Genomic DNA, 72089 nt, shown 5'->3' with positions numbered 1-72089 from the left:
CATTATAATATATGAAAAGAATTGTTGATGAATATAGATGATACTAGAGGAATTTTCTTTATATTTTTCCATGGATTCCTGGGATTTGCTTGATTTCACGTTGATTTTCCTTATTTTATTTCCATTGAATCCTGAGGATTTGTATTCTATTGGTTTATTATTATTATTATTATTATTATTAGTAGTAGTATTATTATTATTATTTCCAGAATTTTTCTTCTAGCTACCCATGCTCAGCACTAACGTGGAGGACAAAGTCCAAGCTTACTTTTTTGGCTTTTTATTAATGCTGAGAAGTGCCAACCCAACCTTCAACGATGGGACCATGACTTTGTTCACAAACACTATGATGTAGGGGTAGGGTGAGACATAACAAACTTGTGCCAATGAAACAACATTTGACACATGGATAATTCCATTGCTTCTAAGGTCAGAAGCTAATTAATGTTTTTCTGAATGCCCTTGATCAAGGGAAAATAGTTAAGAATGATTATTATTCTAAAAGTAAATCAACATTAGAGCTCTTAAAATACTTAAGAACAAGTATATATATAATTAAACACAAATTATTAATAAAATTGCCGAGACCTGATGCCAAATTTGTCCAGCAGACGTACTGGAGAATTATTGAAACTTGGCGTTTGAAAGTGGAACTCCAGAAATGGTCTGCGTCTAAGAAATTGTCAGTAATGCCTGTAAGTCCAGATCTTACACATTAATGTATGACTCCTGACCTGCCTGACAAACATGCAGGGAAATGCTGATAATTCTGCCTGAAATTCATATTGTTTTTCTTTAAGAATTCAGCAAACCATTCCTTTTTTCTAAGAATCACCATAATTGGATACATTCTACCAGAAATTTGTAATCTGGGGTGTTTTATTCATTTTCACACATTGCCTCTGCCTTTGGGTAAGAAATCAGCAGGTTTATTAATCTTCTCTCTAGAAATGCAGCACATGACCCAGATCTTGCAAGATCAAAAACCGATATCTTAATTGCCTTCTAAAATATCCCTTGGCATTAATAGCCAAGCAAGGTATTTTTCTGGAGAGATAAAGAACGTGTATCTCTCAATGGAAAGGAAACAAAGTGCTGGAGTAAATCAGCAAGCCAAGCAGCATCTATGGAGAACATGGATAGGTGACGTTCCGGGTTGAGATCCTTCGTCGGTCTCCACATGTTTAATGACTACATGAATACGTGTTTCTACATGTATCTTTCAACCATTGGCATCAGCTGGTCAGTTGTACAATTCTGGTTTGTAGGATCTCCCTGTTCATATTGTCTAGAGCATTTAGACACAAAATACGAATGACTGTCTTTCAAATTGTTTGTAGTCGTACTTTGGGAAGGGCTTAAAAATTGTGTTCCCTTTTATTTTAAATTTATAACTCGAGTTTTAAATTTGCTATAACTCAGTGGTGTGCATTAGATGATTTAAATTATCTTTTGATCAGGACTTTGAACGTAATTCACCTGATTGTGTTTCAAAAATCCGAGCAGCTTTCCAGCAGCTAGAAAAGTATGCACAGCAACAAGGTATGGGAACAACTCGTTAAAGAAATTTCAAATATGCCTAAAACACAAGATATATCACAGAGTCAAACAGTTTGGAAACAGTCCCTTCGGCCCAACTTGCCCACACCGACCAACATGTCCCATTTACACCAGTCCCACTTGCTGGCCTTTGGCCCATATCCCTCTAAACCTGTCCTATCCATGTACCTAATTGCTCCTTAAACATTACGACAGCCCCTGTTTCAACTACCTCTGCTGGCAGCTCGTTCCATACACCCGCCCAACACCTTTTGCATGAAAAATTACTGCTCAGATTCCTAGAAAATCTTTCCTCGTTCACCTTAAACTTATGCCCTCTGGTCTCCCACTCAGGGTAAAAGACTGTGTCCACCCAATCAATTCCTCATGATTTTATACACCTTTATATGATCACCCTCATACTCCTGCACTCCAGGGAATAGAGTCCCAGGCTGCTCAATATCTGCCTTTCGCTCAGACCCTCGAGTCCTGGCAATATCCTTGCAAATTTTCTTTGCACCCTTTCCAACTTAACCTTCTTCCTATAAAATGGTGCACAGAACTAAACACAACTAAACTCTAATGCCAACATTTTATACAGCTGCACATGACTTCCCAACTTCTAGACTCAATACTGTGACGCATGAAGGCCAATGTGCCAAAAACCTTTTTGACCACCCTATCTACCTGTGACACCACTTTTAAGGAACTATGTACTTGCACTCATAGATCCCGCTGCTCTACAACAGTTCCCTACCATTCACTGTGTAGGTCCTGCCCATGTTAGACTTTCCAAAATGCAACACCTCACATTTCTATATATTAAATTCCATCAACCATTCCTCAGCCCAACTGATCATGATCCTGCTGGAATTTATGACAATCATCTTCACTACCTGTAATCCTACCCACTTTTGTGTCATTCCAGATATTTGGTCAACTTTCACAGGAAATATAAAGTTATATGCAGGAGTTATCTGGTGCCAAATGATTCCAGCCTTCCAGTCTTGAAAGGAAGGATTTCATTGTTAATTTGCATTTCTTAATTTAAAACAAACCATTGCTTTAGCAGAAAATTCTAACTTTGAAAGTAATTTACTAAGTTTTTCACCAAAACTGCAATAATCAAACAGACTTTTCAGCAAAATTGGGAATGTTCTCCAACATTATTCACTCTGGAAAATGTATTCAATTCAGGATTGCATGAAGTAATGAAATAGACCCCCCCCCCCCTAAAAATATAACATTTTTACAGAAGTATTATTACTGACCCTATTTTTTCCTCATTGATATGCATTAGTATTTTGCTTGGGTATAATTGCAGTCTATTTCCAATTTGCAAGCTTGAGTTACATAGAAACATAGAAAATAGGTGCAGGAGTAGGCCATTCGGCCCTTCGAGCCTGCACCGCCATTCAATATGATCATGGCTGATCATCCAGCTCAGTAACCTGTACCTGCCTTCTCTCCATACCCCCTGATCCCTCTAGCCATAAGGGCCACATCTAACTCCCTCTTAAATATACCCAATGAACTGGCCTCAACTACCTTCTGTGGCAGAGAATTCCACAGACTCACCACTCTCTGTGTAAAGAAATGTTTTCTCATCTCGGTCCTAAAAGACTTCCCCCTTATCCTTAAACTGTGACCCCTGGTTCTGGACTTCCCCAACATCGGGAACAATCTTCCCGCATCTAGCCTCTCCAACCCCTTAAGAATTTTATATGTTTCAATAAGATCCCCCCTCAGTCTTCTAAATTCCAGCGAGTATAAGCCTAGTCTATCCAGTCTTTCTTCATATGAAAGTCCTGCCATTCCAGGGATCAATCTGGTGAACCTTCTCTGTACTCCCTCTAAGGCTAGAATGTCTTTCCTCAGATTAGTTGTAGGCTAGTCTGATGTTTACATTTTCTAGCATTACGATGAGTAATAAAGAAATTACTGGTAATATGTTGTGCCATGAGGAAATCACGTGTTGAATTTTCTGTCTTTTAAATACTTATTTTATAGCATGGACCAAAATTGCCAATAAACTATCTCTGTGTAAGCCATTGAGATCCAAAAAGGAAGTTGATCATCTATATGGATGGGCACGAAATGCTTTTACATATTTAGCAATGTTCAACTATCCATACAAAACTGATGTGGGATTACATTTCCCAGCAAACCCAGTGGATGTAAGTATCCTAGTTTTCCTGGACAAATATCTTTTGGAATAACAGCTAGTATTCTTGTGTCCCTGTTCACACCCATCTCTCCCACTATCCTGTCCCTCTCTGCCTCCCCCCCTCCTCCACTACCCTCACCCCCCCGATCTCTCTCCAGCTATATTCATCCCTCTGGCTTTACATTTCACTCCTCTCTTTATTTGACACGTTTTTGTCTGCTTGTTATCTGTTGCTCTTGTCACTTACTCCAATTATCTGCCAACCAAACCCCCCTCACCTGTACCCACCTTTCACATGCCAAACCTTGTACTGCCCCCAGCTCTTTTCAAGTTTACTCCCCCAAATACAATAAGTCAGAAGACAGGTCCTGACTCAAAACACTACTTTTCTGCTGTCTCCACAGAGGCTGCTTGTCCCACTGCGTTACTCAGCTCTATGAGTTTTAATAAAGTAATTATAGAATGGCTTATGTATTTGTCCTTCCTCAATATGTTATCATTGATGTTAACTGTATTTTTTATTGATTTATAAGTACTATGATAAACTTTAACTGCACACTTCCCTTTGGTTAAATGTGTAATTAAAATTTAGTATGTAAAAATATATGTTTGTTCTTTTTGAAAATTTGAAAATATGTAGATATACTCACATGTATTAATGTTACTATTAATTTTCATAGGTTGCATGTCACTATATTCTGAAGAAGAATGATTATGTAGATGGCCTACGATCTATATTAGGTAAGTATACTAAAATATGCATTAAAAATTATCTGTACAGGGAAATAGTGGAAGAAGCAAAGATTGATATCCTCATTAACTCATTTGTAAGTTTGTTAACATACATTGCTGGTATATACTGATGAACCAAAACATTATGACCACCTGCCTAATATGCTGTTGGTCCTCCATGTGCCGCCAAAACAACGCCGACCCGCCGAGGCATGGACTCTACAAGACACCTGAAGGTGACCTGTGGTATCTGGCACCAAAACATAAGCAGTGGATCCTTGAAGTCCTGTGAGTTGCAAGGTGGAGCTGCCGTGGATCGGACTTGTCGATCCAGGATATCCCACAGATGCTCAATCGGATTGAGATGTGGAGAATTTGGAGGCCAAGGCAACACCGTGAACACTTCATCATGTTCCTCAAACGATTCTCAAACAATGTGTGCAGTGTGGCACGGCGCATTATCTTGCTGAAAGAGGCCACTGCCATCAGGGAATACCATTGCCATGAAGGGGTGTACCTGGTCTACAATGATGTTTAGCTAGGTGACGTGTCAAAAGTGACGTCCACATGAACGGCCAGACCCAGGGTTTCTCAGCAGAACATGCCCAGAACATCACACACCCTCCACTGGCATGTCGTCTTCCCACAGTGCATCCTGGTGCCATCACTTCCCCAGGTAAACAGTGCACACGTGCATGGCCATCTACGTGATCTAAAAGAAAATGGGACTCATTAGACCAGGTAATCTTCCACTGTTCCAAGGTCCAGTTCCGACGCTCACGTGCCCAATGTTGGTGCTTTCGACAGTAGACAGGGATCATCATGGGCACTCTGACCGGTCTGCGGCTATGCAGCCCCATAGGCAGCAGGGTGTAATGCACTGTGTATTGTGACACATTCCTCCCGTGACCACCATTAAAATTTTCTGTGATGTGCCACAGTAGACCTTCTGTTGGTTCAGACCAGACGGGATAGCCTTCGTTGTCCTCGCGCATTCATGAGCCTTGGGCGCCCAACACCGTGTCACTGGTTTGTGGTTTGTCCCTCCTTGGACCACTGTCGGTAGGTACTCACCACTGCTGACCGGGAGCACCCCACAAGTCTTGCCATTTCAGAGATGCTCTGAACCAGTCGTCAGGCCATAACAATTTGGCCCTTGTCAAAATCGCTCAGGTCTTTACTCCTGCCCATTTCTCCTGCATCCAACACATCAACTTCAAGAACTGACTGTTCACTTGCTGCCTAGTATATCCCACCCCTTGACTGGTGCCATTGTAACAAGATAATCAATGTTATTCACGTCACCTGCCAGTGGTCACAATGTTTTGGCTCATCGGTGTAGAAGGTTATTTATCTTTTCAAACAAAAAAAGTCAACATGTCTAGATTGTCATATTTACAATAATGAGTAGCAACCTTCATTGTTAATTGGTAGAATGTTAATATACATACAAGTAAGGTGTCAAAGACCTGTTAATTGCTGTAAAACATTTTATAGAGGTTTACAGATGGTGAGTGATTGGCTGACAATGAAAACAATAGTTTTTTTTCTGAATGGCGTTGAACTGTGATTTATACTAATTTGAAAAATAAATCCTACTTTTGCTGTGATCTATAATTGCTCAAAAACAGATCAACAATTATAACAATATTGGAAATGAGATGCTCAATTGCACATAAATTGGCACAGTATTAATTAGTGGATTTGTATAAATTGAGATGAGATTGAAAATGAGCTGTGTGATCCAGTTTGCAGTTGTTGCAGGCCCAATTACACCTGTTGTTGGGAAATAGGAGCATGAGAGCCGAGCATAATAATGAATAATCAAGTGGTTGGGTACTGGTAGACTTGGGGCTCTATAGTGAGGTCAGTACAGTGCAAAAGCAGTGTCGGAATTAAAAGAAGGTAAGATAACTTATTGACATGCCTTGCTGGTGTTCAAATCCTGTGATGCACTGAGAAGAAATGATGTTCCCTGAATAAAGAGTCAAGAGTGTTTAATTGTCATATGTACCAAAATGGAACAATGAAATTCTTACTTGCAGCAGTATAATAGGTCTGTAAACACAGTACTCCTAAATAACACAATAAACTCAAGAAAGTTCTATAAATTTGATAAACAAAAAGAATATTGTGCAAAACAAAAGCCTGATGTACAACCAAGAGAGTTCATAGTAGAATTGGTGTTTGTAGTGTTCAAGAGCCTGATGGTTGTTGGGAAGTAGCTGTTCCTGAATTTGGAGGTCACAATTTTCATATTACTATACCTTCTTGGCAGGAGTGAAATGAGCACCTGACCAGGGTGGTGAGGGTCCTTGATAATGCTGCTTGGCTTTTTGAGACAGTGCCTCATAAAGATCCCGTTGATGATGGGGAAATCAGTACCTGTGAGTAACCGTGCAGTGTCCACCACTTTTTGTGTTCTCCTTCACTCGAGTGTTCGAGTTGGCGAACCAGGCTGTGATGCAACCAGTCAATATGCTCTCTACCATACACGTGTAGAGGTTCAAAAGAATATTTGTCGACATACTGAATCTCCTCAATCTTCTGAGGATGGGCTTTCTTTATGATTGCATTAATGTGCTGGACCCTGGACAGATCTTAAGAGATATGCATTACCAGGAACTTGTTGTTGACTCACTCACCACCAACCCATCGATGAAGCCAAGTTTGTGGATCCTTGGACTTATTCTTTGGTCTTACTGACGTTGAGAGCAAGGTGTTCTTTTCTGGCACCATTCAATCAGATGATTGATCTCCCATCTATACTGAATCATCATTACCTGTAAATCATCCAACAACAGTGGTGTCGTCGAATTTAAAGTTGGAGTTGGTACAGCTACACAGTCATGGGTATAGAGTGAATAGAGCAGAGGACTGAACACACTGCCTGACATGCTCCTGTGCTGATGGTTATCAAGGAGGAAATGTTGCCGATTGTGGTCTTTTGATGAGAAAGTCGAGGAACTGGTTGCAAAATTAAGCGCATACACCTTGAGCTTGGCTACAAATTTGGAGGGGACTAGACCAAGTTGACCCAATGGGCCCAAGCCCCTCCTGCGTTGGTGCAGCTCCTCCTCCCCTCCCCCTCCCCTCCCTCCCCCATCCCTCTCCCCCCCACTCCATCCCCCTCAACCCCCCTTATCCCCCCTCCCTCTCCCCTCCCCCTCCTCCCCACTCCATCCCCCTTATTCTCCCTCACTCCCCTTCCTCCATCCCTCTCCCCTCCCTTCCTCACTACCCGCTCCATCTCCCTCAACCCCTCCTCCCCTTCACTCCCTTCACCTTCCCCTCCCTCCCCCTCCCTCTCTTCTTCCCCCCCCTCCCCGAGGAGATAGATTTAAACCTGAAAATGTGAATAACTTAAAAAATATAACACCGATTTCAATTAAACTTCTTCCATTAGTTGGTGAGTAAGGTGGGCCTAAAATTGTTGCGCTATCGTGTACCGTTTTGGCTGTAGTTCAGGAACAAACAAACAAAAGTTTTAGTATATAGATGACGGAGTTGATCGCTGAGCTGTAGTGGATGAACAACAGCCTGATGTATGTGTTTCCATTGTCCATGTGGTGTAATGCAGAGTGGAGAGCCAGCAAGATCGCGTGCCCCATTGATCTATTATGGCAAAAGGCAAATTGCAGTGTGTCCAGGTTCTTCCTATACGCGATAACCAATCTCTCAAAACACTTCATCATATTTGGCGAATGCTGTTTAAACGATTGATTTTGCCAGAAACAACAAAAGGAAGAGATATCTGAAAGCTTTCAATGTGTGCTTTCCATGAGATGTCTCAGCCTACAGGTCATACCTGTTCAGTCCAATGTCATTGGATGTATGTTCAACAAAAGATAAATCTTGTGCTCCCAGAATGAAAGAACCAAGTACCGAGTAATACTCATAAATTGTTGGAGGTCTCGGGACAAATCAAGAGAGATTCCTATCATATTATTTTACTATTTTGCGGGGTGTAAGGGCGGAGGAACCACATTATTCATTAACAAATCCCTGACGGCTCCTGAGTAATTTAATTTAAAACTCATTACTTGAAGTGATGGAATCAATTTGATTGTAAGTTTTAAAAGAGAGTAAGACACACTGGAAGAATATTAATTTGCATGATCTTGGGAAAAGGCTGATGTCTTTGCCTAAGTAAGACAGCTCTTTTATATAACTGGCACAAGCATATTTGTTTCTATGCTCTCTGATTTTTTTTATTTGGGGAGAATGTTTTATCATTGGCATTTGACATTTGTGAAGCCAAGTTACTAAATAAATAGTCTCTCCATTTATTCAATTTTTCATATTTGCCCAGCCAGAATAGATAAAGATGAAAATACTTATTCCTCAGATGAACTTGTTGAATCATGTATACATGTTACCTGATTGATTGTAACAATAGAAAGTAAACTTTTCCATTTAGAATGTTGAGCAATTGGATTTAATAATGTACTGATACAACACAAGTAATATTTCAGGTGTCAAATTTTACAATGTAATTATTTGTCATCTTTTAGTTTTACTTTTTTTTACAAAGGTAATGCCTCGCATGAATTGCCAGCTGATGATTTTGCTATGAAACAGCATATGTGGTTATGATTCTTTTCCCAGAGACTATTAGTTAATGTAATTATTCTAGTCTGTGACTTCTGTTGTTGCATATGCCATGGCAGACCTCCCAACCCTTCCAAATTTGGCGGAAAGTTTCCGCTTTCTTATTTCATTTCCGCCATTCTGATTTCGCCTCATATTTTTCCGCAAAACACATGCCTCGCTGCTCGCCTCGCCCAGCCGCTTGCCTCGCCCCACCCGAATCCTCACCTCTGGCCTCGCCACACCGCTGTACTCACCTCGCCGCTAGCCTGGCCTCGCCTCACCGCTGGTCTTGCCTCGTCGCTGGCCCGGCCTCGCCGCTGGCCCGGCCTCGCCTCTCGCTGCAGGCCCAGCCTCGCCTCGCCGCTCGCCCGGCCTCGCCGCTGGTCTAGCCTCGCTGCAGAGCGTGAGGCCCGTTGATATTGAGAGGGGATGGGGGGGGGGGGGGTTGGGGTGCGGGAGAGGGGGGTAGTGGAGTGAGAGGAGGGAGTGGGGGTCGGGGGTAGAGGAAGGAAAGGGAAGAGTGGGGGTGGGAGGGGAGTGGGGAGGAGGGGTGGGGGAGTGGATTTGGGAGGAAAGGGGAGGAGGGGTGGGGGGAGTTGGGGGAGGGGTGGGGAGAGGGGGGGCGCGGGGGGTAGGGTTGAGGGGGACATGGACCGTTGTGATTTGCTGTTGAAGACCACTGGAGCAAGTATGTCTTCAATTAAATTAGGTATGTGCAGTTTTTTAAATGAAACTCTTTCTTCATAACTTAGTCATACATTTTCTGACCATTGTTCTTTTATTCAATACCAAGAGAAGTGGGATGTGTAAGGAAAAAGCAAAATAGAAAAAACAAAACAAAACAAAATTTTCTTTGTCGTAAAAAGTATTTCTGTTCAATAACTTTTCTATAATAGTAGAATATACTCATGATAGGCCTGACATTGTAGATGTAGTCCAATAACTACAGAATGTTGGAAATAATAGTCGTTTTTCACACGTGAATGTAGCGCAACGCGTACGCGCATTTGGCCCGTATACTTTTTTTTGCTGAAAAGTTGCATTACGTGCCATATTATGAATTTTGATGTAAAATTCTGAATTTTGGGCATTAAAATTCTGAATTTGTAAAATCAAATGTTGGGAGGTGTAAAATCAAATGCCATGGTGTAACATGATCAGCTGGACAGTTGACATCTCATCAGATTGATCATTTTTACAAGGAAGTGATTTGATTACAGCATGATTTTTAGGAACTGCTTGTGAAAGAGGTAAATTGAATACATATTCAGACTTTCCACAAATGTTCAATGAGCTAAAGTTAAGCTGTTTGTAATATAGCATGGTTATAGCCCTCCAACAGTTCCATTTCATTTTTGAATTATATTTACATGTGCCCATTTTCTAAATATAACATATTAATCAGTTACAAATAGTTTGAGAGTGGAAATCGTTCTTGTACCAAGAAGTGGATGGATGCTCTTCTCACATTTTAACTTGTGTAAAATCTCTCCAGAGAGTTTAACTGTGCATGCAGCATGATCCATCAATGGCAGAGGTAATGCACCTGCCCTCTCCCACTTTCTGGCTTCTGGATCATAGATAAAAATACTGTCCTTTTTGGCCATTTGGCATAGAGAACCACCACCAGTGATGTAGAGCTTGGAATTGTGCACAGATGTGCTAAATTGACAGCAGTCAAAGGGTGACACCTTAAGTGTTGTCCACTGGTCAGCTGTAGGGATGTAATACTCTGTTTCATTTACATGAAGCCATTCTGTTGACTGAAAGAAATCAATTACATATTTAAACAGAGCAAAAAGATAACATCACTACATTGTTTAATTGTAATCAGCACAATATCTCCCACTCTTTTGCAGCACAAAGCAGGGCATTCAGTTCCTTTGGACTTTTTTGTATTAAGGAATGCAGATATGCCAAAGTACTTTAAGGAGCCATTGTTTGAAAATGAAAAAAATCTTTTAAACCACATTCTCAGGAAATTAGTTTGGGAGGTAGATGTTGTTCATATTATTTTTTTCTTGGTTGTCTAGGTGTGAGTTCAGTTTGGAGAAAAATACTTTTAAATTGAAATTTATTTCTGTAGTCTACAAAACTATTTCTGTTCACCTCACCAAAATGTTGTTCTATTTTTCTATCAGCAAAAGATATCTCATGTTTTCTTATTTGGCCAATTTATTTGTTATGGTGGGAAACAAAAGGCTTTGGATTTGGCAATACAAAAACTTGATATTCACAAGTTTTAGCATAAAGGCACCAGTGTCAATTACTTATATTGCAATAATTCAAAATTCGGTGATACTTTTAAGGAAACATTGGGACTAATGTCTGGATGGTGTTTGCGCATTCTCCCTGTCAGCATATGGATTTCCTCCATGCACTCTGGATTCCTCCCACATCTCAAAGACACGTCAGTTGGTGGGTTAACCTTTACTGTAAATGGCCCCTGGAGTGCAAGTATAATCAACATCAATGGTACCGAAGTGGGAATGGTTGAAAGCTTCAAATTGTTTGGTGTTAATATTACCAATGGTTTTTGCGGAACAGCCACATTCATTGATGCAACAACCAAGAAGGCACACCGACACCTCTACTCTCCAAGCACACTGAGGAAATTAGGCATGAAACTTCTACAGATGCACCATTGAAGGGCTCCTATCACAGCTTGGGTTGGTAATAGCTCTTGCATCAATTGCAGAGAGTTGTAGATGTAGCCCAGTCCATCACACAGACCAGACTTTCCACCATTGACTCCATCTGCACTTCACATTGCCACAGAAAAGCAGCTAACATAAACAAAGATTTGTTCCCCCCCCCCCCCCCCAGCCATTTCTTCTTCTTCTTCGTGCTCCCATTCATCAGAAGGTTCAGAAGCTGAAAAACATGCACAACTAGGCTCAGAAACAGCTTCTTCTCCTCTTTTATCAGGCTTCTGAACAACCCTTTGAGAAGCTAGTTTACTTTACCCCACTGAGGAAAATAGACTTTGTCTATGAAACTGTTGTGCTACAATGCTGAGAACAATATATGCTGCATTCTGTATCTCTCCCTTTGCTCTATCTATTGTACTTGAGTTGGAGCTGATTGTATCAATGTGTTGTATATCTGATCTGTTTGGATATCATATAAAACAAAGCTTTTCACTGTAACTTGGTACATGTGACAATAACAAACTTAAACAGAACTAGCCGTGTTTAATTATTTAGCCGTGTAAATTATTTTTCTTGGTGTAAAATCATGTGATGAAACAGTTGTTTAAAAATTGGTGCTGGATATAAATGCAAATTATCATTACATTTGTGAAGGTGATGCAGTGTTGGTCATAACTGGAGAATGGCTAGCACAGAGAAATTATAAAGATAATAATATGAATGTACTAGAACCAAAATGATTTGACCAGCTAAGTGCAGTTGAGCTTTAAATAGGTACATAATCAAGGGAGTATTGAGGAACAGATGGACCTCATCATACAAATCCAAGGATTCCTGAAAGTGGCAAAACAAGTTGGTAAGGTAGTGAAGAGGGTAAGGGGATAGAATATCAGAGCACGGAAGTTATGGTGTCACTTTCTAAAACATTGATTATAGCATAGTTGGAACAGTGCGATTATACTGGAGAAGGTGCAGAGCAGATTCATCGGGAAGTTGCCTGAATGGAGCATTTCAATCATGAGGAGAGACTTCATGGGCTTGGTTTGTTTTCCTTGAAATAAAGAGAAAGCTGAGTGAAAACCCTATGCAGGTATAAAAAATGATGAGGGACAGATAAAACTAGAGGTCATAGGTTTCGGGGTAAGGGATAAGAGGATGGCTGGAATCTGGAATGCACTGACTGAATGGGTGGTGGAATTATGTAACCTTATATTTAAAAAAGTATTTAAATGAGCACTTGGATCGCTAAGGCATAGCGATATGGGGTTACTCTCAAGGGCAAGTGCTGTTAATATAGACAGGTATTTGATGGCTGGCACCGCCATGGTGGGCTGCAGGGCCTGTTTTTGTGTTGCATGACTCTATGATAATAAAATAATGCGTATTAGAAAGACTGATGCTGATTTGCAAGTGTTTTTGGGAGAACCTTTTTTCCTTTATTTGGAGGCTTTAAGATCAACTACTCCTTATATTGCCGTACGATATTTAACATGCTTTAATGTGTCTTTCAAATCCAAGTCAATATTCTCTATCAAACAAACGTCATTTAAACACAAATCTAAAAATATTGTGAAAACAATTACTGATTGTTGTTTGGCAGCTTCTACAATCTTCAGCAGCTTCTGCAAACATCATGTCATGATGTGCACTGAATGATAAATGGTATTGTTGAGAATATTTTATCTACCAAATAAAATGTTTTTAAAAATGCAATTTATTAATCTCAGTGGGACAAGGAATGAAAATCCCCATTTATCCACCATATTCATGATTTTACTTTTTCCATTTTAAATTGTGCTTATGAAAAAAGGGAAATAAGGTAACACCAAACAAATGCATGTCAGTATGATGACGCACCTATTCCCTAGTTCATATAGTTTGCAATGAGTGCTTCTATCGAACTTTTAATAAGTTAATAATTAATATAAACAGACTGCAGGATGCAATCGGATTCCCACTCAACTTGTTTATACATTTCCTATTTGATCTTTTTATAGTCTCAAAATGCAAGCAGTTCTGGTTATTTCCTTGGCCATTCTTCAAACCGAGTTAACATAACTTGATATGTTGATAAATGTTCTTAAAGGTTTGGCAATTTTGAAGGAGTTATAATTAAAGTTCTATTTTTTTACTGACCAGTTCATTTATAAACGAAGAAATTTTGTACTTTAAGTGACAACATGAACATTTAAAATGTATCTTACTGAGTTTAAAGCTCTTCCCCCTACGCAAAATATTTTGTCTCCAATGGTCGCCATTCCATGGTCGCACCGGGCAAATGTCATGGATTGGTTAATGATCCATCGTCGTAGTCTTGGGATATAACTGTAGAGATCATTAAGAGCTTTTCCTGCTGAGAATCCACCTGATGGACATAACAAAATAGCTGAATATTCAGTGTTTTAAAATTCAAAAACACGTGTAACTCTTGTAAAATGCAACATTAACTCAAAAGGCCGAAGTCAAAAAGATGAAATAGAAAAATGATGTCTAAAATTTCAAATCATACGAACCCAGTGGAGACTTGAGATGATCGATGGAAGAGAGTAGGTTCAGTCCAGTAATAAAAATAAATGAGATGGAATGGGTAAGGTGTGCAAAATCCAAGTAAAGAATTGTAAAATTTAGCTGTAGGATGGAACGAGACTTGAAATAAATTTGATACAACTGAAATGTGCAACTAACTGATGTATGTGTTCAGATCTAAATTCTGGCACCAGGGGGAGAGCCACAGCTATTAAATAAGTCAGCAGGCAGAAAAAATAGGCACAGGTAATAAGTATTGGTCTTGCAGGTGGTGCCCTGATTCCTTACAAGAATAAAAAGAGTTTTGGGATGCCTAATAGATAATGTTACTGAAACTTAGGTTATACTCCTATCTTTTTCTATGGTGCAGATTTGGTCACAGAGTGGGTAAAGTCAGCATTGATTCAAATAATCGTTTTCCACTGGAGGCTCCGTTTGCTGCCTCGATAAATCTTACCACCCACGAACATCAATCAAGATTAACCTAATATGTGTTTATATGCACAGATTTGCATGTGGGTTTTAGGAATGAACTGATTAGCAGTAATACAATGCAAGATTAGGAGAAAAGCATTAAGGACTGAGAAAAGCAATAGCGGCTGAAATTGGGTTGATACAAAGGGAAGTGGACATAATGGCTACAAGCAACAGGAAGACCATATTTTCAAGCACGTGCAATATCAAAAGAGACATCTGTAAAACGTTTTCAACATTGCACACGCCTCAAGGTGCTATACAGCAGCGTCAAACCATTTCGCACCTAGCCAGTGATAAAATATTAGAACATGAAAAATGAAAAATTTAAAGTTATAGAGGCAGGGAAGTCTAGGGAAGCGAATCCCAAAGCTTTGATTGGTGAAGCTGCATGCAAGGAGCAAGGAAATAAAAAATGCATGAGATCATGAGAGACTCATAAGAGTTCTTAAAAATAGAGGATGGGGAAGGAAACTGAACACAAGCTAACAATTTTAAACGTGAGATATTTCTGGAACAGGGACCTATATAGGTAAAAATATTATGTGCTTCCTTAATATTATCCATTTGTGATCATTATTCCCAAATGTTCATCAGATTGATTGACTGCAGTGAAATTCCTGGTGTTGAAGTTTGAATGTTCTAAAACATTACTCCAATGAATGATGCTGGCTTGAAAATATTTTTTCTTTTTAGGTTGGTACAGTCGATTATATTTTTGCCATTTAGCAGTTATTTCTTAGTATTATCTGAAGTTGAGTAATTTGGATTTTCTTTTATCCTTATATTTAACCTTCTCAAAATGCCTCAGTCAGCTAACCCTACTTTGATAGGCTACACTCACAACACCTTCATATGCCAATTGTGCTAGGAGATGTACAAAAATGCTCCTGTCTCTAGAACATCTAAATAAACTTACCATATATTATTGCAGCCTATTTTATTTTGTGGAACATACGATGATAAAATATTTTCTTAAGTGCAAATCTGCATAATCTTGAACTGCTATTTTTCTAAAACGTTTGTGTAACTTTTTTTCCTCATTCTTTATCCTTACCTGAAATGTAGAGAATACCTTTGTGCACAGCCCCAGTATGGTCTGCCACTGCCACAGGGAAGGGTGTTACAAACTCCCACTTGTTGTTTTCAAATTTGTATTCTTCTACTGTATAAGTTAGGTTCCCTAGCAGTGTGCCCCCTGCCACAGAAATAATCCGGTCTAAAATTGCATTCACATGAAACCGTGTGCGCCTTTCCAGCATTCCAGCAACCTGAAGCCATGAGTTATTCCGTGGATCAAACCGAAAAACCTGGATAAAAAAAAGACCTAAATGTGACTAATACATTGGCTGAACTGATTAACCAAATATTGATTTAATTATCCGGGAATGTGATAACCTTCACCTCAGATAGTCAGAAACGTAGTCTATTTACAATTACCTATTAATTTTTGCAAATTAAAAGTAATTGGTGAGATTCACTTGGTAGCAGTCCTGATCAGAGTGCAAACGTATGAGATCCAAGCAAAAGTGATGTTGGATCCAAAAATTGACTCAGTGATAGTCTTTTAACAGTTGTAATTGAAGTTCTGGTACAGTGCATTGCTCATCCTGTGTAAACGAATGACTTAAACTTGAAGATATTAATTTGAAAAAGCTTGCGTATAACAAATACATTGGATAGTGTTGAAAAACGTTAAAGGCAGCGGGAAGCAACAACTGGTCAGATGAACAAATATGTGGCAATCTCAAAATTTTGTGAAGCATTGCATTTGGGGATGGCAAAGAAGGCAGCGGAATATGTAGTGAATGGTAGAATGCTCAGAAAATATAGTGTATCTGAGACCCTGTTTCTGTTGCATGCCCACAGATACCTGAAGGTTGAAAGATGGATAGATAAGGTGCATTTGGACTACTTTCCTTTATTGGCAGAGACGTAGAACATAAGAGCAAGGAGGTAATATTAGAACTGTAAAAGACATTAGTTAGGCCACAGTTAGGATAAGGTGTGCAGACTGGTGTCGATTAGTGCAATAATGTGATTGCACTGGTGAACAAAAGGGGAATTTACAAGAATGTTATTGGGCCTGTAGAATTCTGATTGAGGAGAAAATGGGTAAGCAGATTTTTTTCTTGGAATAATCCAGGTGTAAAAAATTATGAGATGCCTAGGGCGTGTGAACAGAAGGTTATAATATTACACTTACTGAGAAAGAAAAAGTATTGGAGTTGAGTTGGGAAAAACCTTTCTATCTAAGTTTGAGGAGCCAAGTTTGAAAGGTTGTTCAAGTAGAAACTGTCACTAATAAATCACATACATCACATAACACTTACAGAATGGAAATATGAATGAGCGCAGCATTGATGCTGCCAGTACCTATGTGTGGTTTCACTTTTTAAAAAGCTCAAATTATATATTTTTAAAAATGGAAAATTAAATAATTTTTCATTATGCAGTTTGCATCAGGCATTCTCACTCGTGATTGTGTCTGTTCCTCGAGTACTGTTCTCGCAAAGTCGTGACATGCTTAGTTACCACACTGATAAAACCCAACATGAATAGAAGCACTTTCTAAATCGCTTTCCCCTTGATGACTGGCCCCAGGTTCAGAGTATGGACTTGAATTGCAGATGGTAGTCTTTTAAAATGGAAAAAAATGTGGTGCACAATAAAAATGCAACTTCACTGCAAATTGTAAGGACTTACCTCATTTAATGGCTGATTTCCAGTGGCATCAAAGTTGTTTTGTCCTCCTACTACAAATACAAAATCATTCACAACCACGATACCATGATTGTACAAAGGAGTATGCATTTCTCCCAGTTTTCTCCAACAGCTGCCATTCTCATCTGCAATCCACATATCATTGCAAGTACTGTTATTTGTTGTGCGGCCTCCGAGGATCAACACGTTTTCAGTGTTTGACCGAATCCGTGAACGTTCAGATACCAGCATCGGCTGAGCATATAATTGAGAATGGTAACTAAGTGCTTCTTGAAGGTATTTGTAGCATTGGGAATCAGTTTTCATTACTGAGATTTCTTGAACATATTTCTGCAAGTCGGTGGCTGAAATAAGGCAGAATCTAATTTTTTTCATAATATATGCAGCATCCTTCATCCGATTCCTTCCATGATGTAGCCACGTTGTTGCACAATTGAATAGTTCCAGTTCATTGTACTCTTGTATTTCATCATTCTCTAGAACTTTGCACAGTGCTGTTTTATCCAGCTCGACAAGGTACTGATGATTTTCTAATATATATTTGTAGTAATGTCCCAGATATAAAAGTGCTTTTTGTTTTAACTCTTCGGATCCTGATTTTTGAATTATTTTAAAAATATCAAAACAATTTCCCTGAGAGAGATGTTCTTCAAGGAATTTAAAACATAGATTAATTGCATCCTGGATCAATAAATTCTCTGCTGCCTTTAATATATCTTCAATCGTATCTAAAGTAAGATCTAGTTTGTTTGTGTAAATAAAATCCAACACATGCTTTAACCCTCTTGCACTGACATTATTTAACTTGATAGCATTGTCGGGTTGACTTTCTAATAATGATTTACAATAACTACTGACAGATGCTAGAATGACTTTGTGTACAGGAAAGGTAACTCCTTCAGCCTCCAGGGTAATGTCGCACAAAATGTTCCTTATTCTCAAATTGAAGAGCCCCTCAAGTAACCTGCAGGGATAGGTGTCTGAAACACGTGACTGGTGGTCCACATTGTTTTGCATACTGTTAGACATTTTCTCTAAGGTAGAAACAATCTTGGCTGTAGAGTTGTTTTCTTTGTTACATGTAGCACATGCTGGATAGAAAAATTCTATATCAACTTGCCGTAGTCTGCTAATCCATTTAAAGGTGCCATTGCTTAAAGTTGAGACATCTGTAGTAACCACTTGCTTCAGTCACACTCTGTCAGAAGGTCTGTCAGACTCGCGTACGCTTGTGAAGATTTTTTTGATAAAGAGACGAGACGGCCAGTTACAAATTCATTTGATATCAGATAGTTCTGAGATACTTCAAGGAATAAATGGATTTTCAGTTTATCTGTTACATTTATATTTTAAATCATTTTATTAATGCACATGCTCAACTTACAATTATCCTGCTGCTGGCTCTTGAAGCTCTGAAATCATTAGAAGATATTCTTTGATGTTTATACTGTTTTCTGCTTCATTAATCTGCTGTTTTGGAAATGATTGACTAGCAAAGGCGCAGTATTATTCAAATACTAAGTTCTTTTTGAGTCCAGTGATCATCAGCACCCAGGTGTTCAGCTGATTAACATTAAATGCTCTTGGTTTGTCTCTACTACCTTTAGTCAAACTGAATCTTTTAGTGTGGTGATCACAATGTGTTTTTTTTGCAGCGTAGTTCCTCTTAATGTTTTATCTTAGTCAAGTATTTAAAATGTTAGTACTTGCCTGGACTTGTCTGCAGACGAAATGCAATTAGTGTTCAGATGCACAATGTCACAGTGTGACCAAATCAATTTATTATTCAACAACCAAAGGTCATTTTATGTGCCCAAAATATTTTAGTTTCTTTTTTTAAAGGAGGAAATTTGGATCATATTAAAATATTCCTTAGTTTCTTAAATCGAGTTTGGTGATTGAAAAATTGTCAAGCTGAATACAAAATTGCCTAAAGTTACAGTTCTATTTGGATTCCTGCCAGTACTTTGCAAGAGTAAATTTGGATTAAGCCTATTCATTTCATTTCTATTATTTAAAGAATACTATTAACATCAATATTGACAGTAGAAATCAGATAGTGCCTGTTGTCGTGGAGAGAAGGCAACAATGTTCCCACCGCCATCCCTTCTGATCTGGAGACTCATAATCGGAAACATCGCTTCCACCATCTCCCTCCCCCTCCCTCCACATGGCTCCATCTGCTTTTCTTTTTTGTGTACCTCCACCTATCATACATCTCCCAACTCTACCCTCCCCCCTCTCCCACCTGGCTCGATTTGTCCATCATCCTTCACTGCTTCTCAGTCCACCAGTCACCCACTGATTCCTGCTTTGTCACTTCTCAACTCCTATTTGTACTGGCCAACTCCCCTCTCCACTCTTAATCCTGATCCAGGGTTTTGAACTGAAATGGTACAATTCCTCCCCCGCAGGTGCTGTTCCATCTGTTGAGTTTCTCTATCCAAGGAGAGCAACCCCAACCTTTTCCTGCCTACAAACAATTTTTTTCATTCCTGGAATCACTATTGGAAGGATGTGAGGGACTTATGGAGGATGTAGAGATTAACTGAAATGTGGTGCCCAGAACTGGACACAATGCTTCAGTTGAGGGCAAACTGTTATTTTATGCAGATTCTTCATGATTCCCTTCCTCCTGCATGGTATGCTTTGTTTATATATCTCAGGATCCCGTTCGCTGCATTTACCTATTTCCCTAACTTGCCATGTCACTTTCTATGATAATGAATGCAAACCCCAAATCTCATTGCCTGAGCCCTTTAGCTAATATTGCCTCACCTTATTCAACCTACCAAAATATGACAAATTCTTCTGTTAAATTTATTCTGTCATTTATCCAACCAAGTTATCTGTTTACTCAATAATTTACTGTGTACTCTTCACAATTCAGTGCTCTCATTTTTTTTGTCTGCAATATTGGCCCGTATAACCAGCAGTTAATTTTTGTTTCAATACACTCCAACAGGTATTTTTTATAATTCCACGGGGACAAAAAAATGTTTTGATATCTATTCTGAGTTTCAACGCTGTGCTGATCCGACGGGTTGTGGCTTGGGCACTTCAAGTCAAGCATGGGATTTCCAGGTACAGAACTGTTCTATGTACATATTAAATCTACCATATAGCTTGTTAACTAGTCTGAAGGAGTTCTTCCCAATCTGATTTGAGAGTGAGAGTGAAACTTGTGAGAGTGAAACTTGAACTCAAATATTAGTGATATTGGCAGATGAGATTGCATGAGATAAGTGTGTACAGTACAATGCATGATCTCTGGAGCAATTATTAACATTTAGGTCGATGGCTAGCATAACATGCCCGATCCCCCCAGGGTAGAGATCTTGTTTGCCAAAATTATGTGGCATCAGCTAATTGATTGTGCAATAAGGAAAATGCTAACACGATAAATAATAATCTGTATGTCTTCAAAGTAATTGATAGAAATTACAAATCAGAAATAATAGGGAGCAGCAGTCTAATCAGTGGAAGAAACTTACAATTATTTACTAAATTAATAGCAGTAGTTATCTATCATGCACAGTTTCTTAGTAATGCAATTGTTGCATTACTAATAAACCCTGCATGATACATATTTAAGTTATAAAAACAATTGTGTAAATGGAAAAGGGGGTTTCGGGGCTAGATTCAGGCTTCCAATAAATGTTATTTTCCAAGCAGGATTTAAAAAACTTTTTAATAGTTAATGTTTGTAATTATAGCTAAAATTATTAAAGACTGCATGTTGCATTGTTTAATAGAGATCATTGCACAAGTGTCAATAGAAGTGATTGCTTGTTTATTTCAATGGTCACATGCAATGAAAGTAGCAGCGCCCAAGTTCTTAATCGGCAACAGTGTTGGATTACTGCGGGGAGGTTAAATGGAAACAGTTTTATTCCCCCTAGACTTTTTTTCCCCAAACACAACTGCCTTTTCCTCATTGTTATTTCCAAAGTAGCTTTTAAATGGTCTTTTAGTTCCCAATTGTAATCACTGTATAACCAATTCTACTTTATTAACCGCATTATTTGCAATTATTATGACGGAAACACACTTTATAGCAGAATATAACAGTATGAAGCTCACATATCCCTTAATCTGATGGGCTACATGTTTGAATAGATATTGTGTATGCAGTCCCTAAACCTGTCACCTCTAAGTCAAAAGGTTGTGTGTTCACTCTCCATAGACTTGGTCACAAAATGCTGGAGTAACTCAACGGGTCAGGCAGCATCTCTGGAGAGAAGGAATGGGTGACGTTTCCAGAATCCCGAAACGTCACCCATTCCTCTCTCCAGAGAAGGGTCTCGACCTGAAACGTCACCCATTCTTTCTCTCCAGAGAAGAAGGGTCTCAACCCGAAACGTCACCCATTCCTTCTCTCCAGAGATGCTGCCTGACCTGCTGAATTACTCCAGCATTTTGTGATACCTTCGATTTGTACCAGCATCTGTAGTTATTTTCCTACACAAACCTGAGGTTGTGATAACAATACAGTGCTGGCAGAGTGCCATCTTTGTGACGAGTCAATTAAATCGGAGAGGCTCTCCCCTGACCCAACTTCAGAGGTGACCATGGGAATTGTCCCTAGCCTAATTTGACCAACATTTACTCTCTTGAACATTATTAAAAATAAGCACAATCAATGCAATTTATTTGAATTTTTGAATGGGATCAAGTTTCTTTGGGCAGAGAACAGGTGAAAGATTCCTGTACAAGAGGTTTGTATACAACACATGTAGTAATATTGAAGCTTATCAGTCTTTATTTTTTTGGTGAGTAGCCAAATGTTGTTGTGCACCATGGCACAAATGACATAAATAGGAAAAGGGATGATGTCCAGCAGAGTGAATATAGGAAGTTAGGCCAATGGCAAGACCTTAAAGATAGTGGTCCTCGGATTACTCCCAGTGCCATTTGCTAGCGAGGGTGGCAATAGGAAGATTGGACAAGTGACTGTGTGACTGAGAAGTTGGTGCGGGGGCAGTGATTCAGATTTTTGGACCAATAGGAATTTCTTCCATGGCAGAGGAGACCTGTACAAGAGGGACAGGTTGCATCTGAACTAGAGGGGAACCAATATCCTGGCGGCAAGTTTGCAATGGCGACTCGGGAGGGTTCAAACTAAATTGGCAGAGGGAACAGGATTCAATGCAGAAGTGAGGTAGCTGGGAGGCTGAGAGTTAGTACAGAAGGAAATGACAGCAAGTTGAGTAGATAGGATAGGCAGAAGCACAACAGGAAACAAGGAAAGATGGTTGGATTAAATTGTGTTTAATTCAATGTGAAGGCCTGAGAGATAAGGAGAATTAACTCATGGATAGGAACATGGATGTTATCGCCATTATGGAAACCTGGCTAAGGGGGGACAGTACCGGAAGATAAATGTTCTGGCACATAAGATTAAGGAGAATCCAATTTAAAAAAAATGTTTATTAAGGGGGAAAGGGTAACTAGAGGAAGAGGGAGAAAGGGAAAGAGAGAGAGAGAGAGAGAAAGAGGAAAAGAGAGAAAGAGGGGAGGAGGGAGAGAGAGGGGGAAAGGGGAGAGAGGGGGGAAGGGGGAGGGAGGGGAAAGAGAGGGGGGAGGGAGAGAGGGGGGAAGGGAGGGAGAGAGAGAGAGAGAGGGAGAGAAAGAGAAAGAAGAGGGCTCCTCAGAAACCAAAATGATCACCTACATGTGGAGACGGGCTCAATTAATGTTATCAGGAGAATAGTTACCATGGAGAAACCTGGAGGAGATATTGGGACAGTTAATAAAGATGTCTAGAGAATGGTCCATATTGCAGTCAAGGAGATGCTGGACATCTGAATACATATGACAGATTAATCTCTCGGGCCGGATCAGATATATCCAAGGACACAGGAAAGCTGCAGAAGTTGCATGAGCCCTGGCTGAGGTATTAATCATCTTTAGACACTGGCAAGGTGACAGAAGACAAGGGTGTCTATTGTTGTGCCTCTACTTAAGAAGGGGTGCAAAGAAAAACTGGGAACTATTGACCAGTAAGCCCAATATCTATGATAGGAAAGTTACTGGATAGGATCAATAGTACGTTTTGTATATGGGAGATTGTCATATAAATTTGATTAATTTTTTGAAGTAACCGAGATGGTTAACGAGGGCAGGGCCATAGATATTCTTTATGGATTAAGATCTTTGATTAGATTCTGCTCTGCAAGGTTGGATCACATAGGATCCAGGAATTGCTAGCTAACTGGATACAGAATTGGCTTCATGGTAGGAAACAGGTGGCGATGGAAAGGTGGTTTTCTGACTGGAGGCCTATGACAAGTGCATCTTGGGGATTGGTGTTGAGCTCATTGCTGGTTGTCATCAATATCAATGATTAGAATGAAAATGGACAAGCCATTATTAGTAGGATAACAGATGATACTAAAATAGGTGGTATTGTAGAGAGTGACGGTGATCATCAAGAATTACATGATCTTTATCAGCTGGGTAAGAGGGCCAAGAAATGGCAAATTATGTTTAATTCAGATAACTTGCATTTTGAGATGTCCAACCAGGACAGGATCTTCACAGTGAACCTTGGGGTCCTGGGAAATGTTGTAGAGCAGATGGATCGAGGAGTACATGTACATAGTTCCCTGAAACTATCGTCAGATATATAGGGTTGTTAAAGCAGCTTTTGGCACATTGGCTTTCATCTGTCAGGGAATTGATTATGGAAGGAAATAAACTACAGATGCTGGTTAAAATCGAAGGTAGACACAAAATGCTGGAGTAACTCAGCGGGTGAGGCAGCATCTCGGGAGAGAAGGAATGGGTGATGTTTCGCGTCGACTCTGAACAAGGGTCTCGACCCGAATCGTCACCTATTTCTTCTCTCCCGAGATGCTGCCTGACCCGCTGAGTTACTGCAGCATTTTGTGTCTACAATTGATTATGGTAGTTGGGATGTTATGTTACAGTTGTACAAGATGTCAGTGAGGCTGCATTTGGAGTATGGTCTTCTGTTTGGTCACCCATCTACAGGAAAGTTGCCATTAAGCTGGAATAAGCTGTGGGTTCTGCTTATAGAAGTGTATACAATCATGAGGGGAATACATAAGGTGAATACAAAATCTTTTTCCCCCAAAGGTTGGTGAATCAAGAACCTGAGGGGCATATTTTTCCACAAACGGTGGTAGGTATATGGAATGAATTGCCAGAGGAAGTAGAATGGCTTGGATGGGGCATCTTGGTCATTATGGATGATTGGACCCAGGGCCTATTTCCATGCTGAATGACCCTAATGCTGCTTGTTGCGCTGAGCTTGGGCAGCTTAGGATTCCCATAAAAGGAACAACTGAATATTGTATCCAGAATGTAAAGAAAGTAGACTGTAAAATATAGTTAGAGTTTTGGTCTTATCCAATCATTTTTACCTAAGCAATCGGGTACCCTCAAACATAAACATTTAAGATTAATAACTTATTTATACCTGCCTATTTTGATCTTTAATTTTATAACACTGCCGATTAGATTTACTGTGGACAGTTATGGTTCATTCTTTTTTTAAAAGGTTTGCACGGAGATAAACCTGCTGTATGAAACTAACAACGAGACCGATATGTTCCCAGCACTTCCCTTTACTGAAGACATGAGGAGAAATTATTGTCGCAATAAATGGGGTGTCAGCCCCAATCCACAATGGTTAAAGATCCAATACTGGGGAGATGGTAATAATATATTTATCAGCCTCATTATTTTGAGTGGAGGGAGTTATTTCTAACCATGTTTATTATTATTGCAGATTTCAAAGCAGCAAGTAATATAATATTTTCTAATGGTGAATTGGATCCATGGGCAAATGGCGGTGTAAGTATCTGACTACACTCAATGCAGTACAAAACAAAGATGGTGGAAAACTAACTGTTTTCTCCTCGAAACAGATTCTCAGAAATGTGACTCCTTCTGTGGTTGCTTATATTATAGAGGGAGGAGCACATCATCTCGACCTGCGGTAAGTGATGAAATAAGCTTACAACCATTCTTTCAAGTCATCAGCTCCAATGCTTAATGATGCATGTAGCTGTTGCCATTTCTGGGTAACAGTAATTGGCTAGAAACTGACCGTGGGCCAGTGTTGATCCTCTAAATTTGAAATGGTCATAAATTACATTGCTTGATTCCTTTGAGTGGTTCATATATGTAATTGTTTTTTTTCAGAGGATCTAATCCAGCGGATCCACAATCAGTTACTGCCGTTCGTAGAAGAGAAACAAGTATCATCAATGAATGGGTGAAAACGTATAAGCGTCATTCTGTTTGACAAATTAGATATAACAAATGATAACATTATACCAAAATCCACATGCACAAGAATAGGACATTTGTTACCTGCTGTTTGAAAAAAAATTATGAGACTTGGAAATGTATTAAACAAACGAATAATGGTGGAGAGACATAATTTTGTATTTGCATTGGTATTGAAGAAAATTTTATACAATAAATTTGAAAATATATAGAATTAACATTCACAATTTTTCTGGAAGGGAAAAAAATCAAACAAGGTCACTTAATTATTGAAAATTACAAACTGTACTTAACGGTTGTAAATGTAACAGTATTTAGGAATGATAAAAATTAAATCTACATTTACTGCTGCTGAAGTTAAAACCATTTTAGAGTACTGAAACTTCAGGAACAAGGTAAAGAAAATACATTGAAAAATATCTTTCAGATGGCGATAGACAGAAATCTCTATCTGCGTAGTGTTGTTGTAGGAATCTGAATTTGACTGATTCATCAATATTTGCCTGCAAGTTATTCACAATACAATACATGCAGGCAAACTTTTTGTAGGTAAATATTTTAGGAGCCATTGCATTTAACGTGAATAATGTTCAATTTACCTAATTGTCTAAGAATTTAGCTGCTGTTCATAGCACATGCAGTCACTGAGCGAATTTCATTTTTCTTTTATATACGGCACTTTCATTGTCGTGCTGCAATTAATGCTCGGAGACACTCTCGAGACACTCTGGATCTACTGCAAATTTGCACGTTATCCAGAAAAATCCACCAAAAACAGCTTACTTCCACATGGCACAAAAATTAAAAGTGGTGGGGCATTGCACCCGTGACTGATTGTGTGAGAAATACAACACTTTCTAAAAAGTATTACAAGTAATTCAAAAGTGACAAAAATTGTGATCACCAGCATTTGGTGCCAGTTAGAATATCTAGAAATTTAACAAATATTGGTGCACTCCTAAAATGCTTCTAACTCCAGGTTTAAAGGCTGTTGTTTTTAAACTACTGCCCAATATATAAATTGGACAATTATGAATGAAATAATTAAAAAATATGGCTCATTTCCTTGTTTTACTCATTTAAAAAAACTAATTGCATCTCATTACTTAACCTCCTCCTCATATTTAATCAGTAACAAATTAATTAAAAGGTGCCTGAATCCTACTACTCATTTCTCATATTGCAATATGAGGAAAGCATCACAAAAACACTCATTCAACTGGTAAAAATAGAATCCTTTTAGGTTTGTCCCAAAAGACCACCATGATATCAAGGATGCAAAAATCAAAAACAAATTTATAATGTTGGTAGATTGTATTTAAGATGCAAAGCACAAAGTGCTGGAGGAACCCAGAGGGTCAGGCAGCATCTGTGGAGGGAATGGACAGGCAGTGTTTTGGATCGGGATCCTTCTTCAGACCTTATTTCAGATTCAATCAAGCTGCTTGATTTGTTGCTGCAGCCTGAAGCAGAGAGAGAAATGCTAAACATTTTATTTATAAAAAACAAACCCAGTCTACATGATGTTGGGATATGAGGATAAGGATATTTAATCATTGAACAAAATCTGTTCTGAGAAATGTAGTCCAATAGATTATATTTACCACTCTTCAAAATAAACCAGCAGCATTTATATGTACATATAGTTGGGACCCGCATTTTTCCTAAAAGATATGCCACATGTGTGTAATGCAAATATAATTTCACAACATATTTACATAAACATCAATATTTTGGACTATAATGGATAAACATGAATAAATCAATTTTGAATCATCTATATTTAACCAACTATATAATTAAGTTACTTATTCACCAATATTTATAGGAATTTACCCATGTCAATTCAGTCTTTATATTCATAAAATCTGCTCCATTTCTGGATTCAGGACATTTAATTTAAAAATACATAAAATATTTCTCTATTAGACTGAATTTGGCAGGAATTAATGAATGGACAGGAGGCAACATGTGGTAAGCATCTTTTGTAATATACAAAACAAGTCAATTCAAGTGCAACTCGTATAATTGTTCCCTGGTTTAGAATATTTATGTTCACATTTTTTTCTCAACACATCGGTGCAGCCATGGCCACTTCTTTTACACACACCTGTGTAGCTCTGAACTTTCACAGTGATTAATACAAATCTTCCAAGGTGATCATCTCCATCTGACATCACAGATCCCACAACAAAGAAGTACCATGTATCAAGACGAAACTCAAATCATTCCTACATTTATCAGGTTGTCCATATTGGAAGAATATGTGCTTCAGTGTTAAAAATATATTTGTCCAGACTGATTAAGTTAAATTCATCAGAAAAAAGGAGGAAGAAATATTTCAATGTTTCTCCAAGGAAGAAGCTCTCCATTTTATCCCGGGGTTCAGGGTTCTCAGAACTCCGCACATTATTAATGGATGTATAACCTCCAGTGTCAACCTAAGATAAGGTAAAGCAATGCTAGTGAAGGTATCTTTAAAATGTTTTTACACTAGCTCAATAAATTAAGTTGCAATTATAAATCATTAAAATGTTTTAAAACAAACTACTTTGTAAATTATAGTCACTTATTTAACATAAAAAGTGTAGAACAATAATCTTTTGTAATCTTGGTTGATTGGATAAACTTGTCTCCCTTATCACACTTTAAACAATATCATGTATATTTTATGTCCAGCTGGGCGGAGAGCTGTGTCTTAGTTTATCTTAAATAGAAAGCAACAAAAATAGAGCCCATTTGTTGCTGTAAGCAGCAATATGATAGGAGTAACTCAGCTCAGAGAAACCTGTGCACAATGAAAGGGCATCACTAACGGAAGCGTCTGGATTTCATGTTTAACCAAGCCCATGTGACCTTCAAAAGATGCTGCCATTTCAGGCTGGAATCTTGGCAAATGTTAGCAGATTTACTGTTTTTACAGTTTAAAATTCTAAGTCTACATTAATGCAAGGTACGCAAGTCAGCTCCTTAAAAGAAAATACCATGCCTCTAACCAGCGGAGAGACAAAAGGCCGCACAAAAGTTTGAGCCTTTACATTAGCAATGCAAACTGTACCACAGGAAAGCCATAAAATGTATTACGGCAAAAGCAAACCTTTAGGCTTATGTTCTTGCTACTGAAACAAAATTAGCTAGGAGGAAAGATTGAAGAGGCTGGAACATTTTTGGAACAGAGGTGGCTGACAAGAGACTGTCTTTGTCATCTGTTGATGTGCTGTCCACAAATCTAGGTGAGCCCTAGACTGGTTAACATGGAACCACTGAAATCAAGTCCCAACCTTCAGGCCATTTCCATTTATTTTTTTAATACTGAATAGCAGTGATCAGTTTTGAAATTACACTGTACTGTGTAAAGTCCAATGGAGAGGTATGAAATATACTAGTGGTTGCAGATAGCTATCAATAGAGTGAACCAATAGTCAAATGAGCCATGCATTTAAAACACTGGATAATACACCATTAAAATGTATGGTTGATTGTATTAGAAAGTATGTACTTGTCATAGAGAGACTGCAGTGAAGCAGGTTAGCCATACAAAAAGAAATGAGCAAAGTAGAACTGTATTTTCCAGACCTTTGAAGAAAGGGGTAGCAGGACTGGGGATTGGATCTTAAAGGGCATGATAAATGGGAAGCAGGGAAGATGTTTCCCCTGGATGAGAAGTCTAGGACCACATGGAGATGTTTCAAAATATGCGGTTGGCAAATTGAGATTAGAGAAGTTTCTTCATTCAAAGGGTGTTGAACATTTGGAATGGGCTACCCTGCATAACTGTGGAGGCTCAATCACTGGTAATTTAAAAAAAACATTCAAGGAACCAGGTAATGGGGCTGGTGCTGTGAAATTACTTTGAGACAGAATATCAACCATGATCGTGAATGGGAGAGTCAGACTGGCTGCTCATGTTCCTGTGTTCTTAGTGCACGTATAATCTATTTGAATGTGTTCATCGAGAGCTGTAACCTGCAGAACTATGAACCCAGAGCTAGAAGATCAAATCACGCTGGGATGCTCTTAAAATCGCTCAGGATATAGGATAATCAGCCTACGGTCCTGTTATGAAGAAATCTGTCAACATATTGGCTCAAGCAACAAGCTGAAATTCAATTTATAGCTGACTTGCAGAAAGAATTTTAGGAAATTGCACCCATGCTCTGGATAAATGCAGAAAATGAATATTTTTTTAAGTTAAGGTAAGTCATTTTAGGGGCCAAGTAATAGCTTAAACCTGTACTACTTTAAATTCTTTAAATAATACAATTAAATCATTGGAGTCTTAAGGAATCATCACTTCCCCCCCCCCCCCCCCCCTCATTACACATCCCACTTTACATTGCAGCTCAATCTAGGAATTTAATTATCTTGGTTTGCAGGGTTATGTGGGCAAGATAAGATTTTTAAAAATTTGTATAGATTTCTATTGCTGGACCAGAAAGCAAGAAGGCGGCTAGAACTGACAAGACTGAAGTAGGGTCGAGACCCGAAACGTCACCCATTCCTTCTCTCCAGAGATGCTGCCTGTCCCTCTTACTCCAGAATTTTGTGTCTACTGATAAGAATAACTTGCTTTCCTGATTGAGATTTTATGCAACCAATATGGTTTAGCTTATGTTTTGAAGCAAATGCGAGAGAAAAAAAAACATAGCTGACTGATTCACTTTTCTTAAATCCTTAATATCCCAAGAACAATTTTATATCTTAAAAACCAAATCACAAATTACTTACCCGAGTATATTTGTTGAAGTTTTGAAAAATCTCCCAGCCCCATTCCTGGTATTTGTTATCCCTTGTAAATCTATACATGTAGAAAAGGCTTTCTATTGTCTCAGGCCTTAAAAGGTTGTGTCTGTCTGCAAGCTGTCGGAAAGACTGAGAATTAATCTGAGAATCTGAAAACAGCACATTCAAAACATATTAAAATCGCATGCACATTACGTCAAGGTACACAATCTTAAATACCAGGTCTTCAACCAATAATTTAGATTGATATTTAGGCTAGCGAAATAAGATGCTAATATTCCAAAGCAGAAGTTCAAAATTTCATAACTGGCTCATGTTGAGCATTTTTAGAATGGGCGAGTCATCAAATAAACTCAGTAGTAATTAATACCCCTTATATTTGTCAACTCCACCTGGGTTGCTCGTCACTGGCACTGGTCGCCACTGTAAAATATCTCCTGGTAAATGAACTATCATTCTCACTTAGTTCTCTTTAAAAAGTTGTTTTATATTCAGATCTATCTTCTGGTCACTGTGTTAATATATTAGTTTAAAATAAAATCAAAGAATGCATAATTTGTAAATTCACATTCTGATCAATGAGACACTCAATTCCCAGCAATACCCAAGGATTTGAATGTAGTGCAGATTCATCTCGCAAAATATACACACTTTTGAGGGATCATATATATAAAACTTTAAAACACAATAAAATTAATGTGCTGCGGCTAGCAGAGCCACTGCCTCATAGTTCCAGCTATCCAGGTTCCACCCTGAATTCCTGTGCTGTCTGGTTTACAGGATCTCCCCGTTTCCTCCAACATCCTAAAGACTTAGACTGGTAGGTTAATTTGCCAATGAAAATTTCCCCGAATGTATAGGTAAGTGGTATAATCAGAGGGGAGCTTTTGGAATGTGGGGAGAATAAACTGGAAGAGAGGGATAGGAGTAAAAGGATAGTTGATGGTCAGCATGAGCTCAGTGGGCCGAAAGGGCTGTTTCCAAATTGTATTATTATAATCAGCTTTTCATTGTACCTACCTTAACTTCAACATCCTTGGTATTGTGTGGATTCAGATTGAAATACACAATCTCTGGGCTTAATCCAGTTTCAATCTGTGCATACATTTGATAGCAGGTTTCTATCAGTTCCTTGGCCAGTTTCATGTGATCGGCACTAAGCCCATGATGAACTCCTAAAGCTAGAGTCCCAGGGAGAAAACAAACCAAATGATCCTTTAAAAAAAAAAAGAAAAGAAAAATTTAGGTAAATGAAATAATGCTTGCAACACAAACATAAATCTTACTGGGAGGACCCATAACTAACTTCAAAACACAAAACAAACTGAATATCTCAATCAACCAGGAAACACTGGAAATATTTGTGTCAATGGGCATTTATGGAGGTAAACAGTAAATGTGGTGCAAAAAGTAAAAAATAGAAACCAAATCTTTACTCGTAATTGAATACCTCAATTACATTCCATCTGTTTCCTAACATCCCGCTCTTCCTTACGCCATTTTGCCCCGTCACTTAGCCGTTAGGATTTAACCCACAGATCTTTTTGTTATTCACCACCCACTTTTCATCCCACAATATACTGTGTCCTCCATAATGTTTGGGACAAAGACCCATCATTTATTTATTTGCCTCTTCTCTACAATTTGAGATTTGTAATAGAAAAAATCACATGTGGTTAAAGTGCACATTGTCAGATTTTATTACAGGCTATTTTTATACATTTTGGTTTCACCATGTAGAAATTCCAGCTGTGTTTATACATTGTCCCCACATTTCAAGGCACCATCATGTTTGGGACACATGGCTTCACAGGTGTTTGTAATTGCTCAGGTGTGTTTAAATGCCTCCTTAATATAGGACAAGAGAGCTCTCAGCACATCGTCTTTCCTCCAGTCTTTCCATCACCTTTGGAAACTTTTATTGCTGTTTATCAACATGAGGACCAAAGTTATGCCAATGAAAGTCAAAGAAGCCATTATGAAACTAAGAAACAAGAATAAAACTGTTAGAGACATCAGCCAAACCTTAGGCTACCAAAATCAACTGCTTGGAACATCATTAAGAAGAAAGAGAGCACTGGTGTGCTTACTAATCGCAAAGGGACTGGCAGGCCAAGAAAGATCTCCATAGCTGATGACAGAAGAATTCTCTATAATAAAGAAAAATCCCCAAACACCTGTCCGACAGATCAGAAACACTCCAAGAGTCAGGTGTGGATTTGTCAATGACCACAGTCCACAGAAGACTTCATGAACAGAAATACAGAGACTACACTGCAAGATGCAAACCACTAGTTAGCCACAAAAATAGGAATGGCCAGGCTACAGTTTGCCAAGAAGTACTTAAAAGAGCAACCACAGTTCTGGAAAAAAGGTCTTGTGGACAGATGAGATGAAGATTAACATAATTGAGTGATGGCAAGAGCAAAGTATGGAGGAGAAAGGAATTGCCCAAGATCCAACGCATACCACCTCACCTGTGAAACGGTGGTGGGGGTGTTATGGCCTGGGCATGTGTGGCTGCTGAAGGTACTGGCTCACTTATCTTTTTGATGATCCAACTGCTGATGGTAATAGCCTAATGAATTCTGAAGTGTATATCTGCTCAAATTCAAACAAATGCCTCAAAACTCATTGGCCAGCGATTCATTCTACAGCAAGACAATGATCCCAAACATAATGCCAAAGCAACAAAGTTTTTCAAAGCTAAAAAAAGGTAAATTCTTGAGTGGCCAAGTCAATCACCCGATCTGAACCCAATTGAGCATGCCTTTTATGCTTTGAAGAGAAAACTGAAGGGGACTAGCCCCCAAAACAAGCATAAGCTAAAGATAGCTGCAATACAAGCCTGGCGGAGCATCACAAGAGAAGACACCCAGCAACTGGTGATGTCCATGAATTGCAGACTTCAAGCAGTCATTGCATGCAAAGGACATGCAACAAAATACTAAATATAACTACATGACATTGCTGTGTCCCAAACATTATCAGTTAGCAGGTTGAGCAGAGCCATGCAGATGGAATTTATTCCTGATAAGTGCAAAGTGATGCATGTCCTGAAATGGGGGGGACTATGTATCAACACTGCTGTCATTTCTACACAGTGAAACCAAAATGTATAAAAATGGCCGTTATTAAAATCTGACAATGTGCACTTTAACCACATGTGATTTTTTCTATTACAAATCTCAAATTGTGAAGTACAGAGGCAAATAAATAAATGATGGGTCTTTGTCCCAAACATTTTGGAGGGCACTGTATCTCATTCTCGACCTCCATAAGTGTACCCTGGTGAAGCATGTCCTCTTAATTATGGCAGGAGGCTATAATTTATCCCCGTCGTGATCGGGGAGCTTGTGTGTCTCAGTGATCCCAAGAGCTATGCCAGCGGGAGATTCGTCTCCTGTTAGGGTTTTTCCATGCTGAACAAGTCGAAGGGTAGAGACGAGACGAAGAGCGATCCACTGGTCCTCCAGGTTGGGGGTTGAGCACAGGGCTAACAACCCAGCCTCGTAAAATGAATATGTTACGGAAACAACAACTGAAGGAATCAACACTACTGGGTGTGACGGATTTCCAGGGCTATCGACAGACGAAAGGATGAATGTCAATGGTCAAAGCCGAAACGAAGCCACTGGCAGGAAGTTCTGAATGCCAAACATAAGACTAGGATAGGATTTTGGAATGTACGAACAATGTACGACACAGGGAAATTGGCACTAGTGACATCAAGAAGCAAACAAAGCAGTTCAGAGGAAAGCTAGAGCTGACAAACGGGCGTACCTGGAAGATCTAGCCAATCGAGCAGAAGAGTCAAATAAGAAAGGAAAGCAAGGGAAGGTCTACAAGATGACCAAAATAATCTGTGGCAAACATCATCAAACCACTGAGACACCAATTGTAGACAAAAAAGGCCGACACCTAACAACAGAAACAGAACAAGAAGCCCGCTGAGTGGAACACTTTAATGAAGTATTGAATAGAACACCGCCCATAATAGAGGCTAACACCCAACAAGCAGAGGATGACCTAGATATTAGCACTGAATCACCAACTAAGGAGGAAATTGTTATAGCCATTCAGTCCCTCAAAAGTGGAAAAGCCCCTGGCCAAGATAACCTCAATGCAGAACTGTTTAAGGCGGACCCAGAACTTGCAGCCAAAGTATTTGTACCACTTTTCACAGCTATTTGGGAAAGAAAGGAGATATCTGATGACTGGTCAGAAGGAGTTATTATTAGGATACCAAAGAAAGGCAACTTAAGAGAGTGTAACAATTGGAGAAGATCACTCTTCTATCAATTCCAAGCAAGATTCTGGCAAAGATTATAATACAATGTACCTCAGAAGCAGTAGACAAACAGTTCAGGAAAGAGCAGGCAGGATTTTGTGGTGGGAGGGGATGCATTGACCAGATATTTGCCCGGCGTAACATTATAAAACAGTGCACAGAGTGGCAGAGACAGATATACATCATCTTTGTTGATTTCTAGAAAGCATTTGACAGCATCCACTGGGACAGTCTCTGAGGCATATTACGAATGTATGGGATCCCACAGCACATAGTCGAAGTAATTAAGAGCTTCTACGCCAACTTCTCTTGCAGAGTAGGGAATAGTAACCACACATTCCAGGTGAAGACAGGAGTTCGACAAGGGTGTGTGATGTCAGCGCTACTCTTCAATATTGCTATTGACTGGGTGATGCATCAGACATCCGAAGATCAAGCAAGAGGCATACCATGGACCCTCTTCTCAACATTGGAAGATCTTGATTTTGCTGATGACATAGCCCTGGTCTCCCACACTCACAAACACATGCAGGAAAAAACATCCCGTCTTAGTGACTTTGCACAACAAATTGGCTTGAAGATCAACCAGAAGAAAATCTGAATTAATGACACTAAACATCCAAAACCCCTTACCAATCCAAGTGAATGGAAACGACCTTCCCATAACTGAGGAGTTCATTTATCTTGGTAGTAAAGTCAGATACGATGGCGGAGCACAAAATGACATTAAGAACCGGCTAAACAAGGCTAGGAATGTTTTCAGAATGCTAAACAATGTATGGAGGTCGCAGCAATACAGCACCAAGACCAAGCCGAAAATATACGGGAGCTGTGTCCTCTCCACCCTCTTCTATGGCTTGGAATGCTGGAGAATGACAGCGAGTGACATCAAGCAGCTGTCAGTCTTCCATACTAAGAACCTGAGAAGAATCCTTAGAATATTTTGGCCAAACACCATATCCAACCAAGATCTCCTTGCTCAATGCCAGCAAGAGAGTATGGATACCATCATCATGAGAAAGCGCTGGAAGTGGATTGGCCATATACTGAGAAGAGAACCAGACAGCATCCCAAGAATAGCCCTGCACTGGACACCAGAAGGGAAAAGGAAAAGAGGGAGACCCAAAACCACATGGCCTCGAATTGTAGAGGAGGAAATGAAAACTATGGAATTGACCTGGGGTAGTGTCCAGAAACTAGCCCACAACAGACAGGAGTGGAGGACCTTTGTTGTTGCCCTACATGCCAGGAGGCATAATGGACAGTAAGAGTAAGAGTTATAATTTGAAATTGTAGATTGGAGGGAGAGAAAGACAGGTAATGTTACAAGTGGATAACCTTACACCAGTACTGGCCAGCTTGGAGATGAACAGACAAAATTAAAAAGGCAAAGTTCTGGAAAGATTCAGCAGGTTAAGCGGGAGAAGCAGTCAATGTTACAGGAGTGAGACTCCACTAATTGGGAAGAGATAAACAATTTTGAGTTGCAGAAAAAGTGGCTGGAGGGAATGGATAGGACAGAAGGTGAAATGGTGAGATAAGGTCAAAAGGGTAAATAAGACTAATGGCAATTGTGCTTTGCGTTAAGTGTTTAGGACTTAAGTGTTAGTAGCAGGGGTGTGAGACATGCCCAGGTCAGGCTACTCCGATGGAGTCAGACTCTTTCTCCCACCGTCCCTGCCGACTGTCAAGTCCTTCTACTAATCCCATTTATCAGCACTTGGTTCATAGCTTTATATGACTTGGCGATTCAAGTACTTGTCTAGAGTTAAATTAAATGTAGTGACCATCTCTGCTTCCACTGGTTGCTCAGGTTGGGAATACCAAATTTCAACCATATTCTGGGTTAAAAAAAATCCCCTCTGACCCTCTTATTATTTATCTTATACCTATGCACAGTGATTATAGCTATGTGGACAAGGTTTTGGCTTCTCCCCTGCCACTGTTTCTCAATCTTGTACACCTCTATCACCTCTACCACTGCTCCAAGGCAGGCAAACCCAGCACATCCAATCTCATCATAATTCAAACGCTCCATCCCAAGCAATATCTTGGTGAAACTCTTCTACACCTGTCCACATTGAGGCGACCAAAACTGCACAGAATATCCTGGATGTGGCCTCACCAATGTTTTATAAAATGTTCAATATCTTCCCCACTAATGAAGTCTAACGTCACATATGCTTTTTTTTTCAAACCACCTGCTCTGCCACTTTCAAGGTCTTTCAACTTGTAACATCAACCTCGCTTTGTTCCTTATTCCCTAGGGCCTTGCCATTGATGGTATATACTTCTCTTATTTGACTTGACATGCATCACTTTGCACTTATCAGGAATAAATTCCATCTGCATGGCCCTGCTCAACTTGCTAACTGATATCATGTGTAACCTGTCCCTGCCCTCCTCACTATCAACATCACCAATATTTGAGTTGTCTGCAAACTTACTAATCATAGCTCCTACATCCACATCTATCACCAATGTATACTACCAACAGTTAGGGACCCAGTACTGATCCCAATGGTACACCACTGGTCACAGGTTTCTACTCATAAAACAACCATCACCCTCTGCCTCCAATCATCAAGTCAAATTTTGGATCCAATTTACCAAGTGGCTGAGTCGACCACAAATAAAATTTGTGCTTGCCCAATTTCAATTCCAGCAGGACAACAATTCAAGCATTAGTTATAAGTACTCCATTTGTATATCAGAAATCTGGGAATATTCTCATCTGCATAGATGAAGGTGCAAAATGCATTATTTTTCATGGTAGTTACACAAGTCTACCAACAAAAGCTACTCAGCAACACCAACAAGTTAGAACATGAAATGAAATCCATACACAATGTAAATAAAACATTTTAGATCATTTTTCAAACTTTCCAAACTTAAATCAATATTCTGGAATCTCAGGTGCATAAGTACTCTAAAACCATGGTTGCAGTGTTTTGTTAGCAGACTACAAGTCAATCAACTTTAACTGAAGTAAAACTCGAGACTCTTGTTCTGTCACCCTGGTGATCTAAATCCACAAAGCACAGCTTGTTCTGAAAAAAAATGTTACAAGCATTTAATGATACAAACTCCTTTAAAAAGCAACAAGGAAACATAACTAAAGCAAATGGATACAATTCTCAGAATCAGTAAGATAGAATTAGGTCAAGCTGATTAAGGGGCAAGCAAACCATATGAAAGACTCGAGCAACAAACTGGATCCCTTGAGATTTCCAATACATTTTTATTTCAGATTTCCAGCATCAGCGATTTTTGACTTCATTTAAATGACGTGCATACCTCCATCTCTCACAGCTATTCTTCCCCATATCAATGAAAGGACTCTTCCCTTCCTGCGTCAAGTCCCAGCTGGTGGAGTTTTATTGGGCAAATCTCTGTTTACATCTGTTATCGGCAAAATATTTGCACCTTGTCACTGGACTCCACCATCAGTCCAATGGCAGATCACAGCCACCAATACAGGGACTTGGCATTGCTTCTAAGTCCCAAACCTGAATCCAGTGGGGGGGGGGGGAGAGGGTCAGCATGGAACTGCCACCATTTCTCAGCATGTTTTGCCTGCCGATGTTTAGTTTAGAGATACAGCACGGAAACAGGCCCTTCGGCCAACCGGGTCCGCTCCGACCAGCACTCCCTGCACATTGCCCACTAGGGACAATTTTTACATTTACCAAGCCAATTAACCTACAAACTTGTACGTCTTTGGAGTGTGGGAGGAAACCGAAGATCTCGGAGAAAACTAACGCAGGTCACGGGGAGAACGTACAAACTTCATACAGACAAAACCCCTAGTCGGGATTGAACCCGGGTCTCCGGCGCTGCATTCGTTATAAGGCAGCAACTCAACCGCTGCACCACCGTGACCACCCTAATGTTAAAGTTATCCCATCAGCAAACAGTTACAACCAAATAAATACATACAACTTGCAAACGATCCTACAACCATTGTAGTTCAATGTGAAGCTCCAATAATCCAGCACACTCAAGACTTTGATGCCTGAGCAGCTAACATTCTAGACTATAAGAAAATAACTGCAGATGCTGGTACAAATCGATTTATTCACAAAATGCTGGAGTAACTCAGCAGGTCAGGCAGCATCTCGGGAGAGAAGGAATGGGTGACGTTTCGGGTCGAGACCCTTCTTCAGACTGATGTCGGGGGTGGGACAAAGGAAGGATATAGGTGGAGACAGGAAGATAGAGGGAGATCTGGGAAGGAGGAGGGGAAGGGAGGGACAGAGGAGCTATCTGAAGTTGGAGAAGTCGACGTTCATACCACCGGGCTGCAAACTGCCCAAGCGAAATATGAGGTGCTGCTCCTCCAATTTCCGGCGGGCCTCACTATGGCACTGGAGGAGGCCCATGACAGAGAGGTCAGACTGGGAATGGGAGGGGGAGTTAAAGTGCTGGGCCACCGGGAGATCAGTTGCGTTAATGCGGACCGAGCGCAGGTGTTCAGCGAAGCGATCGCCGAGCCTGCGCTTGGTTTCGCCGATATAAATAAGTTGACATCTAGAGCAGCGGATGCAATAGATGAGGTTGGAGGAGGTGCAAGTGAACCTCTGTCTCACATTCTAGACTATTGGGCGTTACTCGTTCAAAATATTTTTGATATACTCTTGTATATTATGCATTGTAACAGTACAGCACAGGACCTGGCCCTTTGGCTCACAATATCTGAGCTGAACATGATGCACCCCCCAGTCTTTTTCCACCCCGGAGAAAGGTGTATGAGTATGACCGTCTACCTTATATGTCTCATCATTTTACATACTTTTCTCAAGTCTCCCCTCCACCTCTGATGTCCCAGAGAAACGTCTCAACTTTGTCCAACCTCTCCCTTATAGATAATACTCTCTAATCCAGGAAATATACTGTTAAACCCCCTTCTGTGCCCTCCCTAAACCTCCACATCCTTTTTGTGCAACCAGAATTGCATAAAATGCTCCAACGGTGACCAAGTCAATGTTTTATAAAGCCTCAACATGACTTCTTAACTTTAATACTCAATGCCTCCATCAATGAAGGCAAGCATAACATACATCTTTACCACTCTATCGACTTGTGTTGCCACTTTCAAGGAGTAATGAACTTAGACCCAAAGTAATCTCCCAAAGTACGAATCTCACAAAGGAATTTGTACGTTCTCCCCGTGACCTGCGTGGGTTTTCTCCGAGATCTTCGGTTTCCTCCCACACTCCAAAGACGTACAGGTATGTAGGTTAATTGGCTGGGTAAAATGTAAAAATTGTCCCTAGTGGGTGTAGGATAGTGTTAATGTGCGGGGATCGCTGGGCGGCACGGACTTGGTGGGCCGAAAAGGCCTGTTTCCAGCTGTATATATATGATATGATATGATAAACTGCATCTGCCATTTCCCTGCATGTAACTGCAATTGATCTAAATCCCACTGTATCCTTTGACAATTTTCCCTAGCAACTCCATTAACTTTGGTGTCATCTGTAAGCTTACTAACAAATAACCCATTTCCATTTATGTCCACTGTCAATTATGTCCGAGCAATTTATATACATCATAAACACAGAGATCCCAGCACAGATCCCTGCAGAACTCTACTGGTCACAAACCTCCAGTCACAATAACACCCTTCCATCCTGTCTTTCATGGGTAAGCCAGTTCTGAATCCAAATGACAAGTCAACGTGTCTCCCATGCATCTTCATCTTCTAGAAGAGCTTACCATGATGGACTTTACTAAATGCCTTACTAAAATCCATGTAGACACCATTGACTGGTCAACCCTTAATCTGTGTCACCTCCTCAAAAAATGCAATCAGGTTAGTGAGCCCTGATCTGCCCATGCTCAGTGTCTAATTATTCCAGCATAATAAACTTCTCAGTGAAGTAGGAAATGTGAAAAGGGTTGTGGAAACTATTTCCTGGTGAAATAGATACCGAATTTGTGATTTCTGAATAGTCAGTTTGCACATTATAGAAATTTGACTGCATTATGCTCATGTAAATGTAATGATTAAAGCAGTCCTTCGGTGACATATACCAAGCAGCCTTGCAAGTCACTCCTTCTGACAACTCAATAATCATTTGTTCCTCTAACAACAAGCATAATTCTATCCCTAATGCACTTTAATTTAAGACAAGCTACTTACCATCTTTGGACTGAATTGATTATGGGACAATTCACCTACAAAGGTTAGTTTGTTTGGTTCTGATTTTCGAATTAAGTGCTTCGTGATACCCTCTATGGCCTGCAGATAGTCTTCCAGCAAGCTGGCAATTAAACACAAAAATGTAAATCGTTAATAGCTTGTTAAAAATGTTTCTGCTCACCATGCACCATTTAAGATGTTATTGCAAATGGGGTAATGACACACAGATATTGGTAAAATTAATACCGATGTAACTAGAAATTATATCCCCCAAAATAATATTCCTTGCAAAGTAAAACGCTGATAATCCAATACTTGATTGGAGATTGTCACGGTCCTGCGATAAGTTCACTCGTTCGCCCAGAATGTGAGCTGAGGTTCAGAGTTCAGGCCGGATCTGATGCTACAGCAAGGGCTTGGGGCCCAGAACACAGAAGGTGGGGAATGTGGTCAGAGCCCAGGTCCAGCATGTTGGGCTATCCTCACTCCCATTAAACTCATTGGGTTCAATCGAAAATTTACTACACTATTGTATATGTAAAATAAAACTTTAAATTAATATAAACATAGCACAAAAAGTAAGGAAATTTGTGTTTGGTAGATTATTTCTTTGTTGTAACAATGCTTCTTGGCAATAAATCTTATACCGTTGGAAAGCCTGTTTATTTCCCTTTTAAATGGTGCCACATTTGTAAGGAACATGCATTCGTGGGATGAGCAGCAGAGCTGAGTATATGGGTTGCGCCCATGAAAAATTTGCCAAATCTTCTCTGCCAATGCCAAACAGCTTATTCTGCTGTTGCTATTGACTTGTTTTGAGCTTCTGGTACCCCCAGGTGCTGACAATCAGGTGCCTGATTGGCACCTGATTGGCAGCATCTGTGAGCATGGGCCCTGCTACAGTGGTCAGTAGGTGTCTGCTCCAAGAATTGGCATGCCACGTTTGACTGATCTGGATAGGGCCCGTGCGATAGGGCAACTTCAAGCTGGTGTTCCGCAAAACCAAGTTGCGGCATTATTTGGAGTGAGCCCTAGTACCATCTCCAAAGTGAAGGCCAAGTTCCATATAACGGGGGATGTCAGAGACAGGCCGCGAAGTGGGCGTCCCAAGAAGACGACACCCGAAGAAGTCCGTTTCCTCACCCTGTCAGCACTTAGAAACCGTAGGCTGTCTTCTACAGGTTTGCAGGACGATATGGCCGATGGTGTGGGGCGGTATCTCCCTTACTGGAAAAACGAGGCTTGTCATCATTGGAGGCAACCTCAATGCAGAGAGATATCGAGATGAGATTCTGCAACCAGTGGCAATCCCATATCTCCACAGTCCGGGACCGAACTCTATCCTCCAAAATGACAATGCTCGCCAGGGTTTCTCAGAGACTACTTCCAGAATTTGGGAGTGGAGAGGATGGAATGGCCTGCCAGCAGTCCTGACCTCAACCCCATTGAACACTTGTGGGATCAGCTTGGGCGTGCTGTTCGTGCCAGAGTGACCAACACAACCACGTTGGCTGACTTGCGACAAATGTTGGTTGAAGAATGGGATGCCATCCCACAACAGTGTGTGACCAGGCTGGTGACCAGCATGAGGAGGAGGTGCCAGGCTGTTGTGGCTGTGTATGGTTCTTCCACACGCTACTGAGGCTCCTGTTTATTAAATGAATAAATTGTTAAATTGCCAATATGTCTTGCTTCTTCAGACTTCAATCATCCAATCCACCAAACAACACCAAACAAGAGTCTGGCAGAATAAGCTGTTTGGCATTGGCAGAGAAGATTTGGCAGATTTTTCATGGGCGCAACCCACATACTCAGCTCTGCTGCTCATCCCACAAATGCATGTTCCTTACAAATATGGCACCATTTAAAAGGGAAATAAACAGGCTTTCCAACGGTATAAGATCTATTGCCAAGAAGCATTGTTACAACAAAGAAATAATCTACCAAACACAAATTTCCTTACTTTTTGTGCTATGTTTATTTGGTTATAAATTGGAGTACATCCAAGGGTCCAGAAAGGCAAAATCCCAAGGGCGCAGTTCTGCAGCAGGTAAAATGCAGCACACTTTATGTCCAACCAGTTAAAATCAATAAAAAGCATGCAAGAGAGAGAGGAAGATGCAGAGAGGGTGTGCCAGAGACTGATTTTGAATACTCATAAACATTTTGAAATTTCACGTGAGGTTGGAACTTGTGCAAATGAGTCCAAATGTTATCTAGATAATTAAACAGGAAAGTTTAAGAGTGTTGCTAAAGATTAAGAAGAAAATCAATGAAACTGCTTCGACCAGCTATGTACTGCTATTTGCATTTGATTAAATTCATTTTAGAGTTGGTTAGTGCAAACTATGAAGTCTGACGTCATTGCCAGACTAAATTCTACCAACACCCATGAAAGCATCTTGAAGGAAGAGCTTCACTGGATCTGAACCAGCTGTAGTTCCAACTGCAGCAAAAGCTCAGACAATCTAACTTTGAAGAAAACAGATTGGCAGATATTAACTATTAGAGTGTACTTCCATTAATAGCTCAACACTCTTAATTCACTTAGATCATATATTTTTCAGTAACCAGAAGAGTAGAAAAAGAGCGTGTGAGCTGTGGTCTCATTGAATAAAAAGAGGAGTGCAGCAAATATTACCCGATGAACCAGGTTACAAACCACCAGGACTTCTGAATAGACAGTGGATAAGCAGAGTTTATCTAGTTTAGTAGACTTTATGGTGTCATGGTGGCACAGCGGTAGAGTTGCTGGCTTACAGCACCAGAGACCCGGGTTTGATCCTGACTCGAGTTCGTTGCTTGTCTGTACAGAGTTTGTACATTCTCCCTGTGACCTGCGGGGGTTTTCTCTGGGATCTCCGGTTTCCTCCCACACTCCAAAAATGTACACAATCGGAGGTTAATTGGCTTGGAATAATTGTACATTGTCCCTAGTGTATGTAGGATAGTGTTAATGCGTGGGGAACGCTGGTCGGCGTGGACTCGGTGGGCTGAAGGTCTTGTTTCCATGCTGTATCTCTAAACTAAAAAAAATAGGTTTAATCCTTTTTTGATTAATTTATTTCTGTGATTTCAATAAAGAACGAACCAACTTTGTATATTACTATTACAAGTTGCTCAATTTAAATTCTGCATTACTTACGCTGCCTCTTTCCTTCCTCCTTGGATCCACTGTTTAAGCAGATACTCATAGTAGCTGTCAGCCCTGGCACCAAGCGTGTAGACACCAAGGTGGCTAAATTGTCCTGAGTTGGTGTTTATGAACATTGGCACCAATCCATCCTTCTTCCCTCCAAGTCTGTGAATTTGTTTCATTACATCATCTACCGCTGCCTGTTTAAGGGGGGGGAGGTGGGGGGTGAGAACAGAAAGTTATTAGGAAACTGATGAGCTGTTAAGATAAGAGCACATTCTGTTGGAACTTATTTTTTACAAGTTCAAATCCACAAAAGTCCAAATAGCTCCAGAGCCACTTAATACAAACACATGGTGAGTCAGGGGACTCGGCAATGGCTTGGAATAGAATGAAAACAGCCAAGTCCCCATGTTCTGTCGCTGTGGGAGCTCTGGAAATGTGGAGTTGCGTGTAAATGAAATAAGGAATAAGTGAAAGGTAGACAAAATTATAAAATAAATCAAAAGTTAAAAATGGAAAACAAAAGATTTCCTGATTCAGATCCACGATTCTAATTAGCCCATTGATTTGTAAATCCCGGTCAACGAAAAGAAAAATAATTTGGGACATGCAATACAACAACAGTGCCGCATGGTAGAGTTGCTGCCTTACAGCGCTAGAGATCCGGGTTCGATCGTAACTACGGCCGCTGTCTGGTGAGTTTGTATGTTCTCGCTGTGACCACGAGGGTTTTCTCCGCGTGCTCTAATTTCCTCGCACACTCTAAAGATGTACAGGTTTGGCTTTGATAAGAATTGTACTTTGACCCTAGAGTGTAGGATAGTGCTACTGATACGAGGGGCCAAGTGGCCTCCTCCTATGTTCAAGGATTACAAAATTACACTCTAATTTAAGTGAAGACTCAACAAAATTTTGACAATTAAAATTTTGCAATTGTATAACAAACATTAGTCAAAACTGAAGATGCAATAACACACTATTTTGGAATAATTCATAAGACTGGAAGAGTTGATCCTGAAATGTACTGCATTAATCTCAGAATAGACAAACCCCCAAAATTCCAAGCATCAAGCGAAAGGATCGGCCAAGATGCAGAACAACTTTCATGATTTGAGAGAGAAAAAGGAATCACAATCAGCATATTCGAACTTTAAAATCAATTTCAGTAAACTAATGGAAACAAGCAGTCTACCGTACCTGGTACTTATTATTTTTGGTGAGGCGGCTCAGCTCCCGAAATTCGAGCTGAATGCTGGTCACCTCTGCCACAGTACTGTCAGAGGTCCAGCGTGGAGGATGGGCAGTTCCACGGCCAATGTTCACGTCGGAATACGGAATCTTGGACGGCGTATTGAAGGCTGGCATTAGACGATCCCCCAGCTCACTCTATTCACACAGGTAGCAACAACATTAAGTGTACATTATGCAGGCAAAAACATTTACAAAGTGTCAAGCACATTTACAGAAGATGTCACGATTCTCAAACTTTTAAATCAAGAAAATATTCATTTAATTTTTGATGTATTGCTTCCTGAGTTTTAAGTGAATGAACGTGGAACAGTACAGCACAGGAATAGGCTCTTCAGTCCACGTTATCTTTTGCCGAATGTGATGCCAAATTAAACTAATTCCTATGGAGGGACATGATCCATATCCCTCCATTCCCTGCATATCCTTATGCCTATCCAAAGCCATTATCGTATCTGCTTCCACCATCACCACTGGCACTGTGTTCCAGATCACTACCAATGTCCACAAAAACTTGGCATGCATATCTTCACACTATCCCTCTCTGACCCGAAAGCTATGCCCTCTGGTCTTTGATATTTCCATCTGGGGAGAGAGATTGGCCCCATTTGTTACCCGCATAAATTTATAAACATATCAGGTCTCCCCTCAGCCACCATTGCTCCAGAGAAATACAGCGTATTGAAGAACAATCATTACTGCAAGTCGAATTTGAATTCTGGCATTAGGATACTTAGGAAGTCAAATCTTTGTCACTACTTGGTACTTTTCAAACAAATGCCTCCTCAAGTACAAGTACTATAGGAGGACTTTGAAGTCAGCAATCAGGATGGCAAAAGGTGACATGAAATGGTGCTGGCAGGCAAGGTGAAAGGAAAATCCCCAAAGATTCTACAGGGTATATGAAGAGTAAACAGGTGGCTTGAATAGGAACTCGAGAGGCAACCTTTTCACTCAGAGTGATAGCTATATGTAATGAGTTGCCAGAGGAAGTAGTTGAGGTACTAGCAACATTTAAAAGACATTTAGACTGGTAATTGGTGTGAAAGGATTTGGAGGGATAGGGGCCAAACGTGGACAAATGGGACTAGCTCAGATGGAGCATCTTGGTTGCAATGGACGAATTGGGCCAAAGGGCCTGTTTTCTTGCTGTATCACTGAGCTAACCCCATTTGCTAATGTTTAGCCCTTATCCCTCTCATCTTGCCCTATCCATCAACCTGCCCAAACACCTTTTGAACACAGTAATTTAACCTGTCTCGACCACTTTCTCTGCTAACTCATGCCATATATCCTCATTCCACCCTCAGTGGAAAAACCGACTCCTCAGGTCCCCTTGAAATCTTCCCCTTCTCATGTTAAATCTATGCCCTCCAGTGTTAGACTCCCCTACCCTAGGTAAAAGATTGGCCATCCACCTTTTTTATACCCATCATGATTTTATAAACCTGTACAGGGTCACCCCTCAGCCTATTTTGCTCCAGAGAAAAAACTTAGCCTATCCATTCTCTCCTCAAAATTCAAGCCCTCCAGTCCCCAGTAACATCCTTATGAATCTGTTCTGCACTCATTATAGCTTAATCCTATCCTTCCTTTAGAATGGCAGGCAGAACCGTACACATTATTCCAGGTGCACGCTCACCAACATCTTGTGTAGCTGTAACATGATGTTCCAAATCTTGTCCTCAATGTCCAATTCAATGAAAGCAAGCAGGCCAAATGCCACCTTCACCACCTAGTCACCACATACAGGGAACTATGTACTTGCATCCCTCGACCTCACAGCACTCCCCAGGTCCCTGTCATTCACTGTGTACGCCCTGCCCCAATTTCCTAAAATCATCAGTTCACATTTGCCCGAGTTGAATTCAAACTGAAGGACAAGTTTTTTCTCTAAAAAAAACGTGTGATGAATATCCAGAATGCGCTGCCAGAGAAGGCGATAGAGACAGATACAATTACAATGTTTAAAAAGCACCTGGACTGGTACTTGCACGGGAATGGAGCAAAGGGATACGGGATCAATGCAGGTGAATGGGATAGGTGCAAAGAGAATGCACGAGGCAGGCAGAAGGGCCCGCTTCTGTGCTGGACAACTCTATAACTCCCAGCACGGCACAGAGAAATACCGTATGTTTCCCTCCCACCCAATGATAATTACATCTCATGTCGGACAAGGCAGAAACCACAAAGTGTCAAGGATGATGGGGGCAGGTCATACCCAGATTTTGCAGGTATCTGGCACAAGTCGAGCCAGGCAGAGATGCTCCTCCTGTGACATAGGCACCATGCAGAATAGGTGCCCGCCCTATAACAGAGCGTGGTGCCGAGAATCCAATACGTTTATACATTTTCACTTATTATTAGGAACTGCACAAGCGCAGACCATGGCTATTATTAGTTCTTTTAATGTCAAACACAAGTATATGAATGGCCTCATAATGAGCTAAATTACAGAGGTAAAACTCCTTACTGCTTTATCCAGGAAGACTTGATCTCCAGTTAGATTGTACACACTGAGTAATCCACCGAGAATACGAATTGTCGTCTCAAACAAATTCACATCCACACTTTTACCAAGATTCAATTCATCAATCACCCATTTCTTGGCTTCTTCAAATTCTAAAAATCAGAGAATAATTATATCAAAATCTGATTCTGAGGAAGGAACAATAAAGTTATGAGAAGCAGCAAACTTAGTAAGATTTGAAATCTGGTACAGGGTAACCATGAAAATGCTCAATCTAACATGCTTTTTTAAAATTCCAAAAGCATTCTCCCACCTCAACCACACCCGAGTCTGTGAAAGGTCATCATCATCATACATCATCATATATATACAGCCGGAAACAGGCCTTTTTCGGCCCTCCAAGTCCGTGCCGCCCAGTGATCCCCGTACATTAACGCTATCCTACACCCACTAGGGACAATTTTTACATTTACCCGCCAATTAACCTATATACCTGTACGTCTTTGGAGTGTGGGAGGAAACCGAAGATCTCGGAGAAAACCCACGCAGGTCACGGGGAGAACGTACAAACTCCTTACAGTGCAGCACCCGTAGTCAGGATCGAACCTGAGTCTCCGGCGCTGCATTCGCTGTAAAGCAGCAACTCTACCGCTGCGCTACCGTGCCGCCCACTTGATTTTAATTGGTAACAACCTCACTTTTGAGATGCAGAAAGCACAAGTATACTCCCCTGTGAAAGATCCGCTGCCCAATACTTCCATCTTACATCAAAGGCCAACAGCATCAATGTTATGCAATTCATTGAAGTCACCTTGTTTTTGGCCCAAAATCCACATGGTGTCCAGGGCATCAATCAGCGTCAGTCCCAAGCCGAACCATTCACTGTAGGTCTTAGAAATCGGCTTCAGTTCGTCATGACCCCAGGCGTACTGTTTGTATCCTTTCCACGCATGCTGGAATGCTTCTATCACTGCCATCTGCTGCACGTTTACAGTGGCTACAAGTGAACAGAACCAAATGAGGCTGCAGCAACATTAATTATTAATATACTGAATTAAAATGACTACAAAGGCAGAGGTTCAAAGTGGGCAGATTATTTTCCCCGAACTTGCTGCCGAATCCAGGCTGCAGTCCTCTCCTAATCCTGGTTGTTCATAGGATCTACTTTCGCTGGTGATTTTCCATTACCTCAGGTTCAAGGTCACAAAGCTCAATCATGTTCTCCAGGTGGCCACATTCACATATTTCTTGGCAAAAGTACTCCAATGGGCCACAGAAGGCAAAATTAAGTTACTGTCATTCTCCTTGATCCTGATTACATCTTAAATCTGCACAAGCATCAGACTAAGATGAGGATATGCATTTATGAAATGTTTACACGTCACTGCTGGGATATAAAAGCAGAATTGAACTGGCAATAAAATTAAACTTTCTTTTAGAAAACTGAGAAAATAGTATGGAACAGAAAGTGGTACTGAATATTTAAAGGGTCATAGAAGGCCTTTACAAATATCAAAGGTACAACACTCTACCTGGGAAGAAAAATGAGGTGACGTATGTGGTCCCTGAATTCAAATAACCAAGGCACCCGATAGCTTTTGATGGATTGAAATACTCAACATGTCCAAACAATGCAAACATCAGTGTTAATAAACAAGGTGCGGCCTTGGCTCAGAATAGAATACCCACTTAAGGATGTAGGTGCTACACCCTGTTCCCTTAGAGGTCTGTGTTTTGGAAGATTGTTTTTTTCTGATGGAGGGCGTTTGGCGGGGCTGGAGAATAGAATAGAACTGTCTGCAGTGGCCATTTCCTTATCATTTATTGCCTGATTTATCTTAGCCTTCTCACCCTTCGTGTGATTCAATGGGGCTTCATATTAAAAATGGTGCCTGTTGCAATATTTCAAAGGCGCTGGACATATGGTAGGTGCCGTAAACATACCATAAGATGACAAAGTTAGCTAATGAGGAACCAATCTTTAGAAATCCAAGGAACTAAAATGTCAATGGGTCAAACAGCTTGTTCCTGTGCTGTATTGTATCGTTCCATGTAGAAGCAAGGAACTGCAGGTGTTGGTTTGCTAAAAAAGATAGAGTGCATAGATTTCCATAGTTTTTTTCCAGGTTCTGAAAACTACCCAGTCTGAAATCTATTCAACAGATGAAGAATTGCCGATGATGGCCAAACGAAGGCTTAGAGTTAAACCTCTCGATTGACCTTTAGTTTTATTTCATTTTAGAGATGCAGCGTGGAAATACAGCATGCCCTTAGGCCTACCAAGTCCACACTGATCATCAATCACCCTGCACTAGTTCTATCCTACACACATCAGGTACAATTTACAGAAGCCAATTAACCTACAAAACTGTACATCTTTGGAATGCGGGAGGAATCCCCGAGAAACCCCACGCAATCACTGGGTGAATGTACAAACTCCACACAGACAGCAACCATTGTCAGGATCGAAACCGGGTCTCTGGCGCTGTGAGGCAGCAGCTCTACTGCTGCGACCTGCCTAGTTTCAATTTCCCAGTTCCCTGCTACACGTCAAACTGCAGAATACAGCCACAGAAGGGTGAAAAAAAATTGCAAACACGAGAACCCCTTACATGGCCATGCTACCTGTTTCTTTGGTGTTTACTTTTTCATGCAATACTGGTTTCTCCTCTTGCTTTGAATCAGGTGGAGCTGCAGTAACCCATTCAGGTGCGATCTCCATTCCACGCCAACTGCAGGTGCAAACATCACAATTACTGCTGTTCCTTTTAAGCAAGAGGATGCCAGCCAGGGATAAAACTGACACGGGACAGAGTTAAACCCCAGTGTATTCATTTCAAACATCTTTTAAAATGCTGTCGCTCACTCATTTCATAATTGTGATTATGTTTTAGAATGGTAGAAATCAAGTCATGTTTTTCTATTTAATTTAACCAACTTGTCAGATTGATACAGTAAATTAATGTAGTACAAAACTGGCTACAGTTATAGTCATACAGCATGGAAACAGGCCTTTTGATCCAACATGCCCATGCCGATCAACATGCCCCATCTACACTAGTCCCAGCTGCCTGCGTTTGGCACATATTCTGCTGCTTTCCTATCCATATCACTGTCCAAATGTCTTTTTAAATGTTGCCATGGTACCTACCTCAACTATCTCCACTGGCCGCTCGTTCTATATACTCACCACCCTCTGTATGAAAATGTTGCCCCTCAAGTTCCCATTAAATCTTTCCCCTCTCACCTTGAACCTATGTCCACTGGTTCTCAATTCCCCTACTCTGGGTAAAAGAGTCTGTGCGTTTACCCTATCTGTTCCCCACATGATGTTATACCCCTCGTGATCTTATAAAGATCACCCCTCACCCTCCTGTGCTCCGAGGAATAAAGTGCTAGTAGTTATGTCGTCAAGATTCAGTGCCCTGAACATCAGCGGATTTATTACTGTACCATAACCAAACAATGCGGATGCTGCTGCAGCAGATCCTGTTCAGTGTGGGAACTTGAGGACACTTGAGCGTCACCTGGTTAATATCGGTGTAGATTTTAGAACAGCAAAACCATCAGTTATCACATTCATTCAACCATGACAAATAACAGGAGCTTCTCAAAGGTCATTCTTGATGCAAACAGAAAGAAAAGCAAAAATGATCAAAAATGATAAATTTCATTATCGAAGATAGGCACAAAATGCTGGAGTAACTCAGAGGGGCAGGCAGCATCTCTGGAAAGAAGGAATGGGTGACGTTAAGGGTCGAAACCCTTCTTCAGACCCAAAACATCACCCATTCCTTCTCTCCAGTATGCTGCCTATCCCGCTGAGTTACTCCAGCATTTTGAGTCTATCTTTGATATAAACCAGCATCTGCAGTTCCTTCTTACACATTTCAATATCTGTTGTGCAAATAAGATTCAAGGACCTACTATCCCAGAATTTCTGTTTATCAAACTTGCTGGCCCTGACAAAACTAAACTATTAGCCCCTCGATTATTTAAAAGCTGTGCACTTCCTAAACTATATATTTTTTGTTTTTAAAAATGTTATTGCTGTTTTAACCTGTTCCCTAATGCATTGAGCCTATTCTAATCGGTGGTGCTCTTAGTGTTAACAGATACTGGCTTCTCCCCATGCTTGTTAACACACTGCTGTGAGAGAGCACATTGACTGAAAGCAGACAAGAACAATGGTTGTGAACAGCTTTCTTCAAGTGTGCAGCATTGCCTTCCCATGTACCTTCAAAACTGGCCCTATGGGTGTAGGACGAGGCATTAGTTACGGAGGCTGAAGCTCCAGAATTACTGGTGAAAATCTGAGAATTGAAATGCTATTGCAATCACAGAACCGCGGTGAAGTAAAAAGCAGGACCGGCCGTCTCATTATTTCGGGGCATTAAAGTTTCAGACATGACAGAGGTGAATGCAAAAGAGGCGGTAGCATTCAGATGCAGCAGTAGAGTTGCTGCCTGACAATGCCAGAGACCTGGATTCGATCCTGACTACGGGTGTTGTCTGCATGCAGTTTGCACATTCCCCTGTGACCCCGTGGGTTTTCTCCAGGTGCTCACAGTCCCCCCCCCCACCCCCCCCTTCCAAAGGCGTGCATGTTTTGTGGGTAAGTTGTAAGTTTTCAACATCTCAAATTTTTGGGTTATGATTTGTGAATTCTGCAAGGGCAAATTTCTAGCAACCAAACTGCTGTAACATAGAGGTCACCTGAGTCAGCGGGAATGAAAGGAACAAAAATGTAAGGCAACTGCAGAAAGGTGCAAGGCCAAGGTTATAGTAGTGGGGAATTTCAATTTTTCAAGTATTGATTGGGCCATCCTTGGTGCTGGGAAGAAACTGTCCCTGAACCTGGAGGTGTGTGTTTTCACACTTCTGTACCTCTTGTCTGTTGGGAGTGGGGAGAAGAGGGAGTGACCGGGGTGAGACTCGTCTTTGATTATGCTGGACCCATAGAATGTCAGTATATTCTCCCAGGCCTAGAGTATTGAGTCACTACATTAGGCGGGTTGTGCATTCATATACTCAAATCCAGACCTCCAACTCCCAAAAGGGATTCTGTTCCAAGCCGTGTCATGGGAGGAGATTACCAGGTGGAGGAGAGGTTTCAAAGTTTCCAAGTATCTCTACTGACATCTGGAAATCTCTGGTCCACAACCACTCACAGTGGAAGCACTGCATTTGGGATATTGAGGTGAACGTCAAGACCATGCATTGGGAGGCTCATTATACCAAGTGACATTTGCATCACAAAATGAAAGAGTCCACTGCCACAATTCAGACTACAAAGTACCGTTCAAATGGTCACATACACACAACTGACAGGAAGTCAAATGTTGCTCATGTCTAAATATCAAGGTGACTTTTAACCCCAAAGCATACCCATGCTAAAACAAATATGTTATATTTATCACTTTAACATACATCACAAAAGGATGGATCTTCCATTATGAAATTCAAACATAGAGGCTTCAAAAGAAAAATCTACTAAGTTGATCAAAGTTTCTAACATGAAAATTGTTTTGCAAAATATTAAAATGTTTGCTGTTTCACCCATCAAGTACCTGATAATGTTATTTTTTCCTTTATCTTTGTCATCAGAATTAGCTTCTGCTTCATTATCTTCCTTCCTGATTTTTGTTTCCTCTTTTTCTTTCTTCGACAAACGATTTTGTAAAAATGGTGGCCCTCGCTTGTTCAGATTTGGTCTTTTAAGTTTCTGGATTAAAACAAACCTAGGAGTTGGTTGAAGATAGAGCAAAATAATTCTACACCTTCTTTTTTTTTTTTTTAAAGCACAGTACTCTGCTTCTTGGATCTGACAAATCCTGCTTAGTATGTAACACATCTTTAACTTGTAAAACGACAAAAATACAGTTTGCGATTAAAAAGGGATTGTCATGTCACCGAAGAACTAGGAAAAGCTTTGGTTAATTACAGTATTGACAGCTGACACATTGCTTAATTCAAAGAATTGTTTTGTGACAACTTTTGTTTGTCCAATTCTTCAGAATATATAACGACAGGCGCGTTGTTTCATGTAAATCATAACCGTTAAATTATCCACTTGTGTAAAGGAATAAACACGTAGCAAGTGCATATTTTTTCTTTGGTGTCAATAATGTTGTGCAGTATTTGCAATGTGATGCATGCGAAAGTGGTTTCCAAATTGTGGAACATTCACAGATCTGTTTGAATAAATGACCAATTAACAGTCACAATATGTGCGGAAACACCTCTAAGCAAATAAAAGCATCTTCTCCTACCCTCCACCAATGCAATAAGCCAGGTACATTTTGTTAGCATATGGTGATTGAAATGATTATTTTGACAATTATACAAGAATACAATTATATAGGTTTCTACTGTTAAATTAAAATCCCCAGACTGAACTGATGGGAATGTTAAATAATACCTCGCAGAATTAAAATTAAACCTTAAATATTTATGGCAATAAAAAATAACAATAAATAACTCGTCAAGGAATATCTGAAATAAGTTATTTGGCAAATGGGATACAGGTGCCACATAAAGAGACATGTCTAGATGTTTCATATATATAGGGTTTTGTAGATTTACACTAATAACATTTTTCAAACTAGCTAGAAACAAGGAACCGCAGCTGTTGGTTTACCCAAGGAAAGATACAAAATGCTGGAATAACTCAGCAGGTCATACAGCATCCATCGAGAACATGGATAGGAATTGTTTCGGATTGGGACCCTTCTTCAGACTGGGTTCCTACCCAAAACATTATCTACCCATGTTCTCCAGGGATGCTGCATGACCTGCTGAGGTACTCCAGTACTTTGTGTCTTTCCTTTTCAAACTATCTATGTGCCATTACAGTGGTTATCAGTTACAATTCTTTAAACTTACTGAATCATTGATTCATTGAAGCTGTTAAGAGTCATAGAGTGATACAATGTGGAAGCACCCTTCGGCCCAACTTACCCACACTGACCAACTTGTCCCAGCTACACTAGTCCCACCTGCCGGCGTTTGGTCTCTATCCCTCCAAACCTGCCCTATCCATGTACCTGTCTACCTGTTTCTTAAATGTTGGGATAGTCCCAGCCTCAACTACCTCATCTGGCAGCTTGTTCCATACACCCACCACTCTTTGTGTGAAAAAGTTACGCCTCAGATTCCTATTAAATCTGTCTGAAGAAGGGTCTCGACCCGAAACGTCACCCATTCCTTCTCTCCCGAGATGCTGCCTGACCTGCTGAGTTACTCCAGCATTTTGTGAATAAATCGATTTGTACCAGCATCTGCAGTTATTTTCTTATATTCCTATTAAATCTATTCCCCTTCACCTTAATCCTATGTCCTCTGGTCCTCGATTCAGCTTCTCCAGGCAAGAGTCTCTGTGCATCTACCCAATCTATTCCTCTCATGATTTCTTTCTAAAAGATCACCCCTCAGCCTCCTGCACTCCAAGGAATAGAGTCCCATCCTACTTAACCTCTCCCTATAGCTCAGACCTTCTAATCTTGGCAACATCCTCGTAAATCTTCTCTGTACCCTTTCCAGCTTGGTAACATCTTTCATATAACATGATGTCCAGAACTGAACACAATAATCTAAATGCGGCCTCCCCAACGTCTTTTACAACTGCAACATGATCTCCCAACTTCTATACTCAATGCTCTGACTGATGAAGGCCAATGTGCCTAAAGTCTTTTTGACCATCCTATCTACCTGCAACGTCACCTTCAAGGAACCATGCACCTGCACTCCTAAATACCTATGCTCTACAACACTCCCCAGAGCCCTACCATTCACTGTGTAGGTCCTGCCCATGTTAGATTTCCCAAAATGCCACATCTCACATTTCTCTGTATTAAATTCCATCAACCATTCCTCAGCCCACCTGGCCAATCGATCAAGATCCTGCTGCAATTTTTCACATCCATCTTCACTATCTGCAAAACCACCCACTTTTGTATCATCAGCAAACTAGCTAATCTTGCCATGTATGTTCTCACCCAAATCATTGATGTAGATGACAAACAGTAACGGGCCCAGCACCGAACCCTGAGGCACACCACCAGTCACAGGAGTCAAACACAACCACAATTAATGAATAGCATCAGATGTGGCTCAGGTTAGTTGTATCTGATTTACTTACTGGTGGTTGAGAGATAAACGGTGCCTTGAATAAAAGCACATCTAGTGCAGGTACGACCACTGGCTTAACTTGCTTCAGCTCTTGGTCACGACCTTCAACTGCTAAATGCAAAGAAAGGCACAACCATTTCAACAACAAAAAAAATGGTACAAACTGCGTGACCACTGCAAAACTGTGGCATAACCTCGCTTTCAACAGGTATATTCAGGTAATACTCGAGAATTTATTTATACACAAGCTGTTTGCAATGCTCACATGCTCAAAGTGGTCAACACAAGACTATATAATTTAACCTTGAAATCACGTCGTGGAATAAATCTTGAACAAAGCTGGGGAGAAAGCTAACCCGGTTTTAAAGCAGCAGGTAAGAAAATAACAGTAACAACTTTTAATGAAGGTACACCCTTATAGCTGGAAGGCTCCTGTCAGGATTTTGGATAACTCTCAGTCAAGGTAGTGTCCAGGGAAATATAACTCCTCCATATCTAACCTTCACCTTTCACCCAAATAGCACAGATCTCCCTGAATCTCACAGTACATTCACAGAACTGGAACGGATAGGCAAAACAGGTTACAATTAGTTGTTAGCAATGCCCAAACACATAATGCAAATGTAGACTATAAGTGCAGTAACAAGGAATTGCAGATGACATTGGTTAAAAAAACAAAGTGCTGGAGTAACTTTGTGGGTCATGCAGCATCTCTGGAGGGCAGGGATAGGTAATAAGTGCATCCTACTTGCAAATGCACTGCTCTGCACTATTTAATTTCGGTTTGCAATAGGCATTAAATCTCTTTCATTAAAATGCAAAGACAAATGAGCATTCCCCGTGCATAATAAAGCAACAAAAATCCAGACAGAATCCGAAAACACCTGGGGAAGCTCAGTGCAAATACTAGCTATTTTTAGCCCTTGGACCACATCCCTTGATATTTAAAATCAATGATAATCATGGTACTATGATCTTGGAAGCAGTAAAATATGGATCTACATATGCCATTTTGTCACCTCTCCAGGATTCCCCCCACCAACGGAAGCGGTTTCTATGCATCATCTCTTTCAACTCCTTTTATCATTTCTCTCGATCCTATTTAAATATGAGGAAATGCAAGACTGTTTATGCAACGTGTCTTTATTTGAACCGTCAACGGGCAGCAAGGACATAATTTATACGACAACATCGGAAGACAAACAGTTGGTGCAAAAATAATTTTCAGTTCCTGTGACAAATACTAACTTGTTCAAGGTACCCAGAGAGCTGCTTACATCTGTGAACTGCTCCAACAAACAGGTGAACAAAACCAAAATATCCCTATATAATTAAACCAATTTCAGCTGTGCTACAGCCAGTTATTTTCTAATGCCCTCAAGTGTAATTCCATGCAAACTGATCTAGGTCATTGTCTACAGTATAGTATTAAAGGCTTAAAAAAAATAGCTTTTTGCTTTAACCAGACAGGCAGGCTACCTTCAGAATCTTTTGTCATAGTCAATAGTCGTTTATTTGTCACATACAGATAACATGAGACAAATCTCATGTTACCAATTACAGAGTACCTGTAATAATGCCACGCAGTACATTTGCCCACCTCAACAAGCCAGATTGAAATATGGAACATGAATTGTGAAATAACTAAAACAGTACAGGTTAGCTGAAGAGAAACAACTCTATTTTTGAGTAGAAAGGGACCAGAATCAATATCCCCGGCCCCGAGGAGGAGTTGGCTGCGCCTAACGGCTGCGGCTCTCTGGCAGTCTGTTTGTCTTTTTTTCTTTTTTTTGTTTGTGTCGGTGTTGGGATGGTTTTTGTTTCTGTTTTTGGCTGTGTATGTGTGGTGGGGGGGTGGGGTGGGGGAAACCTTTCTTTTATTAGGTCTCTTCCCCGGGGCGCAGCTCGCCCGCGGGGCCTTCCATCGCCCGGCGCGGCTCGGCCGCTGGACTTAACATCGCCTGCGCGGCTCGGCCGCGGGACGTTTCAGTGCCCGGTGCGGCTCGGCCGCGGGACGTTTCAGTGCCTGGTGCGGCTCGGCTGCGGGACTTAACATCGCCGGCGCGGCTCGGCTGCGGGACGTTTCAGTGCCCGGTGGGGCTCGGCTGCGGGACGTTTCAGTGCCCGGTGCGGCTCGGCCGCTGGACTTAACATCGCCGGCGCGGCTCGGCTGCGGGACGTTTCAGTGCCCAGCGCGGCTCGGCCGCTGGACTTAACATCACCGGCGCGGCTCGGCCGCGGGACGTTTCAGTGCCCGGTGCGGCTCGGCTGCGGGACTTAACATCGCCGGCGCGGCTCGGCTGCGGGACGTTTCAGTGCCCGGTGGGGCTCGGCTGCGGGACGTTTCAGTGCCCGGTGCGGCTCGGCCGCTGGACTTAACATCGCCGGCGCGGCTCGGCTGCGGGACGTTTCAGTGCCCGGTGCGGCTCGGCCGCGGGACTTAACATCGCCCGGTGCGGCCGCAGGACGTTTCAGTGCCCGGTGCGGTTCGGCCGCGGGACGTTTCGGTGCCCGGTGCGGCTCGGCCGCTGGACTTAACATCGCCCGGTGCGGCCGCGGGACATTTCGGTGCCCGGGGCGGCTCGGCCGGGGGGCCTTCCATCCCCTTGCGGGGGCTGTGCGTGTCGGTTGCCTCGGTAGGGGTCGAGCTGTCTGTCCGTGGGTGCGGGGGGAGGAGAGGGGAAGTTTTGTTGCCTCCATCACAGTGAGGGGGTGTTTGGAGTCACTGTGATGGATGTTTGTGTTGGGGTCGTGTGTCCTGTGTTCTTTTCTTTTTTTGCTGTGACTGCTGAAATTTCGTTCGGTGTTGTGCCGAGTGACAATAAAGTTTTGTTATGTTATGTTATGTTATGATATGTAATCATCATTCCTAATGAGGGTGTAACCTGAAACTAAGCTGTGGCTCAGATGAGGTGGGTGTCAGATGCTCCAAACTGCTCAGTTGGTTACCGCTAATTATATACTGGTAAAACTTCTCCACAGCTCCGACCACCTGACCTCACATATTGGCTGTGTGGTGTTTACACAATCACCTTGATTTTTGCTTCCAGCTTCCTCCCAGAACCTCAGTACATGCTGGCGTTTGACTTGCCCATTATGAATTACCCCTTAGTGTCAACTAGTGGCAACAGAAGCAAAGTGGAGTCAATGAACACAAGGAAGAGAATAAGCTGCAGGGCACTAAAAAGCATGGATGGGATGGCTCTCTGGGGAGCAAGCATGGACTGAAGGCCTGAGTGGCCTCCTGCATCGTTTAGTAAAACGCCGATAATGCAGCACACTTGGGATTGTGGTGATGCCAGACCAGCTGTTTTTTTGAACGTAAAGTTAGTAGGTCACCAAGGCCCGGTGATGCTAAAGGAACCACACAGGAGACAGAGCTTAGTTTCAGGAGCCACACAAACATCGCAGACCACAGCCCCATGTTCCCCAGACCCCCGCCTCGAGACAGCATTTCGTGCCCCAGATCCTCCTGCTGCAACAATCAACTATTGTATTCAAAGCATTTAGATATAGCTTATCTAGGCTGATCTTAGACCTCCATTTTATAGAATATTTCTGACATAAGTGGCCATTCCACTGAAAATATTTTTTCTCGGTCAAAAAAACGCTACTCAACTTAATCCAACACATAAAAACTGCTGGTGGACCTTAGTGGATTAGGCAGCACTTATAAAAAGAAAATACAAGGCCGATGTCTATTTCCCTCCACAGCTGCTGCCTGATGTACCAAGTTCCTCCAGCAATTTATTTTTGCTTAAGATTGTAGCACCCGCAGTCTCTTGTGTCTCCGACAATCCATTTTACATCACCACTTCTGTGTGCCCATAGGTACACACTCCTTACTTTCTTCCCCCCATTCATTGTCTTCCTGCCACCCAGGAAAGCTCTTATTTGTGATGGGTGCGTGGTGTGACCCAGTTAGAATCAAACAACCATCATGTTCCAGTCAACTGCTACAACAGGGTTTGCTACTTTAGCTGCATTCAGTCGGGTTAGGAAAAGATACCAAAATGTTGTAAACTGGCGATGAATGCTCTAGCTGCAAAAACTCAAAGCTGTAGTACTGCGGTTGAATTACTGGACTGATACAGAGCCACGCAGCACAGGAATGGGCCCTGTGGCCCACCGAATGTCCATCAGCGTTCAAACACCCTTTTACATTAATCCCTTTTTATTATCCGAGATATTATTAATTTGTATATTTGTTATTAATTAAAAACAGTTTAATGTGTTTGAAGTTTTGTATTTCTAAAATTAATTTTCTGAATTATTTAAATAATTTTAACAGCATTCAAACATCTCCGATTATCAGAGACATTTAAAATACTCACACAGCCTGTTAATTGTTCAGCCAGAAGCAGGGCCTTGATGAGATTTGGTGACCACTCATGGTCTGGTAAACAAGTTCAGCACACTTGTCGACAGCTAAGCAGTTATAGGTTGGTCCGGCGACGATACCGGGCCAAGGCCTAACCACAGGCTACAGTCTGGATTAAGGAGGATCCAGTCCCTTAATGAGAGTTGATGATCCCATGGACATCTCACACCTGCTGGACGTTGCAAATGCCAACCACTCCTTTCAACGGCTGCTCTCTCAGAGGCTGCATTTTCTCCTTTTATTTCTATTATATATTTTGACTTTGAACATCTATATACTAAAACTCTTGTTTGTTATTTTGTTTGTGACTGAACTTCAGCCAAAACGGTACACGATAGCGCGACAATTTTAGGCTCACCTTACTCACCTTTGTCACTTTAGTGATAATGCAAGTAGTTTTATTGAAATGGGTCTTATATTTTTAAAGTTATTCACATTTTTAAGTTTAAAAGGAGGGGAGGAGGTAGGGAGGGGGGAGAGGGGGTTGAGGAGGGGGAGGACAGGGTGCTGCACCAATGCAGGAGAGGTTTGGGCCCAACGGGTCCACTTGGTCTAGTATCTACATAAAAAAGATAACTACTGCTTGCATATGGTAACTTCAAACAACTATACCAACTGCTTTCTTACTGTGGAAATACAGAATGTATTCAAATTGACAGTTTAGACAATCTTCAAATGCAAAAGCCAGCAAATGCTGCCTACCTTGCCAGTGTTCAGTCAGGTTAAGATATGTTGCAATACCACAGAACACCATGAAGATAAATAGAAAGGCAATTAGGCTTCGCTGCAATCTTGAGAGTTGTTTCCATTTCTAGTTGAAAAATACAGAAAAATTGGGGGAAAATGTAATTGTGGAGTTCTATAAAACCTCGCCCCAAAATGCACCATGCTTATCTCTTTGTTTCAATTGCAAATGGTGTGATTTCATCTTTTTTTTTGCCTCTCCCTCCCCAAATGGTTAACCATACCACTTCCTCAGGAAATGGAATAAACTAGAGATGAAACAGAGTCTTTTAAACCAGAACCACCTGGAGATGTTCAAGATTTGTGCTTGACTTTCAGACAGGTGGAAAAACACCTGCCCATTTCCCAGCAAGGGTATAGCTGCCGAGCAAATGAACAGAAAAAGGCAGAAACTTATCTGAACTTATCTGTCCAGATGCCACCCTGTGTCTCTCCCTGCTTGACAGCACTCTCTTGATGTGGGCGCAGGGCTGCCTTTCCTGATCTGCTCCCTGAGCCTCTGGCAGGTTGGTCAAGATGCTGCTGTGCAGCCCATGTAATAGCTAGCATGTAAAAATGACCCCCATGGTTAACAGAGGCAACTTCCTCTCTGCCGCATCATGTTCAACACTTGGAATATCAGGACTCACCTGGACAATCCCAACAATGACAGGTGCTTGGTAAAACTCGGGTGTTTTCACATGGACATTGCTTTCATTGTGAGATACCAGCAACCACTTGACTGACCACGGTCTAATCAGCTCCACTCTCTCCATTAACCTGCCCACAAAATAACCGCTTCTTCTGAAGTACTGCCACAAGGTCAACTCCAAGCATCCCACAAAGCTGGCCTTTTTCAGATACCTGACAACTCCCACCAGACACGAGTTACAAGTAAGGCGTTACTCTGAGGTTTAACAAAATTGGCATTCATGAAAAGACTCTCCGACTTCTCCAACAAGAACCGGTCAGGCTGGTTTAATAAACCAGAGATTGAAAAGCTAATTAATCACAAACACAGAGATCCCGGATTAGATGCCCCACCTATCCCCCAAAAACAGTTCTACACGCACCCAAAATGGAGGTCCAGAAGAAAACCCAGGCTCTGAAGATTGGGTGGTGGCTGGAGGGACTGTAGGAAAAGCAGCGACACTGACAGCCTCGTTCATGCTCTTCAGCACTGTAAAAGCCTGCAATGGCCAAGCAATTAAGATCACATCTCACCAAGAATAGGACAAAGTAGTTAATGCTGGAAGGAAAACAAAGACCTCCTCAACTGTGACTCTGTCCTTAACAAGAGCGCCTTGGCCTCCATTCACACGTCCATCTGGACCAACCTTGCCACTACTCCTGACTAACAAGTCAAAGTGGCCAAGCCCCAACTAAATAACAGTGACTCACCACCTCTCATTCTGCATCAGGCTTGGTCCTGATCAGGGAGGGGAGCCATGAAGTGGATCTCCTAACAGGAGGCTCGACAGTGCTGCTTTAGTCAATAACTCGGGAGCAGGCAGTATCACTGGAAAAATCCTAAAATGATCCATTTCAGTCACTAATTTATAGCCTCTTCGCCAGTCTGGGAAGAGAAAGAAATTCCAAGAGATTCAAGGAATGGTGACCAGCTCAAGAAAAGAGACCAGATGTGGTAATTACCCAGAGGCTGCGTTATCCATCACAGGGAATGTCACTGCCAGAGAACTCCTCAACTGCCTTCTCCAAGTGGAGGAAGACATGCTCCTGAAATCAGTATGGTTTCTGTCCATCTGCAGGCACAGTGGACAGGATCTTTGCCAAAGCAATATCAAGAACTGGGAGTAGCACAAATCACAACACATGGCCATTTGAACTACGCCATTAACAAATGCATCCGGTAAAAGAACTACTCTTAATAAAGAACGGTGCCAAACAAGATATGTCAATGTCGCAATATTTTTCTCAATTCTTTTACCACAATGTTGCATTTCAAGTTCACCTTCACCCATCCATGTCAACCATGCTACTTTCCCGAGCTAATCCCATTTACTTGCTTTTGGGTCCATATCCCTCAAAACCTTTCCTATCCATGTACCTGTACAAGGATCTTGGTTACATGTAATTGTACACATCACTACCACCTCCTTTGGCAGCTTCCGCCACACTGAGAAACATCCCCCTTAGGTCCCCTTTAATTCTCTCCCTTCTCTCCTTAAAATCAATGCCCTCTAGTTTTAGACTATGTCACCTTCTGTCTCATCCAAACTGCTAACGTGCGAAAGGGAAAGGGTCACATCCTCACGCTTCTGTTGGTGTGAAGTGCAAGGCTGGCAGGAGTAGGGAACTGGCTGACAAAGGATATGGAGGAAAGAACTGCAGATGCTGGTTGAAATCGAAAAAAATCACAAAATGCTAGAGTAACTCAGCGGGACAAGTGGCATCTCTGGAGAGAAGGAATGGGTGACGTTTCAGGTCGAGACCCTTCTTCAGACTGATCTATGTTTCGTGTCGAGACCCTTCTTCAGACTTCAGAAGGATCTCGACCCAAAAAAATGTCACCCATTCCTTCTCTCCAGAGATGCTGCCTGTCCCGCTGAGTTACTCCAACATTTTGTGCCTACCAAAGGATATGGAGGCTTTGGTTAGTGAAAATAATAAGGCATACGTCAGGTATAGGCAGTGGGGTAACTAGGGAGAAAATAGATCCTCTTAAAGATCAGTATGGCCATCTATGTGTGGAGCTGTGGGAAATGGGCAAGATCTTAAATGAATACTACTTGCCTGTATTTCCCATTGAGAACCTCTTGGAAGCTCGGATTTCAGGGAAGAGAACAGCGAGGTCTTGAAGCATATCAACATCACTTGCCAAACATCCCTTCATCTTCCAATAGCCTCTCCCAATCAACCTTGGCAATTTCCAGTCTAATGCCATTAAAACATCAACAAACTTTGTGGCATTACAGCTTGGACGTGGTTCAATCTTCACACCAGAACAAGGTCCTCCAACATCCACAGTCAAGGTGCAGTCAGCAAATGGTGGTGTGATGCACAGACTTGGAGGATGGGCCTTACGCTCTGTATCCAGAAAACAAACATCCTCTATCAACCTTCCTTAATGCACCACACTGCCCTCCAACAATAAAGGCAAAAGGCTGCAAACATGGATCACCTCTCAGAGAAGGTAGACAGTGTTGAAATTTACAACTGCTCCATGCACACCACAGTATTACCAAATCAAACAAAAGGGTGTTCAAAGATAAAGACCTCAGGCATAGTACGAAACTCATGGCCTACCTGGCAGCAGTGATCCCTCTCTCACATGTGCCCCTGAAGCCTGGACTACTTACTGCAGGCACTTTAAGCCAGCAACAAGATACCACCTACTATGTCCCCACAAAATCATCCAAAATCACAAGAATCACTGAGGTTGGTTCACTCTTCCCTCCTCAGCCAATATCCTCAGCATAACCTAAGCTACTCTCAGTTGAGTAATTTGACAGGCTCTGTGATTTGCTTCACCAACACCAGACTGCCTTTGCAGACCCTCTATTGTGAATTCTGTAATGAGAAGCGATTACCAGGTGGACTGAGGGAGACTCAAGGAGGTGCTCAAAGCCTCCTGGAGGAAATGCAATATCCCCACTGCCTCTGGGGGAAAATGCTGACTCATGACCGGTCAGTGTGGAGGAGCAGTCAGGATGGTATTGAGAATGCCCTGGCCATGCACGGAGAGCAGAGCCACTGAATAAGCAACTGAAGCGGACCACCGCATCGACTACTCACCTACCTACCCCTTGGCCACAACCTGGCCCAGCCATTGAAGGGTCTGCAGCTTTCAAATTGGCCTCATTCACCAGCGCAGAATCTACAAAATGGAAGTGGAAGTCACCCATGATCTCGAGGGACTGCCTCAGGAAATGGTTATGGCAACAGTATAGTTACTGCATTTGCAAATGAAGATTGATCAACGAATACAAAACTGTTTGACGTACAGATTTTAGATGAGACTTCCGTACTGATTGAGAGTGATCAGCCATGATCGCATTGAATGGCGGTGCTGGCTCGAAGGGCTGAATGGCCTACTCCTGCACCTATTGTCTATTGTCTATTGTCTATTGTAAGTCATGTTTAGAAGCAGGTGGGTCCAGGGGCGGCACAGTGGCACAGCGGTAGAGTTGGTATCCTACAGCGCCAGACTAGGGCTCGATCCTGACTATGAGTGCTGTCTGTACAGAGTTTGAACGTTCTCCCCGTGACCGCGTGGGTTTTCTCCAGGTGCTCCCACACTCCAAAGACGTACAGGTTTGGATGGTAATTGGCTTTGGTAAGTTGGCCCTAGTGTGTAGGATATTGCTAGTGTATGGGGATCACTGGGTCAGTGTGGACCCAATGGGCCAAAGGGCCTGTTTCAGCACTGTATCTCTAAACTAAATGTGCAATAAAAAAAAAAACAAGAATTATGCTTCCTTGCCTTATTCTTGTGCATTAGGTAATGCTCCATTTATTGTTGTGAGATGAAGGACTATGTTATCTCTTAACAGTTTCACATCGCGAAAAGAACTTCGAGCCAACTCAACAATTTTGACTTCTGATCTCTTACTGAGATAAGTAATTTAATCTGTTCGCCATATGTGGCTTGACACGAAACAGTCAACACATTTTAACCATTGAGTATAGGGCTTGAAAGCCAGACGAGCAGACCAAACTATACCATATTTCCGGCTTACGGAGTCTCATTTAAAATCAAAGTACTTGTATAGAAGTTGCTATACTATTTTAATACCATTGCCTCACTGGGAACATAAATCTTTCCCATGGACCAACCCATCAGCTTCAGTAATTGATGCCAAGTAGCTGTGACATGGAATTAAACTTCTTGCACTTTCCAAATGGAAAAACACAATTTGAACAAAAATGCAACCATAATGGAGATTTTTCAAAAATCCAGTTTAAAATGTTATGCACCAATTGCACAAACTTCCCATACTATTGAATCATATTAACGTAACTAAGTGAGAGACAGACTTAGTCTCTGCGACGTATCTCATTTTGAATAGTAACCAAGCGAACAATAAGGTCACACTGAACCTAATGTTATAATAAAGCACAGAGGAAAATTCCTGACGCAACTGAACTTACCCTCCAACTTGACTGTCTTCGCCAGGTTTTACTGTTGTCATAGTTCCTTCCTGCCTGGCTACCCAGGGTCACTGATATAAAGTCCCTCCGTTGCGGCGAATACATTCTTCACACTCTCCAGTATGCTGCAATCAATGCAAAGGTAAAGCAGTGATGTGAGACTTGTCTTAAAAACAGGGCACAAGAGCTCCTGCCCAACACAGAGCAAAATAAATTAGCTTTCATGCTAGCATCTGTTCCCAGTAACAAAAGCTTTGTAAAATGCATGGTAAAGAAAATGGGTTTCGGGATCGATATGTGATGGAAGCAGAGCCCAATCATCTCCTTGATACTATTATTCCATTAAAAGCTTGGCTTGATTCCATCCATCCATCAGAAAAAACAAGGCACAGAAGAACAGTCATACATGCATCAGTGCAAATTTACTTATGTGTTTTGACAAAACTCATGTTGGGAATCCTGTCCATTAGGCGCCCTGACAAAACCATTCATCATATATTTAAGATAGTTATTGTGACTCACTGCAGAGTGTATATACGTAAACTTTTTAAAAATGTGTACATTGATATGCCACCAGTGAGAGCAACAATGTACACACACAACTTGTCTCATAAAAGTAGGACTTAAAATGGGGAAAGAGCACTCAGATCCATGGAAGACATATTTTCACTGCAAAGCCAGTGTAACAGTTAGAAAAGGTTTCCTAAACACTACCCCACAAGTAGAAGTTGATAAAACCTACGAGAGCACATTAGTGATAAAGGAAATTTAAATTAGCTAGAAAGTTTATCTGGTAAATGGAAAACTGTGCAGCATTTAAAAAAAATGAAAATAAGCAAATGACAGAAAGTTATAGAGTTTTATAGCACAGAAATAAGGTCCCTTAGCCCACCATATCCATGACAACCATTTTGCCCAACTGCATGAGTCCCATTTGCTTGCATTAAGATCATATCACCTGCAATGGCTGTCTGTCCCTTTCTTCTTTGTGTTTTAATAGTATGTGTTAAATGTGTGTTTTTAGTGTTCTTTAGCTTGTTTTATATGGGAGGTTGGGAGGTTGGGGAAAACCTTTTCTAATCGCTTACCTCGACGGAGATGCGTTTTATTCCTGTATCGTATCTCCGTCCGCACTGCGGCCTAACATCGAGGAATTGGCGGCCTTTGCTGGAGACCGACTTTTGAGAGCTTCACCACAGGGAGCCTGCGGGACTTACCATCGCGGAGCCCGCGATCCCTTTGCCAGGAATCGACCTCAGAGCTCCAACCATGGGTACTTGCGGACTTAACATCACGGAGCCAACATCGCGGTCTCTGGTCAGAGACCGACTTCAATAACTCTAAGCCGCAGGAGCTTCGATCGCCCCGACGCGGGGGCTTCGACCGCCGGCTGCAGTAGCTTTGATTGCCCCGACGGATGCGGGACAATAAAGAGGAAGAGGATTGGACTTTCGTCACAGTGAGGAATCTGCTGTGGTAGATGTTTACGTTAACTTTTATGTAGTTGTGTGTCTTGTTGCTTTTTTTCGTATGGCTGTGTGGTAATTCGCATATTGGTACATGTGACAATAATTGGTACATGTGACAATAAAAGACCTTTGAAACCTCTGAAATCATCTGTGCCTTGCAAACTTAAGTATCTGTCTGAATGTCACACAGTAATTATATCCCATTCCACCAGCTCCTCAGGCAGTAAGTTGCAGTTATCACTGTAAACAAATCCTAAGATCCCCTTTAAATTCCCTCTCACCTACTTTAAACAATACCCTTTTTTGAGAACCTGCCTCATGAACAAGATTTTAACTATCTACTCTACACCTCTCATAATCTGATTATTTCCATCAGGCCTCCTCCTTTCCAGGGAAAACAAGCCAATTTTTCCACATGACCAAATTTCTCCAATCCAGGAAACATCCTGGTGAAACCTCACATATACTCTCTGCTGCACAATCACATCCTACCGATAATATGGCAAACAGCTATAATATGGCGAACTTGCTCACAATTCTACAGGTACAGCCTAACCAGTGTTTTATAAAGTTACAACACAACATCAACACTATGTTCTGCGCCCAGACTTATGAAGTCAAGTATATCAATTGCTTTCATATCTGCCTGTGTTGCACTTTCAGGGATCGATGAACTTGGAACCCCATGTGACCCAACAGCCTCTTTAGTGCAGTCACCTGATCTTAACTTGTTGTGCCCCCAAGAAGTTCAAGTTCAAAAACACTTTAGTTGGCCCCGTGGGCCAATTTACAAAGGCACGTAGAGTAGTACAAAAACTATTGGCAGGGGGGGATTAGCAGGGTGAGCAGCGGGACAGGGGTGGTTGAGAGTTGAGGAGCTGAACAGCCTTGGGGACAAAGGTTGCCCTTCTCCTCTGTGTCCTACAGCCTGGGCAGCGAAGCTGGCGACCTGAGGGGAGCCACACAAACACAGAGAACAGGACATGTGAGGTGTCCTGTAAAATCCTGCCAGCTGACCTTAGCATCTGCTAGTCGCATAGGTGGAGAGGGTTCTGACAGGGAGTCCAATAATTTTGGAACAGACTTTGGCTGTGCTCTGCAGGCGGTTTCAGTTCTGAAGGCTGATGGAGTGGAAACAGCAGGTGAAGGAGAATTAATGTATAGTGATCTTTCTCTGGTGTCTTTCATTGCATTGATAAATTTCACTTTTAGCCATCAAAGGTGAACAAAAATAATACTAATGATCAAGATAGCCAATATTTTACTGCATTTCTGATCTTGGTTCCAATATCTTTTAAACTATAAAGTTAAGGTTACAGATATATTCAAAACTGCATCCTGCAATGGGAATAATGTTAATTGGTACCTTTAAAAGTTGGTTCTCACAACTACCAATAGCAGTCAAAGTTCAGGTCAGAGTACACCACGATAGATATATGGAGGATTGAGATAAAATGGATTGAGGATAAAATGGGGGATTTCATTGAAAACCAGCATGAATGTGTATTTATTTTGCAACTATAACATAACTATAACATAACTTCAACTTTTCAAAGCATTTTTAACATTGACTGGGTCTGGAAACAGAGGCAGGCAGTCAGTCTGACGGAAGTAGAGGGAGATGCACTCCGGTGTTTCCCCACTTCCAGCCCTATCCCACCCCATATCCAGGACACTCCATTCACCCCTTAACACCCCAAAAACCAGGAACTCCTCCCCACACCCCAAACCCGTACCCTCTCCCCCTCGCAGGATCTCCCAACCCAGGACACTCCCCAGAGCCTCAGACATCCCCAGGCTCGGGTCCAATCCCGATCCAAGACACTCAGCCTCAGCCCCCCCCCCCCCCCCCCCCCCGCCACCCCCTCTCCACCTTGGACACGCCCCCGGAACATCACCAGGAACTTCCTCACTCAACAACAGAGGCCAGGGACACAGACCTCTCTCCCTTGTCCTTGTACACAACCAACCACAAGACAACACACCCCACGCCCCCGGCCAAGGCTAAGCACCTCACCACCCAACATCAGGCGCCAGCCAGGGACCCAGACTTCTCTTCCCAGTGACCCCAATACCCGTTGCCCCCCAAGACATCACCCCTGCCACAGCGCTTGTACCACCCACCCACCCCAGCACTGGTACTGCCCCCGGGTCGCCCATGCCCCGGGGCGGGCTCGCCGGACACCAGCGCTAGCGGCCGGGACCGAGGGCCGCTACCTGAACCTCAGCCCGTCGCCCCAGGCTTCGCCCTGCCCGGTACCAACACCGTCGCCCATCACCCCTCCCGGTACCGGTAACGTCGCCCCTCGCCCTGCCCTCGCCCTGCCCTGCCCGGTACCTCAACCCGTCGCCCTGCGGCCGCTGATCCAGATCCAGACCCAGGCTCCGGTTCTCGGCCCCTGCCCTCCCGCGTCACATCCGGGGTGGGCGGGGCCAACCTGGCGCGCCGCGTGACGTCAGGTGCGCGCTCCCGGCCAGCGCGGCGCGTGGACACGCGGGTATCCACGGCAACGAGCAGGGCGGGGCCGCCACCAGCATCCCGGCCTCATGGACACACATAGCACTCCAGTGGTGTCCCGGCAACCCAGGCTCATGGACACACACACACTGCACTCCAGTCCAGTCCAGTCACTGTGGTGCCCCGGTAATGGGACAGATGGCTGCAACAGCAGCATCCCAGCCTCATGCATGGACTTGTACAGCACTCGAGTCAGTGGTGCCCCGCCAACAGGGCGGGTCCTTATCACCAGCAACCCAGGCTCATGGACTCATACAGCACTCCAGTCAGAGGTGGTGGGCAATGGGACAAGTGGGTGCCACAGCAACCCTGGCTCATGGACCCAGACACACCTGTTGGTGTAGTGCCCAGGCGATGGGACAGGTGGGTGCCCTGGCAGTGGGATGGATGGGTGCCTGGGCAACAGGACAGGTGGGTGGGTGCAGCAGCAATCCAGCCTTCATGGACAGAGACAGCACACCAGTCAGCGCAGTGCCCGGACAACGGGACAGGTGTCTGTACCAATAACCCAGCCAGGATCATGGACTCAGACAACTCACAAGCTGGTGCACACATCAAAGGACACGAAGAGCTGGAGTAACTCAGCAGGTCAGGCACCATCTTTGGAGAACATGGATAGGTGATGTTTCTGTACAAAATCCTTCTTCAGTTGGTGCGTTGACCGGGTGTTGGGGAAGTTGCTTGCAACAGTAACCCAGATACATGGACTTAGACGACACACTGGAATGTAAATTATGCACAAATTCTGCCATTCAAAAAAAGTATGCAAAAACAAACAAACAATGATGCAAAACATAATTGCAAACCAATCCACAGTTGTGCAAGAAATGGACCACAGTGTGTCCTTGTCAAGGTAGGATTAGAGTTGTAGAGGTCAGTTCAAGAAACTGATGGTTGCAGGAAAGTAGCTCTTCCTGACCTTGGTAGTCTCAAGCTTCTGTACCTCTGCCAAATGGTAGCATTGAGAAGATGGCAAAGCCAGAAGGTGATGATTTTTGATGATAGCTGCATTTAGATTTTAGAGATACAGCGTGGAAACAGGCCCTTTGGCTGACCATGCCCATGCTGACCCGTGATCACTCTGTACACGAGCATTATCCAACAAACTAGGCACAATTTACAAGTTACCGAACTCAATTAACCTACAAACCTGTACCACTTTGGAGCATGTGAGGAAACCAGAGCATCTGGAGAAAACAAAATCAGAGCATCAGGAGAAGGTACAAACTCTGTGCAACAGCATCCGTACTCAGGATCGAACCCAGGTCTCTGGCGCTGAAAGGCAGCAGCTCTACCGCTGTGCCACCCCTTGAGGCAGCACCTCATGCAGATGCTTTTGAAGGGAGGACGGGTTGTGCCCATGATGGACTGGGTTGAGTCCATTGCTCTTTGCAGCCTCTTGCATTTCTGTGTATTGGAATTACTGGACCAGGCCATGATGCATCCAGTCAGGATATCTTTGACAGTACATCTGTTGAAGTTTAAGTAATTTTTGACATGCCAAATCTTTGCCATGTCAACCCTCATCATTACGTACCTCTTTATAACGGATTTCGGTGATCGTGCACAGAGGTATCCGCTCATGGTGGTGGTTGATGGGTGGCGTGCAATGCAGCCGAAATGGGGCAGCGAGGAAAGAGCGGGCAGTACGAAGGCAGCGTGAATACTAGGCCCGTCCCTGGTGCACCGTGTTTGGGGCAGGGGGCTCTGCGGCCATCCGGCCTGTGAGTTTCCCCCTAGTTTAACCCAGGGCCGTCTTAACACATGGGCCTGATGGGCACTTGCCCGGGGCCCCACGAGCATAGGGGCCCCATTTTATCGACCATTTACATTTTTATTCCTGTGAGTAGTTGTCATAGGGGCCCCAGTACACTGCTTTGCCCGGGGCCCATAATGCTGTAAAGACGGCCCTGGTTTAACCCCCCAGTGCTGCGCTTCTTCCCAACTAGCCTTGGGTAAACTAGTTAATATTTACCCATTTACTCAGTTATATTTGACAATCAGCAATAACAGACATAATTCCAAGACCCCCCCCCATCCATTGTAACCAGGATT

At 41.8% G+C, this 72089-nt stretch overlaps 1 protein-coding gene and 1 pseudogene across 5 annotated transcripts; both read right to left on the bottom strand.

Moving 5' to 3' along the window:
* Positions 1-10428: 10428 nt before the first annotated feature.
* On the bottom strand, positions 10429-18487 carry LOC144608505 (kelch-like protein 9; annotated as a pseudogene).
* Positions 18488-25840: 7353 nt separating this feature from the next.
* Positions 25841-69959, bottom strand: LOC144608503 (endoplasmic reticulum mannosyl-oligosaccharide 1,2-alpha-mannosidase-like). 5 transcript variants are annotated; one of them, XM_078426355.1, is made up of 14 exons: positions 66048-66160; positions 64692-64773; positions 60915-61023; positions 55842-55942; positions 53272-53442; positions 50327-50433; positions 48513-48698; positions 47705-47853; positions 45181-45369; positions 43990-44180; positions 40845-40965; positions 31429-31623; positions 30394-30525; positions 25841-28106 (listed from the first exon to the last, which is right to left on the bottom strand). In XM_078426355.1, the coding sequence occupies exons 4-14, from the start codon at positions 55880-55882 to the stop codon at positions 27906-27908; spliced, it is 1683 nt and encodes a 560-aa protein (XP_078282481.1). In that variant the 5' UTR covers positions 55883-55942; positions 60915-61023; positions 64692-64773; positions 66048-66160; the 3' UTR covers positions 25841-27905. The 5 variants fall into 5 exon arrangements, with proteins under 5 accessions (XP_078282481.1, XP_078282482.1, XP_078282479.1 ...); XM_078426353.1 differs by lacking the exon at positions 64692-64773 and adding an exon at positions 69855-69959 and having other exon boundaries at positions 25842-28106; positions 53272-53426; positions 55842-55939; positions 66048-66172; XM_078426354.1 differs by having other exon boundaries at positions 25842-28106; positions 53272-53426.
* Between the last annotated feature and the right edge of the window lie 2130 nt (positions 69960-72089).

Source organism: Rhinoraja longicauda, chromosome 31 (assembly GCF_053455715.1).
Source record: "Rhinoraja longicauda isolate Sanriku21f chromosome 31, sRhiLon1.1, whole genome shotgun sequence".
Taxonomy (NCBI): Eukaryota; Metazoa; Chordata; class Chondrichthyes; order Rajiformes; family Arhynchobatidae; genus Rhinoraja; species Rhinoraja longicauda.
This window is presented reverse-complemented; position numbering and strand designations above follow the sequence as displayed.

Excerpts from the sequence above, each read along its gene's own strand:
- LOC144608503 (XM_078426352.1), bottom strand. The coding sequence starts at position 66,152 with ATGTATTCGCCGCAACGGAGGGACTTTATATCAGTGACCCTGGGTAGC. Across the intron at positions 44,181-45,180 it reads CCAAAAATAATAAGTACCAG|GCAGCGGTAGATGATGTAAT; the intron begins GTACGGTAGACT and ends CCCCTTAAACAG. Across the intron at positions 31,624-40,844 it reads ATCAATTCAGTCCAAAGATG|GATCATTTGGTTTGTTTTCT; the intron begins GTAAGTAGCTTG and ends TTTTTTTTAAAG.